We start from the raw sequence: 54,664 nt of genomic DNA, 5'->3' as shown, positions 1-54,664 counted from the left end.
TCTAGCAGAGAGAAATAAAGCCCCGTGGCCTGCCCTGGGAGACAGGAACTTGGGCCACTAACCGGGAATCACTCATTTAAAGAGAGTAAAGTAAAAGCCCAAGAGCAGCTGGCCTTGGCCACTGAATTCAATTTTTATGATAAGCCCTGGCCTCATGACCAGCTTTCCCAGGTCTTTACTGTGGTGTCCAGCCAAGGCAACCCACAGCTGCCCTTCCAGGGAAAGGTGGGCTCCCTTGGAAGCCCAAACACTCAACTGAGAAGCCTAGCCAAGGGTAGGGGCTCCCAAGTGTGAGTGTGCATCAGAATCCTTGCTGGAGTGGGTAGGGTACCTGAGAATGTTCTAAAACAAATTTTTCTAGCTCTCAATACCCAGAGCACCCAGGTAAAGTGTCTTGGGTGGGCCTTGGAGTCTGCAAGGCCTTGGGGCTGGGCAGATGCAGGATCTCTGTGTTTGAGAAGCACAGCTTGACCAAGAGGATCGTACAAATTTCTGGCATTTCAAAAGGAATTGAGGTGATGGGGGGAGGGTTGGGGTAGCTGTTCCCTGCTCTGCCCCAAAGCATTAAGGAGAGCCCTACATGTAGAATCTGTCACCAACCTTTCTCCCTCCCACTCTGCCCCCAACAAGTACTGAGAAGGCCCCAGGATGAGGAGAAAGGGCCACAGTAGGCAGAAGCCAATTAAACTCAGGATCAAACACTGACCGACCTGAGGTCTTCAGGCTCTGTGGGGTCCAGGGGCCAGGAGAGGGTCACATAGCCCCTTCCGCTCTTTCTTCCAAGTTCTGGCAAGTGACTGGCTGAGTGTCTGCTGCTTTGCTTTGCTAAGTTCCCTGTTTGAAACCAGGAAATAGGCTGTGTGACCTGCCCTTGATGGCCCCAGCCCATTGGCTGGTGAAAGATGTCTTCTGGGCCCCACTGACAGACGGCTTGAGGTACCTGCAGGACAACGTGGCAGGGCTGGCAGGGTCAGCCCTCAGGAGTCCAGCTTGCCCTCATTCCCAGCAGCCTCGCTGTTCTTTAGGAGCCTGCACAATCTCTGGCATTAGGATTGTCACCCTCAAAGGCCTTTGTTTTAGTCCTCTGTTGCTATGACAGAAGACCACAGATTGGATGAATTACAAAGAAAAGAGATTTATTTAGCTGACAGTTTGGAGGCTGGGAAGTCCTGCAGATAGGGGCAGTGTCTGGAGAAGTCTCTCATGCTGCATGTGAGATAAAGTGGCAGAAGGTGAAAGGGCAAGAGGGAGCCAACCTTATATCAAACCTACTCTTGGGATAACCAATTGCCTCTCACACTAATGGTGTTAATCCAGTTATGAAGACTCCTTGTGCTCCAATCACCTCTCACCCTAGCACTCTGAAACACTTATTGCCCTACCCTCGGAGCGAGTCATAATGGGGAACTGCGCCCTTGACAGGTGGGAAAACTGAGGCCTGGGGCACAGAGCTAGGAGATCGCAGGGCCAGTGCCTGGTGTAAAACGTCTCAGACCTGTCTAGTGCAAAGCTGCATACAACGCTACTGGCAGAAAGCTCTAGAAAAGTCAAAGCCCTGTGTAGGGTGTGACTCATGGCTACATGTTTAACTTTAGGGGCAAGAAGCTGGAGCAGGACAAAAAATAGAACCTTGCCATCTTCCTAGCCATGATTCCCTCTCTCTGCAGCAGAGGTCACAGTCCCAATGCTGCAGGTGTCATTCTTTGCTTTATGAATTTACCACCTATTTGTAGGTCCCTAGACGCTTGAGTTCATGTTGCTAGCGTTTGAATTTTGCATAAATTGAGCTGTAGATACTGTTTGCTTCTTTCTGTTGACATTTGCGAGTCATCGGAGTCTGTGTGTGTTTCTGTAGCCAGAGTTTTACATTTTTATCTTCTCACATTGCTACATTATTTGGACTTATCACCACTCATCCTTTTTGGATCTGCTGGTGCACGTTTGGGTTGTTTTGAGGATGGCCATTGTGCTTGGTACTGCTGGTTAAGTTCTTACACATTTATCCAAGTCTGCGTAATTATCAGACAGGAAATGACTGGGCCTTTGAGTAGGAGGGGCTTAAGGTACTAATGCCAAATCATGTTCCAGTGTGGCCCTGCCATTGGCATCCTCTCTAGCTTTGGGCAGTGTGAGTTCTAGATCCTTCACCTTCCCACCTGCACTCGATGCTGTCAGTATTCTCTATGGCAGCCATGCTATTGGGTGTGCAGTGATGTTTCGTCATGGTTTTAAGTTGCATTTCCCTAAAGGCTGGTGAGGGTGAGCATCTTTCACGGACTTACTTCCCATCCGTAGCCCTTCAGTGTCTGTTCAAGTCCACGGATCATTTGTCTTGAATTAAAAAAAATTTTTTTTGGTCGTGCTGGGGTTTGAACTTAAGGCCTTGTGCTTGCCAGGCAGGAGCTTTACCACTTTAGCCGCACTCCCTAGCCCTGTCTTGAATTATTTTTTGATGTTTTGCAGGTATTCTTTTTTTTTTTTCTAAGAAGGTACAATTTTACTTACTTTTTTAATTTTGGCAGTGCTGGGGTTTAAACCCACACTTGCTAGGCAGGTGCTCTGCCACTTGAGCCAGTCCACCAGCCCTGCAGGTATTCTTTATGTACTCATTTGGGTATATATGCCTCTCATTATTCTTTCCCTCCTGTGGTTTGCATTTGGATTTACTTAATGGATCTTATAATGAATAGAGGCTGCCAACTTTAAAGTATTTGACCATATAAATCTTTCTTTCATAGCCAAGGTCGTGGAGATTCCTTCCTGATTGCAACACCCTCCCAGGCCATTGAGGCTTGCGGTGAATTAAGATGTGCAAGGCATTTGGAGCAGTGCAGTGTTGTGCTGAGCGAGTGCCGGCAACTGATGTTATTCTAACACCGCCATGGTTTGCCTTCCCTTTTGGGGCTCTAGAATGCACCCGCTTACTTAGTGACCTTGATTATTGAAACGACCGTCTAATCCCACTTCACTTACATCACAAATGTAAGTCTGCTTCTAGGACTAGCTCAAGGGAACTACCATGTATGACGTGCCTCTGACCTGTTAGCCAGGGTGTCCCTTGTGTGTGGGCCACATTTCAGTCTTCTCTGCCTCATGCTGCTTGGCAGGACTCCCAGCATGAAACCAGCTGTAGTAGCACGTGTCTGTAATACCAGTTTTTCAAGAGGCAAGGCAAGAGGGCCGCGAAGTTGAGGCCAGCCTCAGCAAAGATAGCTAGGCCCTATCTCAAAAACAAAATACAAACCGAAAGGGGCCAGGGGTGTGGCTCAAGTAGTAGAGTGCTTGCCTAGCATGTGCAAGGCCCTTGGCAAGCCCCATGTGCTACATGTAGCAATCCCCAGTGCTACAAAAATAAATAAATAAACAAACAAATAAATAAAACACTTAAAAAGGCTCAGCAAGTCATGGAATTGAGGGTTCAAGTAGAATGTGGGCTGGATCATCCCTGCTCCTCTTCTCCTTAAGTTGGGTCTTGCAGCTTTCCAGTTTTCTTGCCCCATCTCTGCTCATGCTTGGACTTTGCGAGACGCCAGGGCAGGCTGAGCCCTTGTCTGCAGCCCTGTGTGTCCTTACCAACAACAGTAAGAAACCACAGGGGAGGAGTGTGTGACAGCCACTGCTTCCTCTTCTGAGGCCAGGAGACATTCTTTGGAAAGCCCCTCATATGGAGGGAAGTCTGGCCTATATTGGAGGGACCCAGCTGGATCTAAATGATGGAAGCTTGGCTACCTGCCAGGTGTTGGCTTTTTTCTGCAGCACAAAGCCCTGTGACGAAGAGGAGACCAGGCAAGGACCATGTCTTCATCTAATAGATTACCATCAAAATGGGTAGCTTAATGCTTAAGTTTATGTCTCATTTCTGGAGGCTAGAAGTTCAAGATCAAAGGACGGCAGATTCAGTGTCTGGTTTGCGGATGGCCGTCTTCTCATTACGACCTTACATGACAGAAAGAGGGCTAGAGAGCTCTCGGGGATCTCTTTTATAAGGACTGATCATAAGGGCTCCTCCTTATGATCTAATCACCCTCAGAGGCCCTGCCTCTTAATACCCTCACATTGGAAGTTAGGATTTCAACATGAGTCTAAGGGGGTCACGCTCAGTCCATTAGATGGGGTGGGAGAGAGCAGAGGGCATCCTTCATTACAGTACTGAAGCCAGATGGCGAAGCGGGGCTCCGAGGAGCACCAGGACATCAGGAAGGGGAAGTGCTGGCATCTCAGAGTCTGGTGCTTTTTCTAGAATTCAAAGTCAAGGTGCATCCCCTCCTGTTCCAGCCATTCAATGACTTCCCACCACATTCAGAACAAATTCCCACTCCCCATTGAGGCCCCATGATCTGCCATTTGTCTCTTCCGGTCCCCTCCCAGCCATCGTCACTTGCCACACTCCCCACAGCTCTCCCAGACCGCAGGTGGTTGTGCAAACTTGACTTTGTCTATGTAGTTGGCTGGAAATTCCCTTCTCTAGTTCTTTCCATGGCACTTTCACATCCCTAGCTTGTGACATCATTGTTCCTCTTCAGGAGGCTTTCTTCTCATCCCTGTGATGTCACCATCCATCATTTTCTGTGTATGCTTATTTCTTTACTTATTGATTGTCCATCTCAAACATCATGACTGCAGGGGCTTTGCAGTATTCTGTGCCCTGCACCCAGTACTGTGCCTGCACTAGGTGGGTGCTCAGTGGGTCACTGCTGTGTGACTAAGTGAATGAGGAGTGAGTGGGTGAATGAGTGAATGAGTGAGTGGGGGAGTGGGGGAGTGAGTGGTTGAGTGAATGGGTGAGTGAGTGGGTGAGTGAGTGGGTGGGTGAGTGGGTGGCTGAGTGGGTGAGTGAATGGGTGGGTGAGTAGGCAGTTGAGTAACTGAGTAGGGAAGTGAGTGAATGAATGAGGGAGTAAGTGAGAGAGTGATTAAGTGAGTGAGTGGGTGGGTGGGTGAGTGGGTGGGTGGGTGGGTGAGTGAGTGAGTGGGTGAGTGAGTGAGTGGGTGGGTGAGTGGGTGAGTGGGTGAGTGGGTGGGTGAGTGGGTGAGTGAGTGGGTGAGTGGGTGAGTGAGTGAGTTAGTGGGTGGGTGAGTGGGTGAGTGAGTGAGTGAGTGGGTGAGTGAGTGGGTGGGTGGGTGAGTGGGGGAGTGGGGGAGTGGGGGAGTGAGTGGGTGAGTGGGGGAGTGAGTGGGGGAGTGGGGGAGTGAGTGGGGGAGTGAGTGGGTGAGTGAGTTAGTGGGTGGGTGAGTGGGTGAGTGAGTGAGTGGGTGGGTGGGTGGGGGAGTGGGTGGGTGGGTGAGTGAGTGTTTGAGTGGAGGAGTGAGTGGGTGAGTGGAGGAGTGAGTGGGTGGGTGGGTGAGTGGGTGAGTGGGTGAGTGGGGGAGTGAGTGGGTGAGTGGGTGGGTGAGTGGGTGAGTTAGTGAGTGGGTGAGTGGGGGAGTGAGTGGGTGAGTGAGTTAGTGGGTGGGTGAGTGGGTGAGTGGGGGAGTGAGTGGGTGAGTGGGTGGGTGAGTTAGTGAGTGGGTGAGTGGGGGAGTGAGTGGGTGAGTGAGTTAGTGGGTGGGTGAGTGGGTGAGTGGGTGAGTGGGTGGGTGAGTGAGTGAGTGGGTGAGTGAGTGGGTGAGTGGGTGAGTGGGTGAGTGAGTGAGTGAGTGGGTGGGTGAGTGGGTGAGTGGGTGAGTGGGTGGGTGGGTGAGTGGGTGAGTGGGTGAGTGGGGGAGTGAGTGGGTGAGTGGGTGAGTAGGTGGGTGAGTGAGTGAGTGGGTGAGTGAGTGGGTGAGTGGGTGAGTGGGTGAGTGAGTGAGTGAGTGGGTGGGTGAGTGGGTGAGTGGGTGAGTGGGTGGGTGAGTGAGTGAGTGGGTGAGTGAGTGGGTGAGTGGGTGAGTGGGTGAGTGAGTGAGTGAGTGGGTGGGTGAGTGGGTGAGTGAGTGAGTGAGTGGGTGGGTGAGTGGGTGAGTGGGTGAGTGGGTGAGTGAGTGAGTGAGTGGGTGGGTGAGTGGGGGAGTGGGGGAGTGGGGGAGTGAGTGGGTGAGTGGGTGGGTGATTGGATGAGTGAGTTAGTGAGTGGGTGAGTGGGGGAGTGAGTGGGTGAGTTGGGGAGTGAGTGGGTGAGTGGGTGAGTGAGTGAGTGGGTGAGTGGGGGAGTGAGTGGGTGAGTGGGTGAGTAGGTGGGTGAGTGGGTGAGTGAGTGGGTGGGTGGGTGAGTGGGTGGGTGAGTGGGTAGTGGGTGGGTGAGTGGGTGAGTGGGGGGGTGAGTGGGTGGGTGAGAGAGTGGGTGGGTGAGTGGGTGAGTGAGTGGGTGAGTGAGTTAGTGGGTGGGTGAGTGGGTGAGTGGGTGAGTGAGTGAGTTAGTGGGTGGGTGAGTGGGTGAGTGAGTGGGTGAGTGGAGGAGTGAGTGGGTGAGTGAGTGGGTGAGTGGGTGGGTGAGTGGGGGAGTGGGGGAGTGAGTGGGTGAGTTGGGGAGTGAGTGGGTGAGTGAGTTAGTGGGTGGGTGAGTGGGGGAGTGAGTGGGTGAGTGAGTGGGTGAGTGGGGGAGTGGGGGAGTGAGTGAGTGAGTGGGTGAGTGGGTGGGTGAGTGGGTGGGTGAGTGGGTGAGTGGGTGAGTGAGTGGGTGGGTGAGTGGGTGAGTGGATGGGTGAGTGAGTGGGTGGGTGAGTAGGTGAGTGAGTGGGTGGGTGGGTGAGTGGGTGAGTGGGGGAGTGAGTGGGTGAGTGAGTTAGTGGGTGGGTGAGTGAGTGGGTGGGTGAGTGGGTGGGTGAGTGAGTGGGTGGGTGAGTGGGTGAGTGGGTGAGTGGGTGGGTGAGTGGGGGAGTGAGTGGGGGAGTGAGTTGGTGAGTGGGGGAGTGAGTTGGTGAGTGGGGGAGTGAGTTGGTGAATGGGTGAGTGAGTGGGTGGGTGGGTGAGTGGGGGAGTGGGGGAGTGAGTGGGGGAGTGAGTTAGTGGGTGGGTGAGTGGGTGAGTGGGTGCAGAGAGGGAATAATCTGGGCAGTGGCTCTGGAGTCGCCCTGACTCAACATGAGCCTGGGCCACTGCCCCTTTCTGAATTTCAACATAAGAATGAATCAAGTTCCCTGAGCACCAAAGTATTCACCTTGAACAAATAGTCAAGTACCAGGCATTACTGCTTACCCTCAGTCCAGATGTCTGACCCATCTAGGACTATGACATTGAAACACCTTTTCTGAGAAATTCCACAGGAACTGATCACTGGCCTCTCCAGGTCTGCCAAAGCAAACCCAAGCTGGTAAGGCAGTTGCAGATGTCACAAAATCCGGTCATGCAAGTCTTGGCTTTCCACAACTGGGTTTGCATGCACGAGCCTTTTTAAAGACTGAAAAGGTTCTTAATACTGCAGGATTTCAAATCCGGGCCACAGATGGAGTATGTGCTGGCTTCTTCTGTGGCTGTAATGGTGGGGGGGATCAACCATTTTTGCACGGTGGGCTCAGGGGCTCAGGTAGCCATTGCAGAGCCTTCTGATCCTCGTTCAACCTCAGGATGGATGGTCAGACCTAATATGTCAGGAGTTGCTTTTGAATATGTGGAAAAAAATCTAACTTCTCTTATCAGGAGAATATAGGCCTCCCACCTGGGAGATCCATTGGTTCCATTGAAGACTTTGACATGAACTTGGGGTGGCGTGGGAGCAGGGCAGAAACCCGGCCCTGCTGTGCCTTTCCAGGCTGGCACTGGTGTCTGCAGAGGCTGCCTTCTCCTTACAACAGCAGCCCTGTGTGGCCTGGAAGTAGATTGTTCATTTATTTTGCAGAAGTGAGATTTGCAAGCTTGGGGCTAGAATAGAAAGGTTTAAGAAAATAAAGACTATTCTAGAAGCAATGTAGGGCTAGGGAGGACAAGGGAGAAGTCCCAGGAGTCAGTGGGGGAGGCCCGCCCGGGGAGCCGGACCACATGTGTTAGGTCTCATAGAGTTAGTTAGTTTGAGTCACACTTCTGGAGGCTGGATGTCCAATGTCAAGGCTCCTGCAGACTCTCTGTGCTGAGCTCTCACCTCCTGACAGCTGTCTTTTTGTTATAACCTCATATTGTGGTGGGCAAGGGAGTGCTCTGGGGTCTTACATGGTCACTAATTCCATTCTGGGGAGCTCTGCCTCAAGACCAAATCACCTCCCAGAGAAGCCACCTCCTCATACCTTGGGGGTTAGGATTTCAACATATGGATTTGGGAGGTCATGAACATTGAGACCACAACACTGATCTTCAGTCAAACCTGCCCAGTTTGCTGATGAGTTTGGAGCTGGGTTAGAATTGGAGGTAGGGGAGTGACAAGATGCTGAGTGTGGTCTTGAGGTATGAATGGAGTGAGAACAGAGGGTGCCCAAAAGACACTGACACACTGGGTTCCCTAAGCCTAAGGCATTTCACTGGAAAGCTGCCTGAGACGATATGTTCTGCCTTCAATAAGTCACTCAACAAACAAACCTGGGCCAACCACTGGGTCAGAGGCTGCTGTCCTGGAAAGATGAGTCCTGGAGCCCTCCAGGACTCAGTCTGGTGGGAAAATAGGACACATGTGACTTGAAATGAAATGGAAGGCCAATGACAATATGGGCAGGTGGTTCCTTGCATTTTATAGGACTGGTGGGGGGAGATTCTCATAGGGACAGTGGGGCTTGGGCAGCTTCCTTGGGGAAGGTGGTCACTGAAGACTTGTCTTACGAATTTATTAATCTGTTGGAATTTCAGTTTCTTCACCTCAAAGGATGGGGCAGAGAATAGAGCTAAATGGTAACTTGTGCATGTATGCCGGGTCCTAATGGATGTACTCCTCCTGGCAAGATCAAAGTGGTGTTAGGGAGACTGAGGCTCAGTAACTGACAGAGAACACATAACTGCTAAGGGGCAGAGCTGGTATTCAAATCCAGTTTTGTTTGAGTCCAAAGTCTCTGCTCTACTTCTTCCTGTCACCACCCCGTAAGGCACAGAATGAGGAAGGGTGAAAGGTGGGTGTGCCAAGAACTGGAAGAAGCTGCTGCAGATGAGAGGGGCACAAGTCAAGCCATTCTTGCATTTGTCCATTTAGGTCTGATGTGGAAGAGTTTGGACTCTGGTGGGCGGATGGGCTGTGGGAAGCAGAGACCCAAACAGAGACTGCTGCCCAGTGTGAGAGCAGGGTAGCCATCTGTGTTCACAGCAGCAGCTGGTGTTGGGCAAGGCCCCTCCATCCCACCCTGCTGAAAAGACTCTCTTCAGAGCGGTCCCCAGCTCCCAGAGGGTAGCCCTCTGTTCTTCACCAGTCTCTCCACAAAGGCGAATTTTAAATGAAGGGGTCACAGCCAGACCTGGGGGCTCCTGGCAGCTTTATCCTGTTTCCCCTTCCCACCACTGGCTGGCTGGTACCAGGTCAGAACACCTGGGGACAGAAGCATCACCAGGGCATTTTAATTAGGCTCTGCTTATGGGGAGGGAGTTTTTAGTCAATGTCCCTTAACTCACTGAAAAGTATTTTTTAAAATTATCAGTATGTGCTTGTTAGGAAATACAGGTTAGCTGAAAGGAGTTTTCAAAATCATAGGTTTCCTTTTTTAGTACTGGAGTTTTGAACTCAGGACCTTGTCCTTACTAGGGAGGTACTCTGTTGCTTGGGCCATGCCCTCAGTCTAAATCATAGGTTTGTAAAGGCTAGTCTTAGATTTTTATTGCATATAGCTTCTCATGTGTAGAGACTCAAATAAAATGCAGCATTTTGTATCTGAATTCATTGACTTAGCATCATGTTTTCAATGTTCATCTATATTGTAGTATATGTCAGCACTCTGTTCCTTTTTATGGCTGAAAGTATTTCACTATGTGGATATACCAGATTTTCAAAGATCCATTCATCAGTTAATGGACATTGGGTTATTTCTACTTTTTGGCTCTTACGAATAATGCTGAAATTTTTGTACAAGTTTGTGTGTACACGTATGTCTTCAATTCTCTTGAGCATCCATTGGATGGATCATATGGTAACTGTACATCTAATATTTTGAAGAGTCACCAAAGTACTTTGCACAGTGGCTTCACTATTTTCCATTCCCATCACCAGTGCACGAAGGTTGCCATTTCTCCACATTCTTTCCAATATTTGTTTTCTCTCCTTTTATCCATAGCCACCCTGTGGGTATGCAGTGGAGTCTCCCTGGGGTTTGGATTGATATTTTCCTAATGAGTAATGATGTTGGGAACCCTTCATGGTGTTCGGTGGCCACTTTCATATCTACTTTTCAGTAAAGTCTATTTAAATTCTTTGCTCATTTAAAAACATTGCATTTTTTTAATTATTGAGTTTCAGGAGTCTCTTATATACAGTGTTGTAGATACAATATGTAAATATTTTTTCCCATTCTGTTAGTTGTATTGGATTTTTCAGTGCTGTGATAAAATGCCTGATAGGAAACAGCCTAAGGGAGGAAGAATTTATTTTGGATCACGGTTTCAGAGGTATCAGTCTATCATGTGGGGAAGGTATGACAGAGCAGCTCACACCATAAAGCCAGGAAAGAGGAGAGAGAGAAAGAGAGAGAGAGACGGAGAGACAGAGAGACAGAAAAAGAGTCCTGCACTGAGGCTCTCCCTTTTTCTCCTTTTATTCCATCTGGGCCTCCAGCCTATGGAATGGTGCCACCCACACACTCAGGGTGGGACTTCTCCCCTATTCACTCCCCTCTGGAGCTGCCCTCAGACACACCGGGCCTGCTGGTCTCCTAGGCATCTCTCAGCCCAATCAAACTGCAGACAAGGTTGACTATCACAGTTGTCTTTTCACTCTCTTGAGAGTATCTTTTGAAGCACAGAAGTTTGTAACTTTGACGAAGTCCAACTTATCTGCCTTTTCTCTGTGTGTTTGTGCTTTAGGTGTCAAATCTGAGAAATCATTGCTTCCTCTGAGGCCACAAAGATTTAGACCTATTTTCTTCTATGAATTTTATATTTTAGCTTTTGCATTTAGGTCTTTGATCCATTTTGTATAAATTTTTGTTTATAGTATGAGGTAGGAATCCAAATCCATTCTTTTGTATGTGGATATCCAGTTTTTCCAGCACCATTCATTGAATAAACTATTTTCCCCTTGAATTAAATATTAAAAGGCACCCTACTTTTTAAATTTAGTCTTAGAATATGGGCCTCTTTAAAAAATAATTTTCTATTGAAATATAACAGACATAAAGGGAAATGCAAACATCCCGTGTTCAACTTGACTCATTTCCCACTAAATATTTGCCTCCATGTAGACAACAGTCCATTCCAACCCAAACCAGATTAGTATAGAGCCCCAGGGGTCCCCTTTGCCTTTGTCTCTGCTCCTAGTTGCTATGTCCAACCTCCTCCCCAATGGCAACTTCTATCCTGGCTCCTCCACTGTGATTTAGTTTTGCCTGCCTTTGAACTTTATATAAGTGATATCACATAGCACATGCACTTTTTGTACCTGGCTTCTTTCTTCCAGCATTTTGTCAAGGCTGCAGGTCTGCTGCTGAGAAGTTTATCCCTTTTTGTTGGCTATTAGAATTACAACATCAGGCCGAGCAAGTGGCTCATGCCTGCAATCCAAGTTTCCTAGGAGGTGAAGATCCAGAGGATTGCAGTTTGAGGCCAGCCAGGGCAAAAATTCAGTGAGACCCCATTTCAACCAATAGCTGGGCATGGTGATATGTACCTATCATCTTTTGTACATTTGGCCCAGGCAAAAATAACTAAAGAAAAAAGGGCTAGGGTGTGGCTTAAGTGGTAGAGCGCCTGTGTAGCAAGTGCAATGTCTTGAATTCAAACTCTGGTACCACAAAGAAAAAAATTAAAGTTTCCTGTTTCTTTCTTTCTTTCCTTCCTTTCTTTCCTTTTTCTCTTTCTTTCTTTCTTTCTTTCTGCACTGAGGATTGAACTCAGGGCCTTGCACTTGCTACGCAGGTGCTCTACCACTTTCTAGGCAAGTGGTAGGCACATGCTCTATCACTTCAGCAATGTCCCCAAGCCTAGCTTTACTTTTTAGTAAATACTTATTGCATGCCAGGCCCTATTCTAGGTCCTAGGATGAGGCAGGGAACAACAAGGCAGGAGATTCCTGTTACCCTGGAGCTCATGTTCTCTTGGGTGAGACACTGACAACAAAAATGATAAATAAGTAAAATATTTAACATGTTGCATGGTGGTATGAAGTGAAACACAGAATAAAGCAGGGGAAGGGATGGAGCTGCATGCAACTGTATGTGGAAAAGTCAGGGAAGGCCTCACTGAGACACTGAGAAAATCAGTAAGCAAAGCCTAAAAGAGGTGGAGGGAGCCATGTAAATTTCTAAAGGTAAAGCATTCTAGGCAGAGGGAACAGCAAATGCAAAGGCCTGGAGATGGCAGCAGCTTGGCAAATTTCAGGAACAGCCAGGAGGCCAGCGTGGCTGTGACAGATGAAGTAAGAGGAGAGTTTGAGGAGTGAAGTACATTAGTCAGAGTTTTCTAGAGGAACAGAACCAATAGAATGTATATTTAATTATGAGGGGATTTGTTAGGTTGGCTTGCACGATCAGAGGCTGAATTGTCCCACAATGGCTCTCTGCAGGCTGGAGACCTGGGGAACCCAGTAGCCAATCATGCAGTCCCTGTTCAAGGCTGATGGCATGAAAGGTCCCTGGAGATCTGCTGGCGAGAGTCCACGTTCAAAGGCCCAAGAATCTGGACTTGGATGTCCACAGGCAATGGACACACAAAGCAAAAGACACACAAACCTGCCCAGGAAGAATTTGGCTTGTGCTCAGGGGACTGCTCCCTTCTGCTTTATGTTTCATCCCATTGGACGGTGCTGCCCATATTTGGGGCGAGACTTCCCCACTTGGTTGGCTGATTCTCATGCCAGTCTTCTCTGGAAACACACTCACACACACACCTAGAAGGGTACTCTACCTATAGCTTTTCAGTAGAGTCAAGAGGACAATCAGTATTAGCCACCTCAGGGGGTCAGAGAGGGCCTTGGGGTCAAACTGAATTGTAAGGACATTGTAAGGATCTTGGCTTTTACCTCGAATGACATGGATGTCATCAACAGAAGAGTGATGTTTCTTTTTTAAAAAAGAAAGACTCACTCGGGCTGCTGGGATCATCAGCATGACGAGGGCTCTGGCCATAGCCCTGGGGAGGGATGACGGTGATTTGGAACAGGTGGTCATGGGTGGCTCTGCTAGAAGTGGCTGTATTCTCCAGATATTTTGAAGGTTAGGCTGGAAAATTGACTCCTGGGCTGGATATGGGGTGTGAGAGACGATAGGTCAGGCTGTGTGTCCCAGGTTCCAATCTGCTGTCAGCTTTCTTAAGCAGTCTGCTATTGTTGGCATTTAGATTCCAGCTACAGGTCTTGGTGGGGACAGAGAAGATGGAGAGGAACACCCTTGCAGACAGACCTGAACATGACACAGAATGATCTCTTGGGAGAGATTCTGTCCTTCTCATGCAGCACTAAGTGCCCACCTCAGCTGACTGTACACCACCTCAACAGGTATTTACCTGGAAACAGTGTGGGGTAGTGGTTAGAGCATTGCTTTTGGTAGGAGAAGCCTGGAGCAAATCCTGTCTCTGTTCTCACTACTTGAGCAGCTTAATTAATTTTTCTGTGCCTCAGTTTGTCATCTGTAAACTAGGGATTAAAAATAAGCAATACCCTGTTGGTGGGTTTAACTGATTTAATGTCTACAAAGACTGACATATTGACATAGTAAGCACTATATCAATATCAGTTATTTTCGTTATTTTTTTTAAAGTGAAACTTCTCATAGTGTTTAAAAAAAGAGTTTATATTAATACCTCAAATAGTTAGGTACTGTTGCAGAATCGGGTAGACTAGGCACGTTGGAGAGACAGGGGTTCAAGGCCCATTAGTACTGAATTGAGACTTCTCTCCTCAACTTAACCAGAGGACTGATGGAAAATGGAAAAAGAGGAACTTTGAGTGCACTTTCTATCCTTCAGCAAACATGTCATTTGGGAATTTCACAGTATTAAGGCTTTGAATGACTAAGGGCTTATGTGGGTTCAAACTGGCCCTAAGGGCTTTCCTGACCTTTCATTTCTTGGGATGTGGCGTGTTCGTACGTGTGCAGTGTGTGTGTGTGTGTGTGTACAGTGTGTGTGTGTGTGTACAGTGTGTGTGTGTATGTGTGTGCAGTGTGTGCAGTGTGTGTGCAGTGTGTGTGTGTGTGCAGTGTGTGTGTGTGTGCAGTGTGTGTGTGTACAGTGTGTGCAGTGTGTGTGTGTGTGTGCAGTGTGTGTGTGTACAGTGTGTGCAGTGTGTGTGTGTGCAGTGTGTGCAGTGTGCACAGTGTGTGTGTGTGTGTGCAGTGTGTGTGTGTGTGCAGTGTGTGTGTGCGTGCAGTGTGTGCAGTGTGTACAGTGTGTGTGCGTGTGCAGTGTGTGTGTGTGCAGTGTGTGTGTGTATGTGTGTGCAGTGTGTGTGCGTGCAGTGTGTGTGTGTATGTATGTGTGTACAGTGTGTGTGTGTACAGTGTGTGTGTGTGTGTGCAGTATGTGTGTGTGTGTACAGTGTGTGTGTACAGTGTGTGTGTGTGTACAGTGTGTGTGTGTGTATGTGTGTGCAGCGTGTGTGTGTGTGTATAGTGTGTGTGTGTATGTGTGTACAGTGTGTGTGTGTACAGTGTGTGTGTGTGTGTGCAGTGTGTGTGTGTGTGTACAGTGTGTGTGTGTATGTGTGTGCAGCGTGTGTGTGTACAGTGTGTGTGTGTGTGTGCAGTGTGTGTGTGTGCAGTGTGTGTGTGTGTGTGTGCAGCGTGTGTGTGTGTGTACAGTGTGTGTGTGTGTACTGTGTGTGTGTGTGTACAGTGTGTGTGTGTGTATGTGTGTGCAGCGTGTGTGTGTACAGTGTGTGTGTGTGTGTGTGTATGTGTGTGCAGTGTGTGTGTTTGTTAGGAGAGGATGAGGCTTCTTCCCAGGGCTCTCCGCTTCCCTCCTGGTTGAAACATGGCCCAGAAAGGCGGCCCCACCCGGCCGGGGCACACAGCCCGGGCCGCACCATCCTGCAGGGAGCCCAGACTCTTCCCCACACCTGTTGGGTCCAGTTCCATGGTGAGGAGAGGCGGGGCAACCCGCAAGGCAGACCCTGCAGGCGGGGAGGACGAGAAGGGGCGTGGCCTCTGGGTAGGCGGGGCAGCAGTGGTGGGCGGGGCAATGGGCGGGGCGGGGTGAGCGCGTGCCGCCGGAACCCGGACAGCTGCGGGGAGTGGCGGCCCCGCTGGGCGGAGGATCCGGTCGCCGGCTGCCGAGCGGTGAGTGTCGCCCGTTCAGGGTGCTGCCTTGCTGTGCCCTGCGGGGCGGGGGGGTGGGGGGTCGACCCTGGGAGCCGAGGGTTCCGCCCCCGGGACGCGGTCACCTGGCTATGGAGCTGACCCGGACGCCGGGCTTGGAGAGCGCCTTCCTCGGTTTCCGCCGGGCGCACCGCGCGGTGTAGATACGAAGTAGAAGGAAAGGGGCGAGCTGTAGTTAGGATGGGGGGGGGAGTAGGCAGAATGCTCCAGCCCCCAGGAGACTTGGGGTTGTGGGAGAGAACCTGTAGGATGCGAGGTCATCGCTCCAGAATAAGGAGACCCGGCTTCAGGTCTCAGTGGAGGCCTCAACCAGGTCCTTCATCTCTGTGGACCTCAGTTTTCCCTCTTCACGGGGTGAGAATCTGCCTGGAGGATCTCTAATCCTACTGGCTGCATATAATTCTTCTGGAGCCTATTGCCTTGTCCTTTTCCCATGGGAGTGAGAATCGGGTTCAAATCCTATCCCTGTCCTCGCAGGCCCAGAGTCACGTCCTGCACACTGTTGGCTCTCTCCTTTGCTGGGCAAGTTGGTGGAGCAGCCCCCTGGTCCAGCTGGTCAGAACCCGGGCACTGAGCTTGCTCAGAGTTTTTTCTTCCTGAGCACTTAGGCACCCTGTGTGTGAGATTGGGTGGGGGGGGTTGGGGGATAAGGGGGGAGCTCAGTTTCCCTATGGGCTGGGACCTGATCTCCTCCAGGGTCTTTGTTCTATGTAAGGGAGAAACTTGCCCTGTCACCCTCTCCCCTAACCTTTTGGTGAAGACCAGAGTGACATCCCCACTGCCTGTGTTCTGTCCCCATCCTTGTCCCAGAGCTGTTGAGTCCATGGTTTGTTGGTCATTCAAGGCCCCTTAGCCCACATCCTCCCACCCAGGCCAGAATCCCACTGCAGCATAGATGGAAACTTGTTACTTATAAGGTGACCTTCTGGGTGCATCTCTGTGCCTGGCAGATTCCATGCCTTGTCTCCAGGCTGCCACTTGTAGCCATGTGGAGTAAATCCATTTTCTTTCATTCACTTAAACACTCCGGGGATGGAGAAACAGCACTCCCTACCCTCATGGAGTACACATTCTAGAAAGAAGCTCTAGCAATGAAACATGTGAATACATGGCATCTCAGATTGTAAGAAATGTTATGAAGAAAAATAAAGCAGGGAAGGAGGATGGGGTGCTGGGATTGCAGATTTCAGTTTTATACAGCAGAGTCAGGAAGGCCTCTCTGAGTCAGCCACCACTGAGCAAAGACTTAAGGAGGTGAGGAGCAAGCTATGTGTCTATCTGGAGGAAAGGAGAGTTTGCCAGAAGAGTTTGTGCAAAGGCCCTGGGGCAGGAGCATGACAGGTGGGAGCTGGCCTGGCTTGTTCTAGGAACAAGGAGGAAGCCGGTGTGACTGGAGCAGGGTGGTGAGGAGCGGATGGGGATTAGGAGGAAATGTGTAAGGGTGAGCAGTAGAGGGTCCAATGCATATGGCTGAAGGTCACTGAAAGGCTTTGGTTTTTATTCTGAGTGTGGGTGACTTAAGGCTGAGCTGCTTCTTCTACCTGTGGGGATGAGAACAGGTTGGAGAGAGTGAGGGCAGAAGGGAGGACCAGTGAGGGAGCGTTGCTCTCATGCTGGGGAAAGACCATGGGCACGTGCACCAGGACATAGAGAGAGGCAGAGAGAAAATCTTGGGCTTTTGAATTTGGACTATAATTGGAGGTTGTGTTGGTAGGGTTTGGGGTGCATGAGAAAGGTGGAGTCACTGACTCTGAGGTTTTTGACCCCAGCACCTAGAAGTTTGGAGCTGACATCACTTGAGAGGGAGCTGTTTAGGGGAGGATCTGGAGTTTGGTTTTGTGCTAGTTTACTTTGAGCACCTGAGTGCTATTAAGTAGGCAGCTCAAGGGAAGTTTGGGGGGTGTGGAGCTGGTACTAAAATTTTGAGCAGGTGGCTCGCTGATGAGGGGGTGACATGGAGAAGAGAAGAGGTCCTGTTGTTAGGCTTTGGGGTCTGCTGGACTAGAAAGCAGCCTGGGAGACAGAGCTGCCTGGGCGATGGGAGGAAGAACCAGTAGGTGCCCTGGATGTGGTGAGGAAAGTGCTCCAAGGAGGGAGAGCAGTGAAGGCAACTGGCTTCAGTGGAGCAAACAGAGGAGGGCTGAGAATTGAGCACTGGAAGGTAATGGTGACCTTGAGCAAAGCAGGGGTGGGGAAGGTGGAGGGAAAGAAGAGGAGGGCAAAGGGCAACATGGGATTGGAGCTGAAAGGGGACCAGGCCCAGAAAGAGCTCTGCTCTTTCAATGGACAGGTTTTTTTCTTGTGCTCAGAACTGGTCTCCCAGATAGCAGCAGGAAGGGGAGGGAGGGATGAAGCCAATGTCCCAGGGGAGATGTGGTCTTGGCCAGGATCCAGGACAGCTCAGAAGAAGGGCTTCCCTGGGCTACATTTCCTCTCCAGTCTGTGGGTGGCCAACAGCTGAGATTTCAGCACTGAGTGAAGCCATTGGCTCAGGGTCACAGGGAACCAGGATGGACAGGTCTTGGGAAGGAGGTGTCAGGTCATAGGTGTGCACTTGGGGATGAGGGCGAGCCCATGTGGATCACTCCTTGACTGTTTTAGCAAAGAGGTGCCCCTCTCTTTGCTTGGGCCTCACCTTAGGGAGAACAAAGTTGTGATAACCAAACTAGAGAAGAAAAGACAAGGGAGTTGTACCAATGGATTTAGTCTGAAGAAAAAGTCTGACCAAATACTAAAGGTACAAGAGCTATTTTTTAGGTACCTTTTGGATTTTAGGGACAGTTTTTTAATGAAGTAGATAATATATGAACATCAACTTGTTTTTTTCCTCTCTCCCAACTTTAACTGAAGCAGGATAAATTTAAGCTAGACATAATGAAGTACTTCCTGAGCTGGTTAGCAAGGTTAGCACCAAAGCCAAGTCTTCCTTTCCAAGTGTTTAAGATGAGATAGGACAATGCCTACTCAGAGAGAGGGGGCTGGTTGAATTGGCCCTTGGGGATACTCTTTGCTCTGAGGTCTCCAGAAGACTGGCATAGGTGGGACTTTCCAGGTGCTGGTTGGGGGACAGAGCACCAGACCTTGTGGCTTGGGCCTGCTTCTCCTGTGTCCACAGGAACCTGACATCATCAGCTTGGGTGGGTGTGACTTGGGCATCTGGGGGCAGCCCCATCCTTAGTGTGCTTGGGAAGGGCTTAGTCTCCTTGCGGGTGAGCACATCTGTGGGTGTGGTTCATGATGCTGAGGTCTGCATCTGTCAGTGAGAGTCAGGAGGACTGCCTGGGGCTTTATGCCAGAACTACCAAGAATTACTGAGTGCTGTCTGGCTGGATTGCTGGCTCTGACTTCCTGCTATGCCTTTGGGATTTTCCCTAAGGTGGGTCTGTGACAGATCTGGGACAGCCAGTCCAGTGCCCCACAGAGCTTTGGCTTCCCTGCTAAAGACTGGCCCCTGATGGTGCCTGCTCCCCAGCTTTCCGGGGAGGGTGGCCAAGCACCTGCAGGAGAAGGAAGAAGTGAGTGCTTCTTCTGGGATCTGTAGGTAAGGGGAATATAGCATCCCCTCTGTCTGACTCCAGCCTCCTTCTCTTCCTAGCTGCACACATGCTTGCCAGGCGTGGATCCCCATTTCTAGGCTGTTTGCAGAAGGTGGGTGGACTGTTTTCCCCAGGATTTGGGCAGGGGTAAAGAGAAGACTGGTACTGCATCCTTGGCACCGTCCAGCCCTGGGCTCACTCTGCTCTTTGCTACCCCCAGGAGGGAGACCCTGGGAGGAGACCTGCTTAGCCGGGAAGAGCTCATAGCGCCTACTCTGCAGTTGCCTCTGCACTAGGATTGCCTTCCCTCCCAAGCTTGCCAGAAGCACAGCTCACTTTGCTGCCTCAGTTTGCCCATCTGGCCAGCCCAAGGTCTCCAGCATGCATGTTGGCAGCATTCTGAGTTGGAGATTTCTCCTTTTACTCTCTTTGGCTATCAGCTGAGGATGAGCACAGAGCTTTCCAGTCCATAGCCTTCCTTGGTGGATTTGATTCCGAGTATCCTCACAAAGCCTCCACCCAAATATGCCAAGCTTAGCGATGCCAGGATGAGAAGACTCAGACTATGCTGTGGACCAGCCAGGAAGTGAGACACAGACGAATAACAGGAAAGACACAAACTCCCTAGGCTACTTGGCATCTGCTCAGGAGATTTAGCACTTCCCTGATTTATCAAAAGAAGCCATTGTCCCTCTGCTGCCCATGCCTGTACCCTTTCACTTTTGTTTTCTCTGGGCATGGCACCAGCCCTGTTGACAGACCCTGTGACAATTACGAACTGACTTGCTGATGTTTTCTCTGCTGCTCAGAGATTTTCCCCTCCCAGGACCTGTAGCTCTTGGAGATTGTTTCCGGCACCCAGAGTCTGGGGCTGGGCCCAGAGCCAGCCCCCAATGACAGTGACAGCAGTGGGGCAACATGGTATGGAGTGGAAGGTGTGTGTGAGGAAAAGAGGGCCTTGGGGCAGGAGTGTGTGGGGAATGCTGATGGGACAGTGCGCTAGCAAGCTTTGAAGCCAAGTAGTCTGTACCATGATTTCCCACTTTACCTGGGTGAGGGGGGGGGTCTTTGCCACAATATCCTGTGTGTCCCTTCTGGGCAGCAGTGGCTTATGCACATGGGTGGGACTTGGACCCCTGTGAGGGACCCAGGGATGAGGTAAAGGTGTGTATCCTGGAGTTGCACTGCTGGTGTTCAAATCCCAGCTCTGCCTCATCTAGCTATGACAAGTTGTACAAGTCATTTGTCTGTTTGCCTCAGTTTCTTCCTCTGTACAATGGGCTGGTCACAGCTCCTACTTTCTGGAGGTTGGAAGGGTAGATGAATTCACACAGAGAAGCACCTTGGCCAGTACCTGACACTATGCAGGTGTTTATTTATTTATTTTTTATTTTATTCATATGTGCGTACAATGTTTGGGTCATTTCTCACCCCTTCCCCCCTTCCCGACCCCTCCTTTACCCCCCATCCTCCCACTCCCTCCCTTACCCACCCTAACCCCTCGCTTCCAGGCAGAAACTATTTTGCCCTTATCTCTAATTTTGTTGTAGAGAGAGTATAAGCAATAATAGGAAGGAACAAGGGTTTTTGCTGGTTGAGATAAGGATAGCTTTACAGGGAGTTGACTTGCACTGATTTCCTGTACATGTGTGTTACCTTCTACGTTAATTCTTCTCAAACTAACCTTTTCTGTAGTTCCTGGTCCCCTTCTCCTATTGGCCTCAGTTGCTTTAAAGTATCTGCTTTAGTTTCTCTGCGTTGAGGACAACAAATGCTATCTAGTTTTTAGGTGTCTTATCTATCCTCACCCTTCCCTTGTGTGCTCTCACTTTATCTTGTGATCAAAGTCCAATCCCCTTGTTGTGTTTGCCCTTGACTAATGTCTACATAAGAGGGAGAACATACGATTTTTGGTCTTTTGGGCCAGGCTAACCTCACTCAGAATGACGTTCTCCAGTTCCATCCATTTACCTGCGAATGATAACATTTCATTCTTTTTCATGGCTGCATAAAATTCCACTGTGTATAAATACCACATTTTCTTAATCCATTCGTCAGTAGTGGGGCATCTTGGCTGTTTCCATAACTTAGCTATTGTGAATAGTGCCGCAATAAACATGGGTGTGCAGGTGCCTCTGGAGTAACCTGAGTCACATTCTTTTGGGTATATCTCCAAGAGTGGTATTGCTGGATCATATGGTAGATCTATGTTTAGATTTTTAAGAAGCCTCCAGATTTTTTTCCAGAGTGGTTGTACTAGTTTACATTCCCACCAACAGTGTAAGAGGGTTCCTTTTTCCCCGCATCCTCGCCAACACCTGTTGTTGGTGGTGTTGCTAATGATGGCTATTCTAACAGGGGTGAGGTGGAATCTTAGTGTGGTTTTAATTTGCATTTCCTTTATTGCTAGGGATGGTGAGCATTTTTTTAATGTGTTTTTTGGGCATTTGAATTTCTTCTTTTGAGAAAGTTCTGTTTAGTTCACTTGCCCATTTCTTTATTGGTTCATTAGATTTGGGGGAATTTAGTTTTTTAAGTTCCCTATATATTCTGGTTATCAGTCCTTTGTCTGATGTGTAGGTGGCAAATATTTTCTCCCACTCTGTGGGTGTTCTCTTCAGTTTAGAGACCATTTCTTTTGATGAACAGAAGCTTTTTAGCTTTATGAAGTCCCATTTATCTATGCTATCTCTTAGTTGCTGAGCTGCTGGGGTTCCATTGAGAAAGTTCTTACCTATACCTACTAACTCCAGAGTATTTCCTACTCTTTCCTGTACCAACTTCAGAGTTTGGGGTCTGATATTAAGATCCTTGATCCATTTTGAGTTAATATTGGTATAGGTGATAAACATGGATCTAGTTTCAGTTTTTTGCAGATTGCTAACCAGTTTTCCCAGCAGTTTCTGTTGAAGAGGCTGCTATTTCTCCATCGTATATTTTTAGTGCCTTTGTCAAAGATAAGTTGGTTATAGTTGTGTGGCTTCATACCTGGGTCCTCTATTCTGTTCCACTGGTCTTCATGTCTGTTTTTATGCCAGTACCATGCTGTTTTTATTGCTATTGCTTTGTAATATAGTTTGAAGTTGGATATTGTGATACCTCCAGTGTTGTTCTTTTTACTGAGTATTGCCTTGGCTATTCGTGCCCTCTTGTGTTTCCATATAAATTTAATGGTAAATTTTTCAATCTCTTTGATGAATGTCATTGGGATTTTGATGGGAATTGCATTCAACATGTAGATTATTTTTGGGAGTATAAACATTTTTGCTATGTTGATTCTACCAATCCATGAGCATGGGAGATCTCTCCACTTTCTATAGTCTTCCTCAATCTCTTTCTTCAGAAGTTTATAGTTTTCCTTGTAGAGGTTGTTCACATCCTGTTAGGTTTACACCTAGGTATTTGATTTTTTTTTGAGGCTATTGTAACTGGAATTGTTTTCATATATTCTTTCTCAGTTCACTATTAGTGTATAGAAGTGCTATTGATTTTTTTATGTTGATTTTATATCCTGCTACCTTGCTATAGCTGTTGATGGTGTCTAAGACTTGAGTAGAGTTTTTTGGGTCTTTAAGTTATAGGATCATATCATCTGAAATAGGGATATTTTGCCAGTTTTTTTACCTATTTGTATTCCTTTTATTCCTTCTTCTTGCCTAATTGCTCTGGCTAGGAATTCCAGTACTGTGTTGAATAGGAGTGGAGATAGTGGGCATCCTTGTCTAGTTCCTGATTTTAGAGGGAATGGTTTCAGTTTTTCTCCATTAAGTATAATGCTGGTTGTAGGATTGTCATATATAGCTTTTATAATGTTGAGGTACTTTCCTTCTATTCCTAGTTTTCTTAGAGCTTTTATCATGAAATGGTGTTGGATCTTATCAAAGGCTTTTTCTGCATCTATTGAGATGATCAAGTGGTTTTTGTCTTTGCTTCTGTTAGTGTGGTTTATTACGTTTATTGATTTTCGTATGTTGAACCACCCCTGCATTCCTGGGATGAAGTCTACTTGGTCGTGGTGAATAATCTTTGATGTGTTTTGAATTCGGTTTGCCATTATTTTATTGAGGATTTTTGCATCAATGTTCATTAAGGAGATTGGCCTATAGTTCTCCTTTTTGGAGGTGTCTTTGCCTGGTTTTGGGATAAGTGTAATACTGGCTTCATAAAATGTGTTAGGCAGTTTTCCTTCCCTTTCTATTTCATGGAACAGTTTAAGGAGGGTTGGTATCAGTTCTTCTTTAAAGGTCTGATAGAATTCAGCAGAGAATCCATCAGGTCCTGGACTTTTCTTTTTAGGGAGACTCTTGATTGCTGCTTCAATTTCATTTTGTGTTATAGGTCTATTCAGGTGATTAATGTCCTCTTGGTTCAGTTTTGGATGATCATAAGTATCTAGAAATCTGTCCATTTTTTTAAGATTTTCTCTGATGATTTCCTGGACTTCCATGGTGTTTGTTGTTATCTCCCCTTTTGCATTCCTGATTTTACTAATTTGGGTTTTTTCTCTCCTTGTTTTAGTCAGGTTTGCCAGTGGTCTATCGATCTTGTTTATTTTTTCAAAGAACCAACTTTTTGTTTCATTAATTCTTCGTATGGTTTTTTTGGTTTCTATTTTGTTGATTTCAGCTCTTATTTTTATTATTTCTCTCCTATTTGTTTTGGGATTTGCTTGTTCTTGTTTTTCTAGGAGTTTGAGATATATCATTAGGTCATTGATTTGGGGTCTTTCAGTCTTTTTAATATATGCACTCATGGCTATAAACTTTCAGGATGCCTTTGCTGTGTCCTATAGGTTCCGGTAGGTTGTGTTTTCATTTTCATTGACTTCCAGGAACTTTTTAATTTCCTCTTTTATTTCATCAATGACCCATTGTTCATTAAGCAATGAGTTATTCAGTTTCCAGCTGTTTGCATGTTTTTTGTCTTTATTTTTGTTGTTGAGTTCTAGTTTTATTGCATTGTGATCAGATAGTATGCACGGTATAATTTCTGTTTTCTTATATTTGCTGAGGCTTGCTTTGTGTCCTAGGATATGATCTAATTTGGAGAAGGTTCCATGCGCTGCTGAGAAGAATGTATATTGTGTAGAAGTTGGATGAAATGTTCTGTAGACATCAACTAGGTCCATTTGATCTATGGTATATTTTAGATCTAGGATTTCTTTGTTGATTTTGTTGTTTGGATGACCTATCTATTGATGATAATGGGGTGTTAAAGTCTCCCACGACCACTGTGTTGGAGTTAATATATGCTTTTAGGTTCTTCAGGGTATGTTTGATGAAATTGGGTGTGTTGACATTGGGTTATGCAGGTGTTTAATAAATAGTAGCCACTACAGAAGTTGCTTAGCCCAAATCCACCAGCACGGAAGACCCCTTCCCAATTTGCTTTGAAGAGAACCAATCGCCAAATCCTTGGGAGACATCGCTCCCATATTAGGGCTTGCCTTTTAAAACTTCTTAAAGCAGGGAGCCAGGGAAGCTTGATTTAATTATTGGCTGCTCCAGACTCTCTTAGGGAACTTCAGCCCATTCTTTGTCTTCTCTGGGCCTCGATTTGCACACCTGCACAATGGGAAGGTCAGATGGGATAGGCCTGAGTAGAACTATTGTTCACTTGGAGTCAGATGGGTTGACCCCCCTCCTGCTCCTGAAAAGAGTAGTTTCCACATTGACCTCTGGTCTCTCTCTCTTTCCCCCACATAGTGAGATGTGCTCAGTGGACGATTTCCAGGCACAGAGGAGCCAGCTGGTGGCGCTGCTGGTCTCAGGATCCCTGGAGGGCTTTGAGAGCATCTTGGATTGGCTGCTGTCCTGGGAAGTGCTCTCCTGGGAGGACTACGAGGGCCTGCACCTCCCTGGTCAGCCTCTCTCCCACTTGGCCAGGAGCCTGCTGGACACAGTCTGGAACAAGGGCTCTTGGGGCTGTCAGAAGCTCATTGCAGCTGTACAGAGGGCCCAAGCTGACGGCCATCCCCCTGAGTTTCATGGCTGCTGGGACCCTCACTCACTTCACCCAGCCCGAGACCTACAGAGTCACCGACCAGCTGTTGTCAGGAGACTCTACAACCATGTGGAGGCCGTGCTGGACCTGGCACGAGAGCAGGGCTTCCTCAGCCAGTACGAATGTGACGAAGTCAGGTTGCCGATCTTCACGTCATCACAGAGGGTAAGGCTGCCAGCTCTGGGTGGCAGAATTCACAGGAAAACAGTGCTTAGTCACCCAGATTACTGGTCTGGGGAAGTCAGCCCCATGGAGTATCCTGATCTGTGGGATTTCCCCTAAAACATTAGTCAGGCAGGTAAAAGGTCTCTTGGCTATTGGCAGGGTATCACTTGTGAAGGGCGGAAGGGTGGCATGGTTGCCCAGGGCTAGGACTACAGTCAGAATGATGTACCTTCAAGGTCAGCTCTGTGTAATTTCAGCATTCTGTATGGAGCCTCTCCAGCCTTAGTCTCTCCAGCCTTAGTCTCTCTCACCTCACACTCCTCACCTGTAAAACCCTGTTAATAGTTGTATAGTGCTTATCTTACACGCTTTTGGGGGAGAATTCAATGAGTTAATTTTTGTATTGTGTAGAATGGATTTGGCATGTATGAAGCACCCTGCGAGCACCGGCTTTGGCTGCTGTCTATTATTTCTATTAGGAGTGGCTCTGAGCTTGCACACTTTTTTTTTTAACTGCATTTTAATTTAACAGCCCAACAGAATGTAGCCCTTCATTACATAATTATTTATTATATTAAATCTGTGTCAAATAATTAACCCAGCACACTGCATACTGATATACTGTAAATGTCCACTCATGATTTCTGATGTGAAATCGTTCAGAGTTGGGATGTCATTGCCTCTGAAAATGCAATGATTCCACAGACACCATAAGGACAGAAAAAATCTGTTGGGTATTTTTGAAATTCTTTGTTTTATTTTGCTGCAAACAGTGGTCCTCAGGCCTCCTGTGAGACAGATGGAAAACAGTCATTAACATTCCACTTTGTAGATTGGGAAATTCAGGCCCAGGGAAGTCATTTGAGTAACAGCAGTGAAGAAGAAGCCAGTGTTGGACACGTGACCTTGACTCATTCGTTTATCCTTTACTTTTCATTCATTCAGCCAGAATATATTAGGTGCTTACTGCATGCCAGGCTCTGTCCTAAAGTTTGTTGTGCTCAGAATGTTTTACATATGGTAGGTACTTGATAAATACTTGATGAAGTAAACGAATTATTGAACAAATGAATGAATTAGAATTGCATTGCAGTGTTAGGATGGTCTAAACTGGGCAATGACTAGTTTTTAGTTTTGTCTCTTTAAAAATATGTAAAACATATATATTTGCTGTTCAAGTAATTCTAGGTAAGCCTAAATTGACATTGATGAAATAAACTACTCTGTCTTTAAGGTGCTTTAAATCTGGATCATGGTGGCTAAGTATTTACAGAGCAGACATGATGTGGTCCCTTTAACAGACACACATAAAACCTACAATCATATCCTGAGTAGCACCTCCTTAGTCCTGGCTCCAAGAGGGTTCTACAGATGTATAATTAACTTTACCTGCCTTGGTATCTCTTGTAATCTGTTGTAAGGATAAAATCAGGCTATTCAAGAAATGACAAGATTGTGTCTTGTCAAATGAGTGCTCAGCAGTACATTCTGGTCTGGATGCTCTGAAGGGTTTGGAGAAAGTAGCTGAGATCCTTAGGGCCCAGAGGAGACAGGGCATGAATACAGGAAGTATTTGGAATGGTGAATAAAAGAAAATGGGAGAACTCATTGGCCAGAAAAGAAATCATAATGGATATCAGAAAACATTCAGAACAAAACAAAAAGGAGAATATTATTTTTATCAGAATCTATAGGATACAGCTAAAGCAGAACACAGAGGGAAATTTATAGCCTAAACTGCTTACATTAGGAAAGAAGAGAGGCTGAATTTTAATGAGCTAAGAATCCACATTAGGAAAGTGCTCAGTGGACAGCACAAGTCATCATTGAAAGCAGGGACTGAGCTGAGGGGGTGGAAAGGAGAGTAGACAACTGACCTGAGGACTTACAGATGGCAAGGTCCGCACTGCCTTAGTTGTAAGATTTTAGAACCCAACTTTCTCTTTGTATTCTGTGATCTCCGATCTGGTGTTCTTCCTTCAGTGGCTGGATTTCTGGTACAGTGTGGGTGCCTCTTGTGTTATGTCCAATTGACATGTCCCCCCAGGCCACCTCTTAATTTCCTGTATAGAGGTGATTGTCATTAATTGCAGGTTGGGGGCTGAAAATGCTGTGGAATGAAACAAAATGTGAGTGAAAGAACTAAATCCACAGACATGCCTATTGCTACTGTTCATTGTGTGCCAGGAGCTGTGCTCAGCCCTTTCTGTGTGTGATCGCATTTAAATCCCACTACGTCCTTACAATGTGCAGTGTGACTGCACTGTCACTTGGTCACCCATCTGGGAAGGGGTCCTCCGGAATTTGAATACAGGTCTGTTTTTCCCAAAGCTCTGTGCTTCTCTCTGTCGAATGTGAGGACTTCACATGGTTTTGCTCAGTTGGGCATAGCAGCTGTTAGGACACCTTCAGCTGACAACACCAGCTGTGACACCAGCTGTCCATGTGACTCATGCTGCTGCTCAAGTTGACAGGGTGAGGTGTCAGACTGAGCTCTGAAATGCTTGCTCCTGTCACAATATTAACTTGAACGTTTTTAAACTGGGAAATGTACCATGCCTAAAGAGGAGTATATAAATTTCACACGTGTGGGCAAGCATGGTCCTGTCACGCAGGTTAAGAAATAGAGTGCCTCCAGCACCTGAGTCTTCTTTGATTGCAACTACTATCCTGATTTTTAGGTTAATCATTCCTTTGCTTTTCTTTAGGGTTTTAGCACTTTGTTTTTTTACAGTAAATCCCCCCCAAATGTATTATTTTCCTTTGAAAAGTGGAGCAATAAGTCAAATGTAGTTGTGTAAAAAAAGGACAATCATTTCCTTCCTTAGATAACGGGCTCCCAGGCTAGGGAAGGTTTTGGAGATGTGGAGACGTGGTCTTCTGGGAGATGGTGAACAAAGTCATGAGTGAGTCTCATGAGTGGAAGTCATGAGTGGGAAGATCTAGGGCTCAATATAACTGGAGGATCTGGCAGAGCTGGAGTGAGACGGTGTTGGATGTCTAGTGGGAATAGAGTCAGAGGAAGTGGGTTGCTCTGTACACTCAGCTATAAGCCCACCAAAGGCTATCCTGGCTCCCTGGAATAGGTCAAGGGTAAGCATCTCTGTGGGGTGAAGTGAATGGCCCAGCTGGAGTGGAGAGAAGGAATGGCATTAGACCATGGTGAAGACAAGTGAAATAGAGATAAGGATTAGGAACAGGCCTACTTGGACATGTAGGAGATAAGGTCTTGACTAACTGCTCCATTCTGTTGGAACAGGTGGCCCTCTACTTGTAGCACACAGCCAGCATCCTGAGAGTTCCGTTCATTGTCAGCCCATGTTGGGTCTCCTATATCCTGTATCCTGAATCCTATGTCTCCCTTTTTCCTGGTTTACTCCATTTTGGTAGGTCATGTTTCAGTTTCTACTCAATTCTTTAGACTGAGTGTTTGAGAGTCAAAGTTTCTGAGCATGGCTACCATTTCTCTCATACTTGATTGACAGTTTGGGTATAAAATTCCAGGTCCACCATCATTTTCCTTCAGAAATTTCATGACGCTACTCCATTATCTTCTCTTTTCAGTGTTACTGCTAAGAGGTTTAAAAGTACTTTGTAACTATGGACATTTGTCAACTTTCTTTTAGTCCTCAATCTTCTGAAATTTCATAATTATGTGCTTTGGGTGCTGGGCACCCAAGAGGCCCTTTGAATCCAGAAACTCGTATCTTTATATTCTGGGACATTTCCTTGGTGAGTTTATTGATGGCTTCTTCTGCTCTATTTCCTTTTTTCTCCCTTTATGGTATTACAGTTGCTTGAATGTTAGAATTTCTTGACTAACCTGTAATTTTCTTCTATTTTGTAATACCGCTGCGTTTTTTTCTGCTATTTTTTGTATAATATTTTCAACTCTAAGCTCTTGAATTTTTGATTTTTGCTATCATACTTTTAATTTGAAAAAGCTTTTTTTCACTGTTTCTTTATTATAGTGTTGATTTTTTTTATGGATGTAATCTTTTCTTTTACTTAAACATCACAATGATAGTTGAGCTTTTTTGTTTGTTTGCTTGGTTGGTTGGTTGGTTGGGTTGTTTTTTTCACCCTGCATAATCTTTTTATTCTACAAGTTGCTTTTCCCTTCCACCACTGGCTTGGCCTCTAGCTCACATATTAGATATTTTCTTTGGGCATATAGTAATCCTTGGTTGTCTTTCTCATTATTGACATGGAGGACTTTAGTTTTTAATTACTAATTAATTAATTTTGAAACAGGGTCTTCCTATGTGGCCCAGGCTTGCCTTGAACTTGCAATCTTCCCATCTCAGTTTTGCAAATGCTGAGATTACAGGTGTGCATCATCATATTGGGCTATGAAATGGAGGACTTTAAAACTTAGCATGTTTAGTGAAACTTCTCTGCTATGAATTCTGCTTAGACATTTTGGGAAATGACAGTGTTTCTATCTTTAGACTTTTCCTCCTGGGTTGATCAATTTCCTTGGATAGACCACAAATCTCCTGCTTGGGGATAAAGTCTGATTGCCAGAGGTCTGGGAGCCCAGTGGATGAGAGGCCTGGGTAGGTGATGGGGGGAGAGGGAAAGTCCTAGCATTCAGCCTTCATTTTGTACATGGTTAGGGTATGACGTCCACTTCTTTAATTGTGCCTGGTGTCTCACAGTCATGGAATCCTCTCTTTTACCCCTTCCAGAAAGAATACAAATCTCCAAACTTTGCCATGGCAGCCAGGGATATTTGTTAGTGGCTTGGAGTGGGTAAGGGAATCTGGAAAGCTGTTACATAAATACGTTGACTTGGTCTTTTTTGTTGTTTCCCTTGGTTCCAGATGTACTGACAGTTCCAAGGGGTGCCTTGTGTAATTCCCACCTGCTGCATTTTGGGCTTAAGATTTGGATCTCAGGAGCCTTCTAAGTTCATTGGCATTCATTCATTCAGAAAGTGCCTGGCACAGGGCCCACCAGTAAAGTGTGTCTGGATATTGAGAGTGTAGGGAAGGGGTGAAGGATAAGTGATTTCAGTTTGTAATAATAAGAGGGCTCTTACTGCAAAGGTGGATCTGAACAAAGACTTGGGGGAGGTGAGGGAGTTTGCCATGTGCATAGCAGGATACCCAGGCCAGAGGTATAGCCAGAGCAAAGGCCTGGAGGAATATTTTCGGGAAGACCTGTGCTGAATGGAATGAGCAGGGGAAGAGGAATAAGTGGTGAGGTCAGAGGTATAACTGGGTGCAGTGGTCAGACAGGGATTTTTGTCTGTTTTGGGCCTTGAAGTTTAGGTCGGATTTGGCCTTTGACTGAGAAAATGGGGACACAGCTGGGACGTTTATAACAAGGTACGGTGCTCTTACTTATTGGCCAAGGATTACATTCAGGTGGTGGTACCAGGAATAGACTGTGAGAATAGGCAGGGACCCAGCAGAAAGACCTAGGTGGCAACCTTTGCATTTCTTCAGTTGAGCCATGGTGGTGGCCTGGCATGTGGTGGCAGTAGAGCTGACAATGAGAAGTGGCAGGGACCCATAACAATGCCTCTCATATGAGATGCTAGCCACATGAGGCTGTTGAACTCTGGAGACACAGCTCTCTATATTGGGATTCTATAAGTGTACAAAGCTATTGAAGACTTGAATGAAAGAATGTAACCTATCTTGCTAATTTTTTATATTGACTGCATGTTGAAATGGCATTGTTTTGGATACCTTGGATTAAATGGCATACATGATTAAGATTAATTCCATCTATTTTTTTTCCTTTGAAGTATGTGCTTGGGACTGGAGGTGTGACTCAAGTGGTAAGCACCTACTTTGCAAGTGTGAGTTCAAACCCCAGTCCCACTGGAAAAAAAAAAAAAGAATGACTATTAGAAGATTTGAAATTGCATGCGTGGCTTGCATTTGTGTCTTGCATTCTGTTTCTATCAGACAGCTGGCCCACATTGAGATTCTGTGAGAATCTCTTAAGAGAGCTGTTCTACTTGTTTTTGAAGGTGAAGCCAGCAGGATTTGCTAATGGGCTGCAGAGGAGGGGCTCCAAGGGTGACTCCAGAACTTTGGGACTGAGCAGCTGGAATGGTGGAGGTGACATCATCTGGGATGAGAAAGGCTGTAGGTTAGGCGTGTGTGTGGGCTTATGAAACATTTAAGTGGAGGAAGAGCGTGGGCAAGTCAATGTGCAAGTCCTGGAGTCAGGGGAACAATTCAGGCTAGAGGTAGAAGCGTGGGTCATGAGCAGAGTCCGTGTTCATGCATTTGAACCGTGAGACTTGATGAACTTGCTTCTCTTGCAAGTCATTTGTGGCTTCCAGTAGCACTTTCCCTATCTTTCTACATTTGTAGATTTGTATACTCATTTTGTCTCATTTTATTTATTTTTTAGATATTCACGCTTTGGTAGTTTTCAAGAGGTAGCCAGGTTGGGGAGGATTGTTCATTTCACCACCCAGTACTATAACACCTCCTTTAAACTCAAGTGGTTGGTTGTTTTTTTGTTTTTGCAGGGTGGGGGGCTTTTATTGTGATGGAAGAGAGATGCTTATGAAATTGTAGTACAGATTGAATGCCTTTATTCTAAATGCTTGGACCAGAAGTGTTTCAGATTTCAGATTTAGGAATATTTGCATATATATAATTACTGTCTTAGAAGTTTAAACACAAAATTCATTTATATTCATATGCACCTTATACAAATAGCCTGAAGGTAATTTTATACAATATTTCAAATAATTTCAAACAAAGTTCCATTATTTGAAATTTTCCAATTGTGGCATCGTATTGGTGCTTAAAACATTTTGGATTTTGAAGCATTTCAAATTTCAATTTTGCAGATTAGGGAAGCTCAGATTATATGCAGTAGAAACCTTATCATATTACCCCAATAGCTTTTCTGCAAAAATAATGGCCTTTGCTTTCTCCATAGGCAAGAAGGCTGCTCGATCTTGCCACAGTGAAGGCAAATGGATTGGCTGCCTTCCTTCTACAACATGTTCAGGACTTGCCAGTCGCTCCATCCCTGCCTCTTCAGGGTATGTATTTGTTTTTCTCTGTTAAACAAGAAGAGAAAGGAAGTCAGCACAGATTTGCAGGTAAAGAGAAAAACACACATCAGTTAACTTCCCACGTATTAGTGCATAAGCTTCCCTAAGACTCAGTTTCCTCATTTGAAGGCTTACACAACCAACTGCCTCTTGGGCTGCTGGGAGGCTTAGGAGGAGAAAGCATTAATGTTAGTGCTTCCTTCTCATTACTTCCTCTCTGCGTGGTGATAATTGGAGCCACCATAAACGACGGAGCACTCACATCATCCACATGCTCATCGTCTGTACCAAAAAGATACAGATACAATTTTTGTGATGTGGCTGGCATCTCTTGATCTTTGAAATTTTAGCTCCTCATGATTAGCAACTTAAGAACCAAGTGGACTTAGAGATGTGGCCCCATCTGTGTCCATGGTTACCAGCCCAACTTAGGAAGGAAGGAGGTTTGGATAGCATAGCTAGAACACAGCAGGCATCCTATCCTGCTGGGCCCTTTGCAATAACCCCAGAAGTAGGTGCTTTTTTTCCACTTCATAGGCATGGAAACAGGGCAGGGAGGTTGGGCGATGAGGTACAGGAAGATGGGTCTGCCTGTCCCCACCCACGCTTTCTCTCTTCTGGGGAGAAGACATTGTCAGTTATAAAGAGAGCACGTAAGCCCAATGCTCTTTGAGTCTTGTTCCCACATCATTGAAGGGGAAGTACAGGGGTACTGAAGGCCCCTGGACAATGGGCCTGGCGCTGATGGATGGATTTATCGCCCTGGGCCCTGCCCTCGGGGCAGCGAGCAAACTTGTGGGCAGGATGGCTGGAGGTTTGTGTATGGCACTCAGGTGTGGGCCAGCTTATTTAACCACACATCAGTACACAGTGTCCTGCTCTGCCCTTGGTGAATGTTTGTGGGTAATATCATTAAGCACAGGTAGCCATGTAGGCATTGTAACACTGCAATGATGCAAGATGCTTCTAAAGTGACAATTGACATGTAACATTTTTATTTAAAATCAGAGAGAATTTGTTGGGAGAACTTTAGTACCATCGGGAATGGCTGGAGACTAGTGTTGGAACAGGAAGATCTGTACCTTCTGTTTCTGTTCAGTGTTCCTCAGCTCCAGCAGGCAGAGGGAGTAAAGCTTTCATCAGCTCTGGGAGCAAAAATGTCATCACACGCTAGGTGTGGTGACACAGGCCTGTAGTCCCAGCTGCTCTAGAGACTGAGGCAGGAGGATCGCTTGCCAGGAGTTTGAAGTCAGCTTGACAATGCGGTGAGACCCCATTTCAAAGAGAGAGAGACAGAGAGAGAGAGAGAGAGAGAGAGAAGTGACACGGATACAGGGCAATTGCTTTGTATGACTCTGTGGGCACTCCAGGGAGCTAAGGGCTCTTGGAAAAGTCCCTGTTAGTGTCTGAGTTGAGAATAAGTGGGCCAGTCCTTTGTTGGGGGCAGTGAGGCTGTGATGGGGGAGCCACACTGATGTCCAGCTGGCCTGGAACTGTGGACCAGCACTTCCTTGTTTACTCAAAGGGGAACTGAACTGAAGCAGGAAGTGGTTTGCACACATTGGTACGGGATGATAAAGGACAAGTGGCAGCCCCTGGATGCACCCTGGGCATGAGAACTCTGCCTGCAGAAGGGGGTGTGTGTGGGGGGGACGATGGGGACAGTAGGCAGGATCAGAGGTTCTTGTCAGAGTGCTTGACCCAGCCACCCTGATGACTTGTAGGCTCTCCAGTGCTAAGCCCACCCAGATCACTCAGGTTAAGTCTGTCCATCTCAAGGCCTCTGGCATTATCATTCCTGAAGGGTCCCTTTTGCCATGTAAAGGTAACATCTTCACAGGTTTCAGGAATCAGAACATGGACATCTTTGGGGACCATTATTGTGCCTGTCATACACACTAATAACAAAGTAAACACCATTTTTGGATTGTTTACTGAGTGTCAGTATTCTTCTGAACTCTATTTCATCTCATTGCCTCCTGAAACGATCCTTCAGGATTGACTCTCTCTTTAACAGAGGAGAAGCCTGAAGCCCAGGCCAAGTTACTTGGCCAAATTAACAATGGGCTCAGGTTTCAAACTCAGGTATGTCTGACTTCAAAACCTGGGCTCTGAGGCCCTCACATCTTCTGTTTCCCTTGAGAAAGCGGTAATTGGGGCTAAGTAGCCAATATGGCAGGACAGGCATCAGAATGTAGGTCTTCTAAACCCAGCCCAGTGCTCCTAATCCTCCACAGTGCTTCTTGGTGCCAGCAATAATCATGGCAGTAGCCAGTGTCTTTGGAGCCCTTACCTTATGTTGGATGCTGTATTTAGCACTTGCCATCCATGTCAAAGTTCTCTAAGCTGGTTTTACATATTTCACAGTGGAGGAAACTGGTGCTTTGGAAGATTCTGGGTCTGTCCTCAAAGTCTACAGCCATGAGTAGAGGAGCCAGGATGGATGCCCACTGGCTCTTCTGTGCCAGCAGTAGCATGGATTCCCCCCAGGCATCCCACTCTCTGGTTGACCAGGTCCCATCTTGGTTGCCATCCCTCCCTCATTTGCCTCTCCTTCTGTCTTCTAGCTACTGAGTGTCAGAAGTACATATCCAAGCTAAGGACCACGGTGTCTGCTCAGTCTCGCTTCCTCAGTACTTACGATGGGGTGGAGAATCTTTGCCTGGAGGACATATACACTGAGAATATCCTGGAGGTCCGGACAGAGGCAGGCATGGCTGGATCCTCACAGAAGAGCCCTACCACGCTGGGCCTGGAGGAGCTCTTCAGTACCCATGGCAACGTCAATGAAGATGCGGACACTGTGCTGGTGGTGGGTGAGGCGGGCAGTGGCAAAAGCACACTCCTGCAGCGGCTGCACTTGCTGTGGGCTACAGGGAGGGACTTCCAGGAATTTCTCTTTGTCTTCCCATTCAGCTGCCGGCAGCTGCGGTGCTTGGCCAAATCACTGTCCTTAAGAATGCTGCTGTTTGAACACTGTTGTTGGCCTGATGTGGGCCAACAGGATGTCTTCCAGTTCCTCCTTGACCACCCTGACCGTGTCCTGTTAACCTTTGATGGTTTTGATGAGTTCAAGTTCAGGTTCACAGACTGCGAGCGTCACTGCTCTCCGGCTGACCCAACATCAGTCCAGACTCTGCTTTTCAACCTTCTGCAGGGCAACCTGCTGAAGAATGCCCGAAAAGTACTGACCAGCCGTCCAGACTCAGTGTCAGCGCTGCTCAGGAAGTATGTGCGCACGGAGTGCCACCTCAGGGGTTTCTCAGAAGAAGGCATTGAGCTGTACCTGAGAAAGCACCACCCTGAGCCTGAAGTGGCGGACCGCCTCATCCATCTGCTACAAACCACCTCAGCCCTGCATGGCCTATGCCATCTCCCTGTCTTTTTGTGGATGGTGTCCAGGTGCCACCAGGAACTGTTGCTGCAGAATAGGGAGTCCCCAACGACCACCACAGATATGTACCTTCTGATCCTGCAGCATTTTCTGCTGCATGCGTCCCCTCTTGACTCTGCCTCCCATGGCCTAGGCCCAGGCCTCCTTCGGGGCAGGCTCCCCACTCTGCTGCACCTCGGCCGCCTGGCTCTCTGGGGCCTGACCAGGTGCCGCTATGTGTTCTCAGTCCAGCAGCTCCAGGCAGCACAGGTTGACCCTGATGACATTTCCCTGGGCTTCCTGGTGCGTACCCAGAGTGTTGTGCCAGGGAATGCTGCACCCCTGGAATTCCTGCACATTACTTTCCAGTGCTTTTTTGCTGCTTTCTACCTGGTAGTCAGTGCTGACATGCCAACTGCCTCACTCAGACACCTATTCAGTTGCCGCCAGCCTGGCAGCTCTCCACTGGCTAGGCTGCTGCCTATGCTGTGTATCCAGGGCTCCAGGTGTGAAGAGGGTTGCGAGGCAGCTCAGCTGCAGAAGGTAGAGCCACACAATCTTCACATCACAGCAGCCTTCCTGGCAGGGCTGTTGTCTCAGGAACACCGGGGTCTGCTGGCTCAGTGCCAGCTGTCTGAGACTGCCCTGCTCCGGCGCCATGCCTGTGCCCGCCGCTGTCTGGCCCGCAGCCTCCGAAAGCACTTCCATGCCATCCCTTCAGCTGTGCCGGGTGAGGTCAAGAGCATGCATGCCATGCCCGGGTTTGTCTGGCTTATCCGGAGCCTGTATGAGATGCAGGAGGAGCAGCTGGCACGGAAGGCTGTGCGTGGGCTGGACGTTGGGCACCTCAAGTTGACATTTTGCAGTGTGGGCCCTGCTGAGTGTGCTGCTCTGGCCTTTGTGCTGCGTCACCTCCGGCGGCCTGTAGCTCTGCAGCTGGACCATAACTCTGTGGGAGACATTGGCGTGGAGCAGCTGCTGCCCTGCCTCAGCGTCTGCAAGGCTCTTTAGTGAGTGTTGTTGGGCATTGTTGGTCAGGCATGTGGGGAATGCCACGGTCAAGGTTAGGCATGGGAGCACCTACCTACTTGGGATCCAGAAGTCCCAGCCCCAGTTCTGCCACCTGTTGTCTGTGCCACACAGACCAGACCCCTTCCCATTCTGGCCCTTAGTTTCAATACTGGATCATAATAGCCACACTTTATTGAATGTCTTTATGGGCCAGGCACTGGGCTGTACTGTCCAGAATGACCTCATCTAATCCCTGGCTGTCAGCCTGGACATCATTATCCACATTATCTTTGATTTAAAGCTCAGAGATGTGAAGTAACTTGTCTGGAGTTACACAGGAAATGGGAAGCTTGGGTTTCACAAATCATACCTTTCTAGGTGCAAGTTTCCTTGTCCCCACAAGGAGCCTATCTATGGATGCACTTCTGAAGGTCTGGGAAAACCTCAAGATCCCATGCAAAGTTTTGTGTGATATGTGTCTGTATTAGGAGCTACTTCAAATGAGAGGTGACTTGTGCCCCATCAGAGTCTTGAAAATCCCATCAAGTGGGAATTTCAGGACCCAAGAAACAGGAAGTGGTTGGAGAATTTCACCCTTTTGGCATTACTCATACTGCTTCGTGCCCCCGGCTAGAAATGGAAGGGTTTGCACTTTGGAATGTTTGTGTTCTTGAACACGTGGGCCTCTTCCCACGTCTTGGGGCAAGCGAGGACAAAGGGTGTGCCCAGGACTGGTGGCCGGCATGCCACTAACTCCCCAGCTTCCCTTCCACTTTTGAAAGGGGATGTCCTGCCATCTATTTAGAGCCTATCAGAAAGTGGAAGTTGTAGATTACAGTTAAAAATCTATTCACAGCCTCCTGGGCTTTGCAAGTACTTCCAGATAACGTTAATTGACTCTGAGCAAATGATAAGACACTGCTTTGCTGAATTAGGATGGAATATCTTCTCTGAGGCAGAGCAGCAAGGCTCATTTCTCCATGATACAAACACAAGAAAATCTACTTGAAACTGTACAGTGACTTTTGTTAACCCTTACATAGGGACCATAGTCATAAGTTTAGAGGATAATATAAAGTATTGTATTATATATAATTAGTATATAATAGAAATGTGAATATGCTTATCAGGTGGAAACAGATTGCACACTTAAACTGGGTAATATGGGGAGAGTTTACTAAAGAGACTGCCTACAGAGGTGAAGACAGGAGTTAGGAAGAGCACAGAGGGGTAGCACAGGGCCCTGGGGCTTGTACCAGTTGGGGGTGGCCTGAAGGTGGGGGTGGGAGTACTTAGTAGCTGAGAGGAATCATGGAGAGAGTTCCCTGGGTTTCTGCCATCTGGAAGGGTGGGTTCTGAGGGAAGAAAACCTGGCTCTTTCTCTTCCTGCTAGCTCTTGCCTCTCTGACAGTGCTTTCTGGGACAGAACCCAGCAGAGAGGGAACAGTCTGCCTGCTGGCGTCATTGATAGACACCAACCTCTCAGGGCCAAGAGCTCAGGAGAGGCGGGGAGTATGGCCAGGCAAATAGTAGATGATGGCCAGCACAATGGTCCACTTTCTTTGGAAGGGAGAAGCATGCTATGTTGCCTGGAGAATTTGGAGGCCCATGAACTAGAGCGATTCTGACAGAAATTGAATGTGTTTTCCTGGCAGTAAAAAAAAAGAAAAGTTTTCCTGGTTAGGGTGTGTGTCTATTTTCAAAGAAAGGTGAGGGTGGCCTGGTTCTAGTTCAAGGTGCTCAGACCTCAGTGTGCACAGATGCTTGCTGCAATGCAGGTTCCTGAGCCTGCCCCAGTAACTCCCATTCATCATCACCTGTGATTCTGATACAGGTGGTCTCGCTGTGAGAATAGTTGGTTTGCAGGAACCAACTTGGTTTTCCATTAGCAGTTGCTGTGGTTTGGATAAACGTCCCCCAGAGGTCCATGTGATAAAAACTTGGTCCCCAGGGAGGCGTTATCGGAAGGTGTGGAACCTTTGAGAGGCAAGGCCTTGTGAGAGGTCTTTAAGTCATTGGCGGTGTGACCCTGAAAGGGATCATGGGATCCTGGCCCCCTCCTTTTCTGCTTTGCTCCCTGGCTCTGTATGTAATCAGTTTTGCTCCTTCCTACACTCCCACCATCATGTGCACAGCCCTACAAGCAATGGGGCCAGTCCGTCATGGACCGGAACCTCCAAAAACGTGTGCCAAAATGAATTTTTCTCTTTATAAATTAATTATCTCAGATAGTTTGTTATAGTGATGAAAGGCTGAGTAACACAGCAGTTAAAGTCCTTGACCGAGTTCTATCCTATGGTATATCTCCTCTGTGTGTGTATGTGTGTGTGTGTGACACAGAAACACACCCACACCCACTCCTCCACATATACAGAGGGAGGGAAAAGAAAGAGGAAGGGAGGAAGGGGACAGGCTCTTCTCCCATGGTGCCAGGCTCCATTTCTCCCACTCTGAGTGTTTCCATGCCAACCAAATCCTCAGCCTCTAGGACTTATGCTAAGTGCCCCTATGCAGTTTCCTGGCTCCCTCTGCCTCTAGGGTGATGGGTTTCAAAGCTTTGACCATCACCTACAGTCAGAGAGAGAGCAAGCAAATGAGCGAACAGACACACCAGCATGTAGAATTGAAACAGAAGTGTGGTGAAATGACTTCCCTTATTAACTCAGACACACTCCACTCTTCTGTCTGTTTTATTTCAGTTTTTAAAAATGCTGCTCAGGACCTTCAAAATTGGTTTCATGACCCATAAATGGGTCACACAACCCCTAGTAACCACTACTGTTGAGAGCCCAAAAAAGGCGACAGGGAGACTACATAATGTTGTTGTTTTAAGCTGGGATTGGCAGTCAGACTGCTTAGGCTCAACCCTTTCAGTGCTGGACAACCTCAGCAAAGTCACTTCCTCTGTCTCTGCCTCAGTTGCTTTCTCTCTAATGAACATAATAGTAGCACCTCCTACATGAGCTTATAGTGAGAATTAAGCAATATTGGGAACAGGTTAGTGCCAGGCACATAGAACACACCATCCCTGTGAGCACTCTGTAGTACAGGTGGCTCTCACCATGTGCCAGGTGCCCACAGTGCTTATTTGTACAGGTGGCAAAGCAGTCATTTATTTCTCATGGATAAAAGGACCAGCAGATGGATAGTGAGTGGTCAATCAGGACCAGAATGTTCAGCTGAGGGACTCTAATGCCTGAGCTGGTGGCTAGTCAGTTAGTCATGGCCTCCCAAATTTGCCTAAAGATAAAGAATCAGGTGCACGTTGTCAAAATATACAGATCCCTGGGTTCTGCCTCCTACATACGGAATCACCAGCTCTAGGGTAAGGGCCTGAGAATTGTATTTTAGGGAAACTTTCAGTTGAGTTTAGGGAAAGGTGCCCCAGAGGAGTGTTGGACAGGCTTGCTTGGTAGGATGTAGCCTGCAGCAGTGGGTATCGCTGGGTAAGGAGCATGCACAGTGTGTGTCACTAACCCACAGCCTGTGTGTAGGCTTTCAAAGTTTTGACCACTCTCGTCCAACTTGTCTACCATCTACTTGCTAGAAGGTACTGACCACTGTTACCCCCAGAGGTGGTCTATCCAGTTCCGATTACACCTTTCCTTTCTACTTGAGACCCTTCTGTCAGGCTGCTGTGATGGTCATTACCCTTTAGTAGAGATGAGAACTGGGCCTGAAATTAGTTCTTTGGCTTTCTGAGGACCTCAGTGTTCTTTAGTAGGGGCTCTGGGTCCTCACTCATTGGGCTGTCCCTGCCATGGTCAGCTTTCTAGCCAGGGATGCCAAGGGTTTCCACATTTCTGGGGTGCCCCAATCTTGTGATTCCCAGAAGCAGAGAGGGATGCTTTGTTCTTTGGAGATGAGTGAAATTCTCTTTAAGGGTTTTGCAAATTTTTCCCCATCTTATCAGCTCTATTTTTTATTTAATTTATTTTGTCTTTTTTAGTTTGAGAGATAACAATATCTCAGACCGTGGCATATGCAAGCTCATTGAATGTGCTCTTCACTGTGAGCAGCTGCAGAAGTTAGCGTAAGTTGGCCCAGGCTGTGGACACTGGGTCCCATGCCCCCTAGTCTCATTCCCGGCTGTGCCACCTGGGCAGTCAAGGGTGGGCGATGGGCTGGGCCAGGGAGTTGCCTGGCTGGAGAGTGATGGGTGGTTTCTGGACGGAGAGAGCGGGCACTGCTAGGTTTGATGGCTCACAGATCATGTGTCTTATCATCATATCTCCTCCTCCCTGGAACCTAACAGTCTGTTCAACAACAAATTGACCGACGGCTGTGCGCACTCCATGGCCAGGCTCCTAGCGTGCAAGCAGAACTTCTTGGCATTGAGGTAAACCCTGGATTCCCCACTCCCCATAGCCATGTCTGTGTGATCTGGTCTCCACTGTTGTCTAGCTCACAGTGACTTGTGACCCCTTACTGCGTACAGGACAGTGTCTCACTTTGAGCTGGCTTTCCCGGATGTTGTGGTGGTCTTTGCACTGAATGCCTCAAGGAAAAGAAGTGTTTCCAGGCCTTTTTTCTTCCTGTGTCTACAAGTGTCACAAGCTGTTCTCTATGTACACTGTACGTGTCCTGCTCAGATGTGGCATTCATTTGCTGGAATGCTCCCAAACGCTCCTTTCACCACTTAGAGCAGGCAAGATTTGTACCTCCATCCCAGAAGTCTTCAGTTCCTCTCCAGAACCTCCTGGCCTCAGTGGAGTCTCTCTCCTACCATGCATCATTAAGATGCCCCTCCATTGGTCTGTGGGTTGGCCTGCTCTCCTTTCCCCCTCACTCTTTCTCCTATGCCTTCTCTCTCTCTCTCTCTCTCTCTCTCTCTCTCTCTCTCTCTCCCCCCTCCCTCTCTCCCTCTCCCCTCCCTCTCTCCCTCTCAGATATTTTTACTTCCTGATTTGTGAGGCAGTAAAAGAAAACAGGGTGAAGAATTGTTTCTATTCTTTCCATCTGGACTGGGTTTGGGGACAGGATCTGCCATTTTAAAATTTGGCCATGTAATTGAGTCTCAGCCAGGGCTGCTGAGGTCAAGGCCATATTTGCCATTCTGTACAAAAGAGTCAGTTCTGCTACTACCACCTGCTCCCCCGAACTCACCTGACACATCCACCGAGAGAGTGCTGTGGGAGGCACAGGGTGCTGGACTCAGAATTGTGGCCTAGGTTTATGGCCAACATACCGTCATAGTTGAGAGCAGGGGCTCTGGAGCTAGGCTACCCACGGTTTGAATCTAGGATTTCCCCACTCCCCCCACCCCGAATTTGAATCCTCATCAGCTATTGGACCTCTGTGTCTCCATGTCCTCTTCTGTAAAATGGGGATCATAATTATAGCCATCTCATAGGTTGTTGTGGTGATAAATTGAGTTAGCATTCATGATGAGCTGGTACAGTACAGGACATGCTTTATATAGTCAGTGCGGGGACTGAAGAATCGTGGGTAAATGATGTTAAACTGTGAGCTTAACAGCTTGTTTATCCTTCTGTTAGCTCAGTCTTCCAAGAAGGGATTAGATATGCAACACATGTATTGGGGAAAATACCTATGAGGGGACAATGGGAGGGGAGCTTCAGGAGGCTGGGGGTCTGACTCTGAGTCAAATAGAGACAGGGAAGAAAGAAGGGTGGGAGGACGCACTCTGGACTTTGCTACAGCTCTAAGAGAGTCTGCAAGCCTGTCGAGGTGCCCATTTCTCAGAGATCTCATGTCTCTGGGTCATGGTTATTTGCTGGCTGGGAGCAGCCCATGGGAAACCGGCTCTGCTGTTGGCCTCTGGGCCTGCATCACATACAGGGAGCGTAGGTTGGAGGTGTGAGAGGCACATTCTCATGGCACCACACCCCTTCTTGAAGGGAACAATAACACCTGCCCTAAGATTGTCCTCAGTCAGTGTGGCTGAAAGGCTCTGAAAAGATGAAAGCATATTGGGCTTATGCCAGGAAGCTAGGTTGTGGGTGAGAACTTCTCTGAATTCTCAGAGGTGGCTGCAGCAGAGCCTTCTTTTCTGGGGAATCCCCCCAAGCTTGGGGTGAGGGTGACATGCTCCCTGTGGTGACAGTGGGGATCTGAGAAGTGCACAGGGGCATGCTGGGGTATAGACTGGGAATGACTGAGACCAAAAGGGAAGGTGGAACAGTGCCATCCTCGGTCCCCTGGGGAAACCATCTCCCAGTACAGCTCCCTAGTGTGGCTCCTGTTCAGGTCTGTCATGCTGCTTTGCAAAATAGGCCCTCACCCCTTGCCCTTTGCTGGCGGACAGCAAAGTCCAAGTGGTGGGAGCCATCCATAAGCTCAGTTGAGCAGTGAGGTGACCTCACAGTGGGAGAGGGCTCACCACCCGGGGCCCTGGCAGGCCTGGTCCCTGCCTCTTGCTGTGTTCTCTCAGCCTACTCTGTCTTCCTTCCAGGCTTGGGAATAACAACATCACTGCTGCTGGAGCCCAGGTGCTGGCACGAGGGCTCAAGGGCAACACCTCCCTGCAGTTCTTGGGGTAGGTTGGGTTCTGGGACACAGGGACCTTCAGGGAGGAGTTTGGGGGCTTCCAGGATTTAGGGGCAGGTGAACCTCTTCTGCTTGAAGACTCCAGAGGCAGCCCAGGCTCCAATGGGGAGAGTGAGCTGGAGAGAATGCAGGGTATGTGACTGCCTCTTCCCTTGCTTCTTCACTTCATAAACAGGAAGTTCAGGTGGGGGAGGGTGGAGCCCTGAGCTAGGGCCCTGAAACCCTCTGGTCCTTGGGGCTACTGAGGACTGGGTTTCAGCTTGGAACCAATTTGTGCTTCTAAGAGGCACCATTCCTGGGCCCACTCCAGACTGATGAAATGGAAATATGCATCCAGGTAAGGACCCCTAGGATAGAGGATGTGGGGAAGGCATGCGCCAGCGGCTCACACCTGTAATCCCAGCTACTCAGGAGGCAGAGATCAGGAGGAGTGAGGTTCCCAGCCAGCCCAAGCAAATAGTCTGCAAGACTCTATCTCGAAAAAACCCATCACAAAAAAGGGCTGGTGGAGTGGCTCAAGGTGTAGGCCCTGAGTTCAAGCCCCAGTACTGAAAAAAAAAAAAAAGAAGAAAGGACCTGGAAGGGACTGTCCTCGGTCCTTCAGAGCTAGTGCTTACTGTAGGACTGTGCCAGGCAATGAGAGAGAGGTCACAGGATCTGGGGTAGGGGTTGCCTCTGTTTGCTGGGCAGAGCATGTGCCTTCCTGCCCTCCTGCCCAAGTTTGTACCCATGCCGTCCCCAGCAGCCCCCTTCTACTATTCTGTGTGAACGAGGTTCCATTTGACAAGAGCTGTAGATTTTAAAACCCAAGACTGTAGAAAGAGGAAAGAACCTTAGGGCCCAGGAGCTCAACTCATTTCTCTGGCAGGTAGGTTGCCCACAAGCTGAGTGTAAGCCAGAAATAGGGCTGTGTGGCTTCAGAAATCCACACTGTCTTCAGTTTGCATTCAGAGCCACAGAGTCCTAGAACAAAGGAGACCCCAGCCCTACTAAGCTCTCTTTTGCTCAACATCTCATCTGCCACATCTGGGGTATTCACTTTTCTTTTATCAAACACTGTGCTAAAACCTCAAACACCTTAATATGACACAGACTTTTTTTTTTTTTTGATTCACAACATATTATGGGCATCTTTTCTGACAATTATGACCTCATTTTATGAAGAAGTGCTGCATAGTATTCCATAGCTTGGATGTCCTTTACTTAATTTTTACCTATTTATTTATGTCTATGTTGTTGCTAGGTTTTGTTTGTTTGTTTATTTTTTTATTTTATTTTTTGCTGCTTCAGTGTCCTATCCCCAGAGCACAGAGCAATGTTCACATATAGCCAGAACCCAATAAATACCTAATGAGTGAAAGTGCAGCGAACATGCCCATGCAGCTGTCATTCTCACTTGTGCTCATACATGCCCAGGGGTAAGGCCAGGGCAGAAAGTGTGAGCTGGGCACCACCTTTTCAAAAGGGATGTTTCCAAGGTAGGGAGGATGGCCCAGAAAGTGAAGGAGCTGGACCCCATGAAGGAACTGGGGGTATTAAGGAGCAAGAGATAAGGAGCTAGCTGTGCAAGAAGAGTTAGACTTGTTCTCCGTGGTCTCCAAGGCTAGTTATAGTTGCAGCTATCAGGAAGAAAATCTGAACTGTATGTTAGAAAAAAGACCACACTCGTGTGGATTGCTGAAGAGAGTGAGTTATTATCTGTTATCTCTGTTATTACGTCTGTGATTTAAAGCTGCTGAAAAGTTTTAGTGAAGTTTGGCCATCCCACCAAATAGATGACAGCAGATGCACTTAGCTGGAACCCAAGTGCTCCTGAGAGACCTTGCTGGTCTCTCTTGCACTGGGGCTGCAGAGAGCAGGAGGACATCAGTGCATATCTAAAACACCAGCAAGTGCTCACTTACACTCCGTGTACTCTGTTGCTTTTCTTAGGTTCTGGGGCAATAGTGTGGGTGACAAGGGTGCCCAGGCCCTGGCTGAAGCCTTGGCTGATCACCGGAGCTTGAGGTGGCTTAGGTAAGCTGCAAAGTCTGTCCTGCATTTGTCATTAGGGCAGGTCGGCTGGGTGCATTGGCTCACTCATGTAATACTAGCTACTCTGGAGCCCAAGATTGGGAGGATCCCAGTTCGAAGCTAACCCCAGGCAAAAAGCCAGCAAGACCCATCCTATCTCACTGAATAGCTGGGTGGAGTGGTACATGCTTGTCATCCCAGTTATGGCATGAAGTATAAATAAGAGTACCACAGCCAGGCTGGCCTGGGCAAAAATGAGATATCCTATTCCAAAAATAAAAAAAAAGTTCTGGGGGTGTGGTGCAAGTGGTAGAGTGTCTACTTAGCGAGCGTGAGGACCTGAGTTCAAACCCCGGTATCACTAAAAAAAAAAAAAAAAAAAAAGTGGCTGGGGGGAGGGGAAGATCTTGGGTCAGTTTTGAAGGTCCTTGAATTTCATTTCTACTCCCCTGTGTTTAGGCAGTGGGGTAAGGAAGAAAGACCATTACATTTGGAGTCAGGAAACTTGAAACTTTCTGGATAACTTTGGAGATGACTTTCTCCTCTTAGAGTTCCCTACTGCAAATGGAAGAATTTAGGTGGAATCCATCATATTTTATCATAAGGACCAATTGCAACCGTTGGAAGCCGCTGCCCAGTGCACCATGTTGGGAAGGATTCTAAGGCTACTCCTGGGTGTAAGGAGCACTGTAATCAATTAGCGATGTCTGAAATGGGAGCACTCTACGAGAGTGGGGTTCTGCCTATCATAGGTTAGCTTATTTCTGAAGTCCTTCCCTGGCCCTGATACGTTTTTGTTCCATGATTATGTCCAGCCTGGTGGGGAACAACATTGGCAGTATGGGTGCCCAAGCCTTAGCAGTGATGTTGGAGAAGAACGTGTCACTAAAAGAGCTCTGGTGAGTGTGGGACTCCCCTGCTCCTGGGAGGCAGGGAATAGCCCTCCTGGCTTTCCTGGCCTTGTCCATGGGAGCAGCTTGTGGATGAGACAGAGATGGCTGGCTGAGCGATTGGTTGTTTTTGTCTTTTTGTGTACTAAGTCATATGAAGCTTATAGAGCCTGATGTCTAGTTGCTAATTCTTTTTATTTAATTATATTTACTGATTTGCTGGTTTGTTAACTGCCTGCACATGGCACAATGGTGAAGACCACAGACTTGGGAATCACATAAGCTGTGATCTGAGGCAAGTTACATAACAATCTCTGAATTTCAGGTTTCTCACCTGTAAAATGAGAATAAGAATGCTTCCAACTATAAAAGATGTTTGTAAGAGTTAAGTAAGGTGGTAATGTCTGTGAAGGGCTTAATGTAACCTGGCACACACATAAGTGTTCCATAAGTGTTAAATCATAATGGTGGTAAGGTGGCTGCTACTGCTGATGCTGCTATGACTACAATAACTACTACTACTAGGCCTGCCACTCCTGAAGAAGTTTTGTCACTTCATAGCAAGTTGAGTTCCTAAGAATACTGAGTATTAGAATCAGGGATCACCTTGGCAGATAAACAGAGTTTGGGGTCATTGAAAGATGAGCCATGAATTGTGCTTGTACTGTTGATCTAAAGCAGATTCCACATTTTCCACCTTTTAGATGCTGCTAACAGAATCTTCAGTTCCAGGGACATCTTTGCAGTTCCAGATATATCAGGGAGAGGAAATGCTGAATGTTTGATTTTTTTCAGGAAGGAGAAAAACACTGAAACACATAAGCATTATGGATGAGCCTTGGCTGTTGTCAGGGCTCATTATCTCTAAAGTACCGTACCATTGATTATATCCTGATTGGGTTTTGTCACTTGTCATTTCTTGATGGAGGAGCACCTCATGTGAGCATATCACTTATGATTACTGTTAAAACAATAACTTTAGACAAACTAAAATTAGCAGAGTTTGTTTGAGCACAGAAGATTGATGAACTGGACAGTACTCAGAACCAAGAGGGGTTCAGAGAGCTCCATCCAACAATGTGGGCAGTAGAACTTATAGATAGGAAAAGGAAGTAGCATTTAGAAATATCCTGATGGGTGAGAGTTCTGCATTTGCCTTATTTAGGTATAGTGTGATGAGATGGCACTCTGTGATTCGCTGCAGCCCAGCTGCTGTGATTGACTAAGACTCAGCTATTTGTTACGAGAATTTACTCTTTTGTTAGGTTGCAATTTGCTTACATACTGAACCAGGTTGCAGTTTGCTACATGGCACTCAAAGTATGGAAGCACTGTTAGGCCAAATTTAGTCTAATTTAACTCTACATGTGTATCAATGGCAATGTGTATGTTACTTGGCTGACACTGGCTAGACTACAATGTGGGAAATGCAATTTTTTTCCACTGAGCTCATGGCTGAGTAAAATGAGGTTAGCTCATTTTATGCCCATGGATAGCTGGGGCATGCAGGACTTACTGTGTAGAGCAGTATCCTGGAATAAGTTCTCCTGCAAAGGCGCCCCTGGGATTTAGAATATTCACTCTTACTTTATCTGTAAGTTTGGATTTGGGGGGTTAAGCATTACTGGTGTCATCTTCCACAGTGAATATTGTCATATTAGCTGGATTTTCTCTGCTTTTGCCAGCCTGGAGGAGAACCAGCTTCAGGATGAAGGTGTGTGTGCTCTTGCAGAAGGACTGAAGAGAAATTCAAGTTTGAGAGTCCTGAAGTAAGGACCCTGTAAGCAGGAGCTGGGGTGATAACGGGAGGGAGCGGGGGCTCTGAATGGATCAGGGCAGCTTTTCAGCCTAAGTTCTTGTGAGGTGCCTGGTGGAAAGTGGCTGGCGTTCATCTGGGAGCAGTGCACCCTGACGCTATCTACCTGGGAGGTGTCCCAGGAAGCACTGAGGGGGAGAGTTGTGCAGGAGAAGGGATGGTCACCAGTAGAAGGTGAATATTGGATTAATTCTTACAAAAGGAAATTGGAGTCCAACACTTCTGAGGCCTCCAGGAACCACTGTGGTACATGCCTGGATACCATCTAACCAATTGACCGGGAATCAGGGGCCTTATCTCCAAGTGCCCATCCTTCCTGGAGTGAGGTGGGGCTGTGGGGACACTAACTCCCCATGATTCCAGCTACCCCCACAAAGAACTCAGGCAGAGAGTTGCATTCTGCCCAGCACAAAACCCTTAGAGAGGAGCAAGCAAGAGGGCATAAGGATGGGCAGGCTGCCAACTGCATCCACAGTGTGGCTTACAGGTTGATCCTCCCTGCTTCAGGGCCATTGCTGCTTGGGCAGGAGGCTCTTTGGCTGGTCATCTCCAATGTGCCTCTTGCTGTATTATGCAGGCATGGTTGCTTGTGTATTCATTCATTCATTGGACACATTGATGCATTTGTGCATCCCTTCATGTGTCTATACAAAAAATGTTTCTTATGCTTCCATTCTGTACCAGGTACTGTTTGGGGCATCCAGGGTAGAGTAGTAAAAAGGACAGAGCAGTCCCCACTCACACAGCCCCTATACTTCAATGGGGGAAACAGATGAAGAACCAGCAAACAAATAAGTAGGACCATTTCTGGTTCAAGAGGGAGATGTGATAGGGGAATGTGGGGTTGCTGTCCTCAGGCAAGGCCTCTTTGAGAAGGTAGTATTTGATTTGAAATCTGAACAAGAAGGCATCTTCCATGCTGAGGTCTTGGGGAAGCACATTCTGGGTGGATGAAATAGTTAGTGCTAAGACCCTAGGGTAGAAACAGGCCTGTAGTTTTGAATAGAAAGTGGCCTGGCGCACAGGAAATCAATGTGAGTCAATGCCCTGTATAGCTATCCTTATCTCAACCAGCAAAACCCCTTGTTCCTTCCTATTATTGCTTATACTCTCTCTACAACAAAATTAGAGATAAGGGCAAAATAGTTTCTGCTGGGTATTGAGGGGGGGGAGCGGGAGGGGGTGGAGTGGGTGGTAAGGGAGGGGGTGGGGGCAGGGGGGAGAAATGAACCAAGCCTTGTATGCACATATGAATAATAAAAGAAAAATGAAAAAAAAAAAAAAAAAAAGAAAGTGGCCTGGGCAGTTTGAGTAACTTGGAGTGGAGTGAATAAGAGGTGAGGAGTTGGTCACATGGGCTTCAGAGCCCTAGGAAGGATTTGGGGTTTACATTAAGGGCTTTAGAAGCTTTCAATCAGGGAAGCTATATGATCTGCTGAACGTTATAAAAGGATCAGTCTTGCCCTGTGTGATAAAGCCTGGAAGGAGGGTTGGATGAGCAGGCGGGAGGCCCTGAAGTCTTTCAGGTGGCACCCTGGCGTGGTGTGTCCAGGTAGGAGAGAAGGGCAGCTTGGATTAGGCTGATGGCCACAGAGAGGTCAAAGGGGCAGAGCTCACGGTCCTGTGGGTATAGGAGCTGGAGGGACAGACTGCAGCTTGGGCGGACACTGGGGCTTCCTCTGGTGGTAGACTCAGTAGCCAGGCTTCTGCACCATAAGGAGAGGGATGGTGGATATGAGCCAAAACCCAGGCTAGTGGAATGGTCTCACTTCACGGGGACGTTGGGGCACCATCTGATGACTCCTTTTACTGGAGGAAGATGACGTCTGCCCTGGCAGATGTTGCCTGAGGCTCACACTTGTCTTCAGAGATAAGCAGACAACTGCTTCTGGGTGTGCGCTAGCCCTGCTGCCAGACTGCCATCCACTCTGGTAACGTGTGTTTGTGGTACTTTGTGGGGGCTTGGAAGATGCTAATGTTTGGGGAAAACACTTCCATGCAGAGTCACTTGGATGCAAGTAGGCCTTGTTTGTCCAAACCAGATTCTAGCTTTGCACACTGGGGGCCTTTGGTCTGTTGTTGACCATGTGTGGATGCAGCAAGTTTGTCCTTCTTCACTGTCACAGCCTTACCTGGCTTGATCCCAGCAGATGCCAGGCAATGGTGGATGTTCGGTGGGAGGGGAGGGGGTTGTCCCACGCTACCTTGCTGCTAGCTGCCTTATTCAGCATCCTGAACTACATCAACCCCCACTGTTTCCTCATAAAACCTGAGTTGCTGCTGAATCTTTAAAGAGAAGGTAGAGAGAAAGAAGAAAGAGGAGAGAAGAGGAAAGAGAAAAAAAGAGGTACCCATCTCTTTCTTTTCCTAGGATTGTCTTTGCCAAGCATTGGTGAGCATCCAGGTCCTACAGTCAGATGGCCTGGGTTCTCATCCTGCTCCCTCACTGGCAGCTGTCTCTCCTGGACCAGTGCCTCAGTTGCCTCCAGTGTAAATGGGAATAATGATTGGCCTTCCTTATGGGCTATGAGCTTTCACTGACACAATGTAGGCAACAAGCTGGCACACAGGAAAAGCTCAGCACACATTGGCAGCTGTTCTCAGGATTGCCTCAGCAGCAGCTATAAGACGTCCCTGATACCAGGGAGAAGAGGGAGGACAAGGACTGGAAGTTACTAGAAGACAAAGCTGGAAGCAAAAGAGCAGCAGGGGAAACACTGGGCTCTACCCCTGCCCTCTCTGACCCTCCCCATCCCAGTCTGCTCTTGTCTATAGGCCGTATCCCTGTGCACCCCAAGGAACCCTAAATGAAAACATTACTGTCCATTGATCATTGTCAGTCAGTGAGGTACTGTGCTGTTTTTTGGTTCTCGGCTCAATTTTTATACTCCATGAGACAGGTATTCTTTTAGGTCTGTTTCACAGATGGGGAAATTGGGACACGTTTGCTTGAGATAAAAAGGAAGTGGTAGAGGTTGGATTTGAACTCTGGCAGTCTGATACTAAACTGCTAGCACCTGACCATTATACTATAGCACTTCTCATGAGAGAGGCTGCCTGATTTGATCACCTAGGGTAGTAAATGGAAGACAGAGGGGTGCACTTCATTGAAGGCTTGGAGCTTTTGTGGAGGAGCTTGTGGGGAGTCTCAGACAGGAGCGGGATCTGTGACTAGAGCCCATCATTCCTCCTTCTCCAGGCTGTCCAACAACGGCGTCACCCACCTGGGTGCAGAAGCCCTTCTTCAGGTCCTTGAGAGCAACAGCACCATTCTGGAGATCTGGTAAGGCCCCTGGCGAACCTTTTGACCTTCCTGAGCCTCAGTTTTCCTATTTGTGAAATGGGGTGAGGGGGGAGAGAAAGAGCCAGATTTTTCAGATCCCTTTGACTGTAACATTTGGTGTCATTAGATGTATTCAGATCTCTGGGTGGGAAGTCTTCATGTCTCCCAGAGGGGACCAGTTTTTCTATTTAAAGCTAGGAGTATTTATTCAGAAACGTCTGTTTTAAGCAGCAGGTTAGGAGTGGAGGTGCAGTGGAAGAAGGGAAATAAAAAGAACATATCCCTTGTCCTCCTGGGCGTCACATCTGCTCTATAGGTTTGCGACATCATGCAGCCCTCCGCAGCCCTGGGTCCTGTGGGTTACACGGGATGGGGACCCTGGTACAGTGTGGCCACATTTATATCAATAAAAGCTACAGTCAGTCCTTCATGGGTTTGAGGAATCCATTGAGTCAAAACTTCAAAGATTTATCCTCATTTCCATGGATCTATTTCTTACAGAGATAATAAGCAGAAAGGATTTCCCTGCTGTAATACATCATGAGTTGATGATACATATGAGTTTCAGGCACTGGGCTATGTACAAATATTTTAAAAGTAGGGGGCGGGGTAGGTAAGGGAGGGGACGGGGAGAAGGGGAGAGAAATGACCCAAACATTGTATACACATATGAATAAAACTAAAAAAAAAGTAGTATTTCTTGCTCAGATCTATTTTTCAAATGAAGTATGGTGGTACATGCTTGTTATCCCAGCATTCGTGAGGTGGAGGCAGGAGGATTGTGAGTTCAAGGCCAGCCTTAACTACATAGTCACAAATCAAAACAACACAATACTATATTTCAGGGTTTTTGCAAAAGATCTGGCAACTCTTGAGCCCCATTCTCAATGCCATTTAAGAACCTGCAGAGAGGAAAGGGTAACCCCCCTCAGATGGGCAGACCTATCAGCCTGTTGTCTTAGTACAGGTCCCATGTACCTGTATTTTACTTGCCTGGGCCTTTAAGCTTGTGATCCCTGCTTTAAACATGCATACCTTGTCCCTTTCCCAGAAAAACATATCGAGGTGAGAGAAAATGTAGATTCCAAATATTGAAGTTAAAAACAAAAACTCCTGAACTCTCTCCTGGGCTAGAGAGCTTTGCTTTTGATGTGATTGTGCAATCCCATAGCCTGTGAGGCCAGCATAGTCCTAAGAAATGTCACATTCTATGTCCAGAGAGCAAGCCAGCCTCAGGTTGGTATTTAGGGGCTGTGATGTCCCTTACTGCCTGTTGATGGAGCTAGGTGTCAGGACTACATCAGTGCATTCCTGACAGATTTGGTTGTTGCCTGAAAAAGAATACTGGGCTTGGGGAGTCTGCAGATGGCTGAGCCCGGTGTCCCAGACTCTTTCTGCCCTGTCATGGAGCCTCGTTCACCATGCAGAGTGATTCATCCCTGCTCAGGGGTGGGGGGACAAAGAGTAAAAGCAGTACAGCTTCCTTCCCCCAGCCTGCGACTGGACCTGAGGGCTGGCCCCCTCCCCCAGGCATGGGTTTGAAGAGTGCAGCTTCCCTTTGAAAGCCCTCCTCTAATTTTGTCCTCTCAGCTTCTCTTCCCTTTGTCCCTGCAGGCTCCGAGGGAACACTTTCTCTCCAGCGGAAACTGAGTTTCTCAGCCACAGGGACACCAGACTCTTGCTTTGATGTCTCTGGCTGATGTGCATCTCTGTTTGTGAGTGAGCCATAGGTTTGGACTCTAGAAGCCAGACGATGTCTTGGAGCAGCCTTATCCTGCCCAGAGGTGAATTCGTTTTCTGGGAATCCTGCAGGTCACCTTACTGTGGCAGAGGACGGTGCCCCAGTGCCCTCCAGAATCAACTTTTCTCAAGCCTGCTTCTGCCATCAGGTTCTTCCAGACTCCATGGATGGGATACACTAGAGGGGCAGCCCCTCTGCCAGCATGGGCTGGCCTCAGCCAATCCCTTAGCATTCTGACAGCAGTGAGTGGGGCCCATGGATGTCAACGGAGTGCTTGTTGGTGTAGAGACCTGGACCCACATGAAAGATGCCCCTGCTCTTGTCATGAGAAGGCGTATTTGGGAAGCAGCTCTCAGCCACATCTCCACTCAGAGGTCATCTACCATGGCCATTCCCTCTCTGGTTCCTCCACTCATCCTTTGTGAGATATGAGAGCAACCCAGCCTTGGAACCCAGGGTCACAACTTACCCTGCTTTCCTTTCTCATGCTTAAGACATTTTTGGAAGGAGACACATGGCAGCCTTTTGTCCCCAGGACATTCTAGATTTGCAAGAAAAATATGACTGTGCTCCAGCTGAAGTAACACATGGACTTTTATTTCCAGTGAAATCAGTTACTCTTCAGTGAAGCCTTTGGAGGTAGCAGCTTGTCCAAATGCAGCTTTTAAAAATTAATCTGGGCCAGAATTTCAAAAGGCTCCTTTAGGCTTCCAGTTGACACCTATGAACTGAACTTTGACAATGGACTTCTGAAATGTGTCATAAGAGACAGTTCTGCTTTATTTTTGACAGAATGCTTTAGGATTGGGAATTGGAAGTTTACGGGAGGCAAAACCAGGCCCTTCCTTCTAAGCAAATGTCTTTCTGGACTTTCCAAAATGATGTAGGTCAAACCCTTTATGAACTGTCAGATGCTGTGCACATGTTATTATTTTAAACATTGTTATCTTTGAAAACTGGTTAATATTTTTGTAAACTACATTGTTTTATTATTTTGAGTTGATACGTTTATAGGAAACTGGCCTTGAACTTTATGCTGTAAATAATCACAGAGGAGAATTGTACAGTTACAGCTGTCTTCATTGCGATCAAACATTTTTAAATGTTCCGAAACCTTGTCAAATTTTAAAGCACAATTTTCTACTTGAAGGGGGAAAATCAGGTTTTCAACCAGATAATTTATTGCTTAAGGCAAAAGCAATTCTTAGAAATAGGCTGGCAATCAAAACACATTTGGCTTCAGCGTAGAAGGGTCTAACCAGTGTGAAGTTTTAGGCTGCACTAAAATCTGTGGTGCACAAGCTGAAAAGCCGTGACAAATGTGAAAAGGTCTCTGGGCCTCCCTCAGTTCTCTGCAGATGGCTCTAGGAGTCTTTACCAGGAGAAAGATGGAGAAGGTCTTCCTGCAGTTTTCCTCTGCCGGCAGCCTCCTGCCAGGCCTTGCTGAAATCATTCCTAGCTCATTTAATGAGCAAGGGCTCAGGTGGCTGCTCGCCACTGTGGAGTACTGCTTCCTTAAAAGGCCTTGTGTGTGTCTTGCTTGATAAATGCTGTGACATCTCCCTAGACTGCTGCATTCGAGTGTGTCTATGGCCTCTTTGTTACTGAGGTCTGCCTCATTGGACTGTTGTTTCTGGTGTAAGTGATCAGGAAGAAGGTAGAGCTAGATCTGCTTTCTCTGAAGAGGGAACACAGCAGACCGTTGAACAGTGATGAATTCATCTTCAGCAATGACTTATTAAGCAGTCATGTTAGGACAATCAGTGGATGATAAAAACAGACATGGCCTCTGTCCTCAAGGCACCTAGGTCATGATAGAGGGAAAAGCAGGCAGAAAATAAGTACACTAAAAATACACATATGTAATAAGGTTCATTACCATAAGTGCTAGGAAGGAAATTGTTACAGTCTGGATTTGAAATGTTCCTCAAAGTCCTATGTGTTGAAGGCTTGGTGACCAGCCTGTGGTGCTCTTAGGAGGTGGCAGAACCTTTAGGAGGCGGGG

The 54,664-nt window shown here is 47.4% G+C and overlaps 2 protein-coding genes across 10 annotated transcripts in view; one reads left to right on the top strand and one right to left on the bottom strand.

The window, feature by feature from the left end:
* Positions 1-842, bottom strand: part of Snx20 (sorting nexin 20) — a 7,886-nt gene extending 7,044 nt beyond the window's left edge. For 4 of the 6 annotated variants that reach the window (XM_074056016.1, XM_074056018.1, XM_074056019.1 and 1 more), the window contains exon 1: positions 711-842. The gene's annotated coding sequence lies outside the window, so the exon portion shown is untranslated. Of the gene's footprint in view, positions 1-706 lie in introns of all 6 variants that reach the window. The other 2 variants (XM_074056020.1, XM_074056017.1) reach the window with 2 other exon arrangements.
* A 14,306-nt stretch (positions 843-15,148) lies between these two features.
* Nod2 (nucleotide binding oligomerization domain containing 2) lies at positions 15,149-53,148 on the top strand. Of its 4 annotated transcripts, XM_074056015.1 has the most exons (13): positions 15,182-15,246; positions 18,881-18,933; positions 24,527-24,989; positions 31,905-32,010; positions 34,590-36,405; positions 40,356-40,439; positions 40,662-40,745; positions 42,822-42,905; positions 44,849-44,932; positions 45,745-45,828; positions 47,505-47,588; positions 50,835-50,918; positions 52,533-53,148. In XM_074056015.1, the coding sequence occupies exons 3-13, from the start codon at positions 24,531-24,533 to the stop codon at positions 52,603-52,605; spliced, it is 3,042 nt and encodes a 1,013-aa protein (XP_073912116.1). In that variant the 5' UTR covers positions 15,182-15,246; positions 18,881-18,933; positions 24,527-24,530; the 3' UTR covers positions 52,606-53,148. The 4 variants fall into 4 exon arrangements, 3 of the variants coding, with proteins under 3 accessions (XP_073912115.1, XP_073912116.1, XP_073912114.1); XM_074056014.1 differs by lacking the exon at positions 18,881-18,933 and having other exon boundaries at positions 15,149-15,246; XR_012441985.1 differs by lacking the exons at positions 15,182-15,246; positions 18,881-18,933 and adding an exon at positions 19,046-19,756 and having other exon boundaries at positions 47,505-47,599; positions 52,533-52,587.
* The last annotated feature ends 1,516 nt before the right edge of the window (positions 53,149-54,664 follow it).

Source organism: Castor canadensis, chromosome 15 (assembly GCF_047511655.1).
Source record: "Castor canadensis chromosome 15, mCasCan1.hap1v2, whole genome shotgun sequence".
NCBI classification, from domain to species: Eukaryota; Metazoa; Chordata; class Mammalia; order Rodentia; family Castoridae; genus Castor; species Castor canadensis.
This window is presented reverse-complemented; position numbering and strand designations above follow the sequence as displayed.

Coding starts and splice junctions, on each gene's coding strand:
- Nod2 (XM_074056013.1), top strand. Junction 24,990..31,904: donor TCTTCACGTCATCACAGAGG/GTAAGGCTGCCA, acceptor CTTTCTCCATAG/GCAAGAAGGCTGCTCGATCT. Junction 36,406..40,355: donor AGCGTCTGCAAGGCTCTTTA/GTGAGTGTTGTT, acceptor TGTCTTTTTTAG/TTTGAGAGATAACAATATCT.